At 47.6% G+C, this 71,291-nt stretch overlaps 3 protein-coding genes across 3 annotated transcripts; 2 read left to right on the top strand and 1 right to left on the bottom strand.

Moving 5' to 3' along the window:
- Positions 1–13,230: 13,230 nt before the first annotated feature.
- On the bottom strand, positions 13,231–15,622 carry LOC117718222 (cell adhesion molecule CEACAM10-like). The gene is made up of 3 exons (XM_034515787.2): positions 15,435–15,622; positions 14,299–14,658; positions 13,231–13,425 (listed from the first exon to the last, which is right to left on the bottom strand). The coding sequence occupies exons 1-3, from the start codon at positions 15,496–15,498 to the stop codon at positions 13,409–13,411; spliced, it is 441 nt and encodes a 146-aa protein (XP_034371678.1). The 5' UTR covers positions 15,499–15,622; the 3' UTR covers positions 13,231–13,408.
- A 13,881-nt stretch (positions 15,623–29,503) lies between these two features.
- LOC117716082 (CD177 antigen-like) lies at positions 29,504–42,896 on the top strand. Its single transcript, XM_034512957.2, is given in 14 exon segments — positions 29,504–29,573; positions 29,666–29,806; positions 30,014–30,199; positions 31,339–31,458; positions 31,607–31,732; positions 33,577–33,653; positions 33,655–33,718; positions 33,891–34,076; positions 35,340–35,459; positions 35,599–35,718; positions 40,680–40,820; positions 41,678–41,863; positions 41,962–42,096; positions 42,414–42,896. Coding segments are annotated over 14 exon segments (1,893 nt in total). The 5' UTR covers positions 29,504–29,521; the 3' UTR covers positions 42,653–42,896.
- A 15,783-nt stretch (positions 42,897–58,679) lies between these two features.
- LOC117697643 (CD177 antigen-like) lies at positions 58,680–63,633 on the top strand. Its single transcript, XM_034488780.1, has 6 exons — positions 58,680–58,854; positions 59,452–59,564; positions 60,867–61,007; positions 61,996–62,181; positions 62,271–62,405; positions 62,718–63,633. Exons 2-6 carry the CDS (start codon positions 59,501–59,503, stop codon positions 62,942–62,944), a joined length of 753 nt encoding a protein of 250 aa, XP_034344671.1. The 5' UTR covers positions 58,680–58,854; positions 59,452–59,500; the 3' UTR covers positions 62,945–63,633.
- The last annotated feature ends 7,658 nt before the right edge of the window (positions 63,634–71,291 follow it).

The following is a 71,291-nucleotide window of genomic DNA, read 5'->3' as shown; positions in this document are numbered from 1 at the left end:
ATAAATAATAATAGTTTAGGTTTTTATCTTCAAGATCATGGAACACTGCATCTAGATTTTGACTTAGATCATTGACGTGATTGGGTTTGTATTTTATAGCATCCCATTCACTCTGCAAGTACAGTAGAATGAACTGGGAAACATGAACTAAGACGAGGCAGGTACTATGATGGAACTCAAGAGCAGTGTCTTGGGGTTTTACTGCTGTGAACAGACGCCATGACCAAGGCAACTCTTATAAGGACAACATTTAATTGGGGCTGGCTCACAGGTTCAATGGTTCAGTCCATTATCATCAACGTGAGAGTATGGCAGTATTCAGACAGGCATGATGCGGGAAGAGTTGAGTTCTACATCTTGTTCCAAAGGCAAACAGAAGACTGGTTTCCAGGCAGCTAGGATGAGGGTATTAAAGCTCATGCCAACAGTGACATACCTACTTCAACAAGGCCACATCCACTCAAAGGCCACACCCACTCCAACAAGGCCACTCCTCCAAATAGTGCCACTCCCTGAGCCAAGCATATACAAATCACCACAAGCAGTGAGCTGTGCTTGCTGCTTCCTTCCTACTCATTCGTTCTGTTTCCCAAGCCTGACAGAGGATCTGACCCCTGCAGGTAGTCAGCACCCATGGGCCAACTCTACCATTGTGGCTTGTGCTAACAGTGACCAGGCAGCTGTGCAGAATGAGATGGGTACCTTTCCCTGTGCTTACAAACCGAGCAAAGTGACTTTCCAATTGCAGCTTAAGATGTATCTTGCATAGCGCTTCTCCAACTGTCTCCAGAGACACTGTAAATCTTGTGGAGAATTGGTATTCCAGGATGGGTATTGTAGCACATACCTTGTAATCTCAGCTCTCCAGAGGCTAAAGCAGGAAGACGGCTGTTAGGCTATTTTGGATACACAGCTCAGGGTCAGTGTGGGAAAAAATGAAATCATGTCTCAGAAAGCAAAATCAAAACTGCTCTTGCAGAGGATTCTGCACCCACATTGGGTGGCTCACAGCCTCCTGCAACTCCAGTTCCAGAGTTTTTAATGCCTTCTTCTGGCCTCTGGGACACTGCATGCACACAGTGCACATATATATGCACATATATCCAAGTCTTCTGTAAGAACAGCCAGTGCTTGTACCCACTGAGCCATCTCTCTAGCCCCAGCGCTGTTCTTTTCATGAAGTCCTTCAGAAGACAAAACCCTACTGTAAGCAGGTCAAGTCCTAGACACCTCTCCATTGGTACTCAACATTAGCTGCTGCATATTGTATATGGGCCATTGTTCTTACCTGCCTTGGGAGGAGGAAATTGGATATGGTTTTGTAGCAGGATGTTTATTCTGCTACATTATATTTGCAGTGGAGCTTGGTGATTAGGCAGTAGAAGAGGAGGTGGAGCTGGGAGAAGAAAAGAGGAAGGGGAGGAGAAGAAGGAGGCGATCAGCCATGGAGAACCACGGATGGGTGGAAAGCTGTGTTAGGTAGCAACTTCTATCAAAAGGTTAGATACTGAGTAACGACTCTAATTGTGTGAGCATTTCGTTGATTAAGCACTTCTAAATATGTAAATCCTTTAGATAATCATTAAGCTTTAAGAGTCTCATTCCTACAGGGTACTGCAAGGATGGCAGATACTGTCTGGGGTTCAGCCGAGGTTTGTGGATGCAGCGTGGGGGATTAGCAAGGTTTGTGGATGCCAGGGCCTGTGCATCTAGCTAGCCAGAGCCCCAGTCCAAGTTGAGGAGCAGTGGGAACATGGTGGCTGTCTGGGAACAAGCCAGACTGGGGGCCATTTTCTAAACATAATCCCTACATGGTTTAGCGATGGGCATTATGGACTTTCTAGCTCAGGGTCCTGCAAGTGTTGAATGAATCATTCTACTGAACTACACTTCTAACTTAGTGTAACAATTGGTGGCACATTATTCTGGGCGTGTCTCTGAGGGAGTTTTAGATGAAATGAACAGTTAAGTGGGTCCATTGAACAAAGAATCTTGCTCTTCCTAATGTGGGTGGGCCTTATGCAATTAGTTAAAGATCCCAGTAGAACAGAAGGGTTGGTCCTTTCCTGACTAACAGGGCTTCTCCTCTCTGGCTGCCTTTGAACAGCCAGATAGTTGGCTTTTTCCTGCTTCTAGACTCAACCTGAAATGTCATCTCTCCCTGGATCTTGAGCTGCTGGCCTCCTGGCAGAGACTGTTGGGACTCCATTGGCTGACTCAGATGATCCATGATCCTTATTGTCTGGTTTCTCTGAGGAGGCCTAATACTAACACTATTTAGCCTTTGAGCCTCAGACACGTCTCAGGGAAGAGAAGAAGTGTTATATACTATTGTTGGTCTTGCACCGATAGAAGGCAGCTTTAAAAATGGTGCTGATCTTTGATGCTTTCATCTGCCGAAATACTTATTGGCTGAACTCTTCTCCATCCCCGTGGTTTCAGGCACATAGGACGTACGTGGTGACAGTGGCTCTGTAATATCTCCTTGTGGACTTCCTTGCTCCTCGCTGAAGGCTGTTTTCCTCATTTTTGAGACCTTCTCCCTGCCCCATCTCATCATAACCCTAACTCCGGGTGGCAGATTGGCCAGCTTGGTGACTATGGGGGCAGTAATTTGACTGTGACTCATATGGTGTTAAAACAACAGAGTGATCTCAGAATCAGTTGCTATGTGAATTGATACTTTCAGACCAGGATGAGGGCAGTCTTTGAATAATTTGCCGTATGACTGCAGTGGAACTTTCCTCCTGGAGCTCAGGGTCAGCACCACATGCTCTTCCTGTTGTGACACATCCTTCCTGTTCCCACCAGTACCACCATACCTGTCACTAAGAGCCTAAGCCTAGAAAAGAGGAGAGATGGCAGGTCTCCAATCCCAGCACTCCAGAGGCTGAGGCAGGAGGATCAGGAGTTTCAAGCTAGCCTGTGCTATGAAGGTGAGATGCTGTTTCAAAACCCAAAACTAAACCAAGCAAGCAAATCAAATCAAAATAAAAACAAAGAACCCCAAACAAACAAATAAACAAACAAAAACCAAAGCAAAAAGTTCCCTGCCCCCACTAAAACCACACAAACAAAAAGGAGACAGACAATGAACATTTACACATCTCCATTGGAGTTTTATAGGTTAGCAGCTACAAGTGTGTACGCGTGCATGCTTGTGTGTGCATGTGTGTGCGTGTGTGTGTGTGTCTGTGTGTGTGTGTGTGTCTGTGTGTGTGTTAGATCCAGTTCTGAAGAATATGGTTTGTTTACAACATGAGGCAAATCGTCAGTATTAATATATGCACAGTTCTGGGGACTGAACCTAGGATTCATGCTTCTGTTTTATGCCCGTGCCATGTTCTTTTTGTCACTATGGCTCTGTTGCATAGTTTGAGATCCAGGGTTTTAAGAATGCAAGCACTCTACCAACCGAGAGTCACCAGCCCCAGATTCCTGTGTCTTGAATGATTTTCTCTGTATTTTCTTTTTTTTTTTTTTAAAAAAAGATTTATTTAGTTTATGTATATGAGTACACTATAGCTGTCTTCACACACCAGAAGAGGGTGTCAGATCCCATTACAGATGGTTGTGAGCCACCATGTGGTTGCTGGGAATTGAACTCAGGACCTCTGGAAGAGCAGTCAGTGCTCTTAACCACTGAGTTGTCTCTTCAGCCCATTGCCTGTATTTTCTTACATTTTAATAGCCAGGCTTTGAATTGGTTCTTGTGCAGGATAAGAGATACAGATCTAGTTTTCTTCTTTTCTGTGACCACCAGAGCACCATTTGTTGAAGAGGCTTTTATACCAATGCATGTTTGCTGTTAGTGTTACAGTTTTGAGGCAAGGTCTCTATGTAGTGTACCCCTGGCTAGACTGGAACTTACTGTGTAGACCAGGCTGATCTTGAACTCACAGAGAATCCATCTGCCTCTGCCCCCTGAGTGCTGGGATTAAAGGTGTCCAATACCATGCTCTATGTAAAGTATGTTTTGACACTTTTGTCAGAAACTAGGCAGTTGTGGCTGTGATTTTTTGTTGTATTCATGTGTGTTATACTTCTGCATTTTGTGCCAATACTGAGGTTTTGTTTTTTTGTTTGTTTGTTTGTTTGTTTTTTGTCAAAATGGCTCTGTTGCATAGTTTGAGATGAAGTAATGTCATGCATATGGGCTTTGGATTGCTTTGGATATTTAAGACCTTTTGAATTTCTCTATGAACCTTAGGAGTATTTTGTTGTTGTTCTATAAAGAATACAGTTCAAATATTGATGAGGTTTGAACTGATTTTTATCTTGACTGCTTACTGAAAGTGCTCATCAGATCTAAGGGGTTTCTGAGAGTCACTTAGGGATAGGGTAAGCATAGTTCTTCCTTTTATTTTTTTTCCACTTGTCTTATGTCTTCCATTTTGTCACAGCACAAAATGGCAGGCTAGCTAAGCAACAGTTACCTAGGCCTAAACACAAACAAACAAACAACCACATAAGACACTAGTGTAAAAGGAATGTGTGTCCATATGACAAGTGTTCAATATGGCAAGTACACAGCCAGCATCAGACTACAGAGAAACTGAGGGCCACTCCCTGAAAATCTTGACAAAGACAAGAGTGCCCAGTCTCTTCACTCACATTCAGTGTAGCGCTTGAAGACTGAGCTAAAGTCAGTTAGAATTGCTTTGTATAGTTAGTCACAATAAATTTGGGCCTGAACTAACCACCCAGCAGCACATCCTGCACCTGTGTCTGAGCTTCCATGGTTTGATTTTATAAGCTGCCCTTTAAGACAGACTTCAACATAAGAAAAACAGCTGCACCAATATAAGAATCTATTTGGAATCCGACTTTCATTTTGAGTAGGGGTCAACTAAAGTTTAAGTTCCCAAGACCTCCCTGGGAATTAGCATCCTACTTGACAGAAAGAGACTTGTATGTGGGCAACTGACATCCTGGTTGGCAAATTAAGACATGAATGTTGGACAAAGTGAGTCCCCTGACACAGTTGAATACCCTAACCAATGGGAGCAGGGCAGATGTACAACAAAGACATGTTCCTGTAAGGCCCCCAGGAAGGGAGGGCCTCACCCAAGCCTCAGGAATTCACAGCCACCCAGTAACTCACAAGACACCGAACTTGATGCAATCAGCAAGAGGTATATTTCGATCAACATGTTGAGGTCAAGACCTATGACCCACACACGGGCAATGGGGTCTGACCCCGGGGCTTTGGAGACAGAGAGAATTTAAAGCCAAAACCCACACAACTCAGGGGGGAAACCACAACCAAGGGGGAGTAAAGGAGGGTTATTGGAGAGTACCTGTGGAAAGTCCCAGCCCATTATTCAGTTTGTGACAGGGTCCAAGGAACAGTCACGGGGAACATTTTGTATAGGCTATTCTCTAAGAGCCTATTCATAACCAACCATCTATTTTGTGGTCAGCCAAGTTCCTGAAACACAGAGCTGACCTGCGCTCTTGGTTCTGCTCTGCCTGCTAGGAGTTTTTGAAAAATTTTAACCCTTTCATTCCCAAGGAAGTCCACTATCCTTAAATCCTGACTGGGGGAATAACTTGGCACAGATATCTAAAATTTCAAGGCTTAAACAATCTGTTGGATCCTGGCTCGTGATCCCAGTTCAGCTCCTGAATCTGGACTGTGGCCCTGATCAAACCATCCTGAGGTGTATGCTCAATAAACTATTCCTGTCTGACTGAGATGGGTGTTTGTGTGGTTTGTGAGGCAAATCCTAACACTTTTATCCAGGGATGTTGGGCTTCATGAAAACCTTTTTGCAAATATTAAGATGATCACGTGTTTTATTTCCCTATGTCAATTTATGTGCAGGGTTGTGTTTCTTGATTTACACATGTTGAGCCAAACATGCAAGATGCTTCACAAACTTGCATGCCATCCTTTCTCAGAGGCTATGTTAATCTCTCCGTCATTCCAGTTAGCACACATGCAGTCCCCATGAACACCACTTACTCTCTGCCCCCTGCCCCCAGTCTGGTTCCGGAGTGCTGAGGCCAAAGACCTGTGCCTCTGTGCCTAACAACACTACCTCTTACACGTCTCTGGACTTGTCCAGTCTTGTCTTCATCTGTACACTCTCAAACTAGGGTATCTTTCCTTAGATCACCATGTCAAGTCTGCCTCTGATTCTCTCTCACTCCGACTTCCAGTTTAATCTCATCTCCTCCAGTCTATAGTCTACAATACGGGCAACTCTCAGGATGCACAACTTTGATGGTGTTTTTCATTATTACAGCCTGTTAGTGGTTTTCTTTCTTTTTAAAATATTTATTTATTTTATAGGTATGGCTGTTTGGCCTGCATGCTCAGATTTGAATACTACATGCATGCCTGGTATGATGGATCACCTGGAACTGGAGTTAGTTACAGTTGTGGGCTGTCATGTGAGTGCTGGGAATTGAACCCCTGTCCTTTAGAGGAGCAGCCAGTGCTTATAACCACTGAGCCATCTCTCCAGCCCCCTAGTGTTGTCCCCAGAATGCACTTTCATCTAGTCAGCTTGATTCCCAAGGGTTTCTTTATGCCCTGACTGAGACAACCTCTCTCTCTAGCTTTTCCTTTGCCACCTCCTCCTCTGCACTACCTCATTCCTAGGATGGCAGCCTCATCTTTGGGCATCTGTGTATCTAGAACACCACTGGTTTGCCAGTTTCTCATCTTTTTCTTTTTTCCTTATAAAGGAAAACATTTAATTGGGGCTGGTGAACAGTTTTAGAGGTTTAGTCCATTATCATCAAGACAGAAAGCAGGGCATCGTTGGAGGCAAGAGGGGAGAAATGCAGCCAGTACCTTGATATTAATTTAAAACTTAACGTTAAGATGTCGTGTTAACGCAAAACCTCTGGCATTTGCAAGACACGCTATGGATCTTAGATGGTCTTTGGGGATATTACAGCCAACTTGCCTGTGAGTCCAGCCCCCCCCACCCCCGTGAGTCCAGCCCCCCACCCCACCCCCATCCAGCTGGCGCAGCCCTTATTTTATCTTGCATGAGTTTACTGAGATGTAATCTACCTCTCATAGATTCAAGCATTGGAAACGTGTGACTGTAAGACCGTGTCCAGGGCTACACGACTACCGTCACAATTACTTCAGAACACGTGTCCCCTCCACGGGAAACTGCCGCGATCTCATTAGGCTCCACCCGCTTCTGCTCCCTAAAAGCCCCTGGGAAGCACTAATCTACCTTCTGTTCCAAGAGCCTGTCTCTTGTGGAACATTGGACGCTGTGGCACAAGGCCATTATTCTAGAGGCAGGAGCCTCTGACGTACAAGGACATTGTCTGCTGCATAAGTTCTGAGGCCAGCCTGACCTACATCGAGACTGTCTCAGAAAGCAAATGGACAACCACCAGACAAAGTGTGTACCGCACACATATGGGTACGTTCACACGCGCACATATTTACACATGGACTTACTCCAAGGACAAAACCAAAAGCAAACCTAAGCCTCATTTAAAATATGCCCGTCTCTGGCATTTTATATAAATGGGATCACGTACAATGTCTCTGTGATTGGACTCTTTTGCAGGCTGTCATATTTTAAAGTTCTGCTGTAGCAGATATATATATATATATATATATATATATATATATATATATATATATTCATTCAAGTAACAGTCGAAGTCAAGCTTTACAGAAAACAGGAATGAATATATATATATATATATATATATATATATATATATATATATATATATATATGTCTTGAAATAGAGTCACAGCATGTGGTCCAGGATGGCTTTGACGTCATTATATATGTGTCTCAGGCCAGCTTCAAACTCTCCATGCTCTTGGGGAAGGTTGAAGGGCAGAGGGTGCATATGGAAAGGCGGGGAGTTGAGCGGGATTGCAGTGCATGATGGGAAACTCACAAAGAACCAATGCAAAGTTTTTTGTTTTTGTTTTTTTAAATAAAACCCATCTCGTTACAAGGCCAAAATAAGTTCATTCCTGTTTTCTGTAAAGCTTGACTTCGACTGTTACTTGAATGATTTTCTGGAATTTGACACGTTCGACACCCTATGCCCTAATCTCCACCCTGACAAGATGTTTTGTCAAATAGTTTTTGAAATCTTCTGCCATTTCTACATAAATAAAAAACATCGAAACCCCCCTAGCCTTGGAGTTTTGTAGCCATATAACTCCACCGTCTCCTGAGTTCAAAGATATTTTTCTCAAATCCTACTTTAGGGAGGTAGCTCTGTCTGGCAGAAGTTAAAGCCTGATTAATTCAATAAAAATTCAGGTGATGGTCTTTTCTGTTGTTTGGTGGGATTAACAGCTGCCCTTTGAGAACATTCCCTCCAGCTTGCAGTCCTACTCTGTGATTACCCTCTGCCACGTTTTCATAGAAAGGAGCTCCTGAACTCCAGACCAATCTCCAACATGTATGTGTATGTACATATGTGTGTGTAGGTGAGTATGTGTGTGTATAGGTGAATGTGTGTATGGTGTGTGTGTATATATATGTGTGTACATATGTCTCTGTATTCATATGTCTGTGTATATGGTGTATCTGTGTGTGTATGTATTGTGTAGGTGAGTGTGTATGGTGTGTGTGTATCTGTGTGTATGGTAAACATGTGTGTAGTCTGTGTACAAATGCACATGTGTCTGTGTGTATGGTGTGTGTGTGTATGTCTGTATGTACAGTGTATGTGTGTATCTGTGCATATGTCTGTGTGTATGGTATATCTGTGTATCTGTGCATATGTCCTTTTTATGGTGTATCTGTGTGTATATGTGTGTAGGTACGTGTATGTATGGTGTGTCTGTGGGTGAGTGTATGTATGAGTGTGTGTCTGTGTAAGTATGTGTGTTTGTATAGTGGTGTGTGTGTGTCTGTGAACTTAACTGTGTGCAAATATGTTGAGACCAGAGATTGACCTGGGCGTCTTTCTCCGTCTTAATATTTTTTTTAACATTTATTTTTATTTGTATGTGCATGTGTGTTTCCCCTGCATGTGTGCGTGTGGATCACATGCATGCCCAATGCTTGCAGAGGTCAGAAGAGGGCATCGGATCCCTGAAACTGGAGTGGTAGATGGTTAGGAGCCACACTGTAGGACTTGGGAGTCAACCTGGGTCGTCTGCACGTAATGAGTGCTTTTCATCCTGGAGCCGGCTCTCCAGCTCCTCCACTGTGGTTCTGAGACAGTGTCTCTCACTGAGCCCAGAGATCACTGTTCCAGTCAGAGTCTGAGCAGCGGGACCTTCAGATCTGCCTGTCTCCAGCCTCCCCTTCCAACCAGCTGGGGATACAGGTGCCATGCGTGGCTTTTGTGTGGGTGCTGGGGATCTTAACTCAGATTCTCCATGCTTCCATGGAGGTGCGTTATAGACTGAGCTGTCTCCCTCAGAATTGAATGTTTTGCCATGAAGAAATGCTGTTTGAGAATATGAATATTTAATATTATTTGAATGTTATACAATGTCTCAAAACACCATATGGCATTCCATTAATTTGTACAATTTTGTCTTTTGTTTTTCTTTCTTCAATACAGGGTTTCTCTGTGTAGCCCTGGCTGTCCTGAAATTCACTCTGTAGACCAGGCTGGCCTCGAACTCAGAAATCTGCCTGCCTCTGCATCCTAAGTACTAGGATTAAAGGTGTCCATCACCACTGTTGCCCAGTAATTTTATGTCTTGTACAAAAATAAATTCAATTTAAAAGAGCCTGTGAATTTGAGAGGGAGCTTAGGAGAGAGGGCATTATATAGGGAGGGCTTGGGGGAGGGGAGGGAGGAGAGAAATGAGTTAATTATATTTTAATTTATAAAATTTTACTTAAAATTTTTACTAAAGGAAGATAAAAGCAGCCAAATTTGCTGACACATTGAATTTGTGTGTCATGCACTTGTATGTACACACATGCACTTGTATGTACACATGTGGTGCATGTACACACATGTACTCATATGTACACATGTGTGCTAGTATGTACATACATTTGCTCATATTCATAAATGTGATCACATGTACACATGTGCACTTGTATGTACTCAATGTGCATTCATATGTACATACATTCACTCACATGTACACATATGTATGTATTTGTATGTACACACATGCAATCTCATGTACATACATGCACTCATATGCACACACGTGCATTTTTATGTACACATATGCATACACATGCACTCATGTACACACAGGCACTCAAATATACACAGATTTTCTGCTTTTTAACTCTTTAGGTTATTTTGTTTGTCTTTGTTTTTTGAGACAACATCTTGCCATGCAGCTCTGGCTGGCTTGGATTCTACTATGTAGATCAGGATGGCCCGGTACTTGTGATAATCCTCCTGCATCAGCCTCTCAAATACTGGGACCACAGACAGATGCACACCACTACAGCCAGCTTTGTGGAACTGTGGCATGACAACAGGACAGGGCAGCAGTCTCCTGTTTCACAACACATCACACTCACGTGTTTGAATCCTTTGCTCCATTTTTTTTTTTTTTTCAGCTCAGGACTCTGTGAGAGCTCTAAAGCAGGAATGTCATGAGGTGCTACACAGAGCCCTCAGCTGGTCCCTCTGCCCAGAAACTAGAATGCTATTCAGATACCACCTTCTGTCCATGATTATATTATCTTGTGGTAATCGGGATTTGGAAGGTGTATTTATCATTATAAATCAGTTGGTTTTGATTAATCAAGAAGAAATCTTCTATGAGGATATAATCTAATGAAACAGGCAGTTCAAAAACAGGGCGTTTTCACTTGCTTGTGTTGTGGGGAAATGGGATATTAGAGACGTGGGAAGGAGTTTTCCTTTGCTTAAATGGGGGAGACCATAGGCCAAGCAAGACCTTAGATGGGTCTCCACCCGTCATCAGGGCAAAGTCACCCTCAACCTGTCACTTCAGGGAACTGAACCGGAGAAGTAACAAGTGTTATTGAAGCAGCTGCTCACGGTCCTATAGTGCTGGCTGTGTAGCTCAGTGGGCAGCGGCTCAGGGCTTCAAATGCCAGGGACTCTGAGTTCAATCCCCACCTAAAATAAGGTGCTGAGGTGCACAGGCCTGTGATCCTAGCTGTTCCAGAGGTGGAGGCTGGGTGACAAGGAGTTCAGGCTCACCCAGGCTCTAAACAATGGCAGAAAACTCTGATCTAAATATGATAATTTATCACACAGCAATAGAAAGCGGGTATTGATGTTTTGTATGTGGTAGATTGAATTAGGTACATATTTAATCTTTAAAAACTGAGACAGGGACTGGAGAGATGAATTAGCTATTACATATACAGCAGATACTGCTGTTCAAGAGGACTTCAGTTCCATGGACCCACATCAAGTAGCTCATAACAGCCTGTAACTACAGATCCAGAGGGATGTGATACACACACACACACAAATATGTGTCTATGCATATATACATACATTATACATATACACATATGCACATATACACATACACATATACACATACATATATACATATATAATATATACATCATATATACATATATACACATATACACATACACACACATATATTAAAGTTGAGGCAGAAGAGCATGGAGATGGCTCATCATGTAAACGCACTTGCCACATGACCTACCTGAGTGCATCCCTGCAACCCACATGGCAGAAGAAGAGAACTGAGTCTCACAAGTTGCTCTCTGACCGCCACATTAATGCTACGACAATGCACCCCTCCCTGTATAAATACATGTATATAGAGAAAAGATTGAGATAAAGTTAAAATCTGTGGACATGTATGGGGGCCGTGGGGCCGTGACTTTGTTCTATGGTGCAGGTCTCAGTCTCCAAGCCTCTGCATGTGAAGCCTGTGTCCTCTCTCTGGACCACTCTCTAGTCTGTACATTTTTTTCTCCTTTTGTCATAATGCTTTGTCTCCTATGCTGGTCTCAAATCCTTGGGCTCAAGCAATCCTGCATCGTCCTCCTCACTAACTGGCAGGCACAGACTACCTCAACACACAACCTGAGTGTTGGTAAATGTGTAACGCCACTTGAATTATGATGTGTGCTTTGATCCTCAGATCTCCTTCGGATCCTTTTGCAGTGCATCCCACCTTCAAGTGTCAACTCTTTTAAAAACGACTAAAAACTTTTTTGTATCTGAGTGTTTTGTGTGCGTGCTCACCTGTGAGCCACTTGTGAGCCTCAGTGTCTGAGGAAGTTAGAGGAGGTGTTGGATCTTCTGGAACTGGAATTATAGACAGTTGTGAGCTATCAAGTGGGCATTGGGATGGATCACGGGTCCTCAGAAAGAGCAGCCAGTGCTATTTACTGGCACCATCTCTCCAGCCCCACAAGTGTGAATTCTTAGCATTATCAATTAGAATTGTCTACTCTCCACAAGGTAAATGGCATCGTTATTTATATATTTAATGAATATGTATATTCATTGTTCATGAATATACAGATTGGCCATCAGGAAAACATTGTTACCCATACACAGTTTGTGTCCTGCTTCATGGGGGAATCATGGGGAATCATGAAGTTGCCCTGATCTAGCTGCCTTGGGAGACATGCATCATGGGGTTTTCAGGCTAGAGTCTGTGACTCCTGGAGGGTGGGAGATCACTGTGTACCTCTTAGTTCCTGAGAAACTGAGGCCCTCCCTCAAACAGTGAAGCATTCAGGTCACCTGAGTGTCTCTGCGTTCCCTAGAAGTCAGCAAAGCATATAGAAATTTGAAAGAACAATTGGTCTTACACATTAATCTTGTGTGCCCTGTATGTCTTGCAAACATCATTGTATCATGACAACTGCCATTATATTGTGTTTCTGATAAGAGTGTAAAAAGTCTGATTGCCAGCCAAGCACAGTGGCACATGCATTTCATCCCAGAATTTGGAGGCAGAGACAGGTGGATCTATGAGTTCCAGGCCAGCCTGGTCTATAGAGTGAGTTCCTGGACAGCCAGAGCTACACAGAGAAACCCTGTCTCAGACAAAAATGTGATTGCTTAAGAATAAACTTGTGTCAGCCTCAGTCTTGCTGTGACTCATCTGAGCCAGGCCTATTGGGTACATCCGCTCTGACCATAGTCAAGCAACCCTGGCTGGGTAAGGAAGCGCACCCTGAACAAGGACCGGAAGTATGGGTATCTATGAAAAATTTTAAAAAAGTAAGGAGAGGAACTCCTGGCGGTGGTGTGTGCACAAGTATAATAAAGCAGGAAACTAAGTAATCATTGGTGAAAATGAAACAGGCAGAGGGTCTGACGTTTGTTTGCAGAAGTTCTGAAAACTTTATTGCTGGTGGAAGGAGGTGAAGCTGGACACCATCAGCTGATGAAATCCCTGGGGTTCATGAGTGAACTTCAGTTTTCTTCCCAGAACTGGGTGGTAGTTAGGAAGAGCAATTAAAGGAGCAGTGAATGCAAGGGGGCTGGAAAACACTTTCTAGTGATGCTTTTCAGCTGTGGAAGGAAATAAACAGTAAGAGAGAAAAAGGACACAGTTAAAAATAAAAATGAAAACGATCTGGAACGAGCAGAGCTAGCACTGCAAAGAGAAGGATTAAACCTGAAGATACATCATGTAGTCTCTCTGTGAGGAGACTGAGCGTCTTCACATGGATGTTACTAACATCCAAGATTTGGGAAATTAAAATACATTCATGTCATTCTGGACACACCTTGCTCTTTGCTCCTGAACCCTATCTGGAGGAGCAGTTAAGGATGCTAACTCCTTTTTACTCAAAGCTTTTGCTATTTTAAGAATCTGTAAAATATTAAAAACTGTCAATGCCATGGTGTACAACACTAAGTGGTTTTGGTCGATATGGCTCACGTCAGAGGCATCCCATAGAACACTGAGGGCCAAACTTTTGTGGAAAGAGCCAATGGACAACTTCAACATTATTGTAAAACAAAGGACTGGGAGAAACAGCACCTAATCTTCAATTTTAAATACCTAAAAAGAAAAATTTAAATTTGGGCAAGGATGGCCTTACTGCTGCAGAATGTTTTTGAAGCCTCTCTGCAAGCATTCACAGCAACGCTCTGAGAGAGATGGGTACATCAAATCTGATTCAGATATTCACTAGACATAAAGACACGTTTATGTTTTCCTCAAGGCATGTAAAACAAAGAGTTTTAGTCACCGCTCTGCCTATAATTAAGTCTTGGCCCATAGACATGGCCAGGGAATTTGTTGTTGTTGTTGTGGGAAGCATTACAGCCTTAAAAATAATTGGCTGTTCCATAATAGAGTCATCTAGGATTGACAGTTCTGTGTGTGAAGTAGGATTCGCTTTACCCATGACCCAGAGGTTACAGAGAATTACTTACAGTGCACATAAAGTCGCACAGACTTCTGGATATCATCGAAGTCTTTATTCAGCATATATAGTATGTAGACTCCCTCATCACTCTTTTTGACGTTTTGGAAGAGCAGGGATCCATTGCTGTATACTGTCTCTCTGCCGCTGTATGCAAGCCCTGTTATATTCTCATTTTTAGATACTATAAACCGTACAATTTCATTGTCTCTATCTTTAGCTTTTCTCTTGAACCAGTAATAGACTCGAAGTGCCTGTGGCAGATTGTGAACAAGTAGAAGAACGTCCTTCCCTTCAGCAACGTCAGGCGGCACAGCCTCAATGGTGACTTGGGCAGTGGTGGGAGGGCTCCAGGTGGTTAAAAGCGAGGCTAGGAGAGGAGAGAGAAAGATCTATTAGCATTAGGACCCTTGCAAACACTCTCAGCCTCCCGGTGCCTGTGTGTCCTGTTGGGTGGCAGCCAGCAGCATCCCCTCCATTCCTCAGCAATGCTGCATCTTTCCACTGTAGGCAACAGTCTTCTTGGTGTTCACACAGCCCACAGCTCACTGCCCTCAGGTCCCTGCTCACGCTCAGAATCTTTGCTGAGTGCAGGGAATCTTCTCTGACCTCCTCTCAACACCCCGTGCCTTCGTTTTCTGACCTTTCTCTGCTTTGTTTCTTCCCAAGTGCTTGTCAACCTGACCCCACCTTCCAGATGCCCTCGCTGGTCTGTCTTTCTGCCCAGTAGAACCAGGGCTTTGAGGAGGACTCTTTGATTTTGGCTTTACCCCTGCTGCCTGGATCAGGCTCATATACCTGCGTGCAAATCAGAGTCCCGGAGCCTAGGGTTTATTTGCAAATTTCTCAGGGTAGTGCACAATGATGCTGTTTACTTGCCCCAGTTTGGTTTTTACGTGGAGAGTCACTGACAGAGTTGTGGACCTCAGTCTTCAGGATGTCCTGGCCAGTGCGATAGACTTAACAACAGGAAGCAACTGAGCGTCTCACCACCACTTGCCAATTCCCATTCCCTGAGAGCTTCCTGTTGCTGTCAGGCTTCAAGCAGAAGCCAGAGGTCCCTTCTCAGGTTCCTTTCCTCTCCCAGAAGATCCCATCCAGTCTCTGAGCTCCCCTGCTTTCTACTCCCCAGGAATGTCTCCTTACCTGTGAGCAGGAGTCCCCACCAGGAAATCTGTCCTTTGTGGAGACGGGCTGAGGCTAGCTCCATAGTCTCTGCTGCCTGCTGGGTTCTTCTCTGGGGAAGACTTTGGCTCCAACACTGCTGCCAAGCCTGGCTGCTCTGGTGTCAGCCCTGCTTTTCTTAGCAGAGCTGAGTTTCCTCCCAGAGGAGGGCACCTCCCAGAGTCACGTGGGCTGGGGGTGGAGCCTGCGACTCTGACAATGTTATCCTTCTGTCAGTGCTGGCCTCCCATCCTTCTATTCCTCCTTTCTGGTTCAGTGTTCTAGAACATACTTTGAGCAGCAAGGCTGAGAAGCGTCCCATGCCCTGGCCTTGGGGCTGTCAGCAGCAGCAGGAGTTCCCGCACTTCCTACAGCCTTGAGTGACACAAAACCCCAGGGAGCCCCGTGTGCCCTGTATTCTCAATGCTCAGGGCAGGTGGGGTTTACTCCAGACAGAGTTATCTGCCAGAGTGATCTCTAGGGGTGGGAAAGGCCTAGCTGAGTGATGACTGGGCACGGCCCAATCCATTGTCACTGGTGACACCAGTCAGGTGTCTGATCCAAGGATACAAATTGTCTGGGGGGTGGGGGGAGGGTTGGTATCCTGAGTGTGCAGGAGGAGTTGACCTGTGTGTTCTGGAAAGAGGACTTTGTGCTCCATCTTCCTATGGGGAGCACCAGGGTGACCTCCCCAGCTTCCTGTGCTGGCTGAATGTGATTCAGGTCTGCCCATGTCCCTCCTGATCTTCCCGAGATGCCTTTGTTCTCCTTGGTGAAAGCTCTGGGATCTCATATCTCCCCCTGGATGATGGAAGAGGGAAGGGACTACATAGGGCGTCCCTGCAGAATGGAGTTCTCAGAGATACAGGAAAGAGCCAGCAGGACAGAGTTTGTTTACATGAGGGAGCTAGCTCCAGGCCTGTCTGAACTGGGATGAAAACCAGGCTGCAAGATAGGTTCATGCCTCAGGAGTTTTTCTGTGGATTATATGGCTCCATGTCTCCCTCTGGTGTTCAGGAGGAGACCTGCAGCTCATGTCTAGGTGGAGCTGACGCTGAAGTTCCCAGGAAAGGTCCCAGGTGTGTAGATCCTGTGAGGATTCGCTCAACTTTTTGCTGGAGACTATTACAGCAGTGAAGTGAGACTCGCTGCCATTTTGATCTGCAGTTGCACGACATATAATGACGTTGAGTCCCCTTTCCCATGTGCCTGGTAGCTTATTTGTACATCTTGCTCAGGGGCAGGAATATCCTAGAACTTTGCTCTATCAGAAATTGTTTATTCTGACTTTTAAATATTAAGGCAAAGTAATTCATTCACCAACAATAACATATTTTAGAATTGTAACATTAAAAAATAAACGGAAGCTTCTTGGTGTTTGTAATTCCTTCTGTGTTAGTATTTGAGATTAAAGTACAGTAAGTCAGCATTCTTTGGAATTTATAAAAAATCCATAATTATGACCATTTAAGCATACTTCTGAGTGTCTTTACTCTCTATAATTTTTATTGCTGAAATTCTTATTTAAAGAATAATGTACCTTAAGTTGGTGGTAATTACAAGAACTACATGCACTGTACAGGAACATTCAAACAAGGAAAAACAGAACTTCAAATCCTGGTGTCCCAGTAAGGAAGCAGCCCCGCATGGAGTCCCATGTGGACACTGCTTGCCAGGGACCTGTAAGCCGTATTACACACGAGAGAGCATTCAAAGCACCCACACAAAGTACAGCATGTATGTGAGCTCATTAGGGAGAGTTTTGTCTCTTTAAAATTACTGTCATTGCCTGGTGGTGGTGCACACCTTTACCCCGGCACTCAGGAGGCAGTGGCAACCAGATCTCTCTGAGTTCAAGACCAGCCTGGTCTACAGAGTGAGTCCCAGGACAGCCAGGGCTACACAGAGAAACCCTGTCTTGAAAACCAAACCAAACCAAACCCCTTCATGTTCTCATTCCTGAAAGTTGTACTGTACTGCCACATATTTACTTACATATGTACATGCATACATTAGAGGCTAGGATCCTCATACAAGAAAGAACATAAATTTTTTCTCTGTGAGATCAAATGATCTCATTTAACATGATACATTCTAAATCTATCCGTGTTCCTGTAAATTTTGGGATTCGTCTTTCTGTAGAGACGAATACTATTTCACTTTGTGTGTGCGGTAGACTTGCACTGTGCACTCGTCTGTTGATGGACATCTGGGTTGGATCCATTTCCTTGCTATATGGGATGGAGCAGCCATAATTGTGGAGGTGCAGACCTCTCAACGGTAGGGTACAGGTTCTCTGGGTGTATGGCCAGTGAAATAGCTGAGTTATATGGTATTGCTAATTCTTTGAGAGACTTCCACACAGCTTTGTATAATAGCTATATTTAATTTTCACACCCACCAGCAATGAATAAGTTTTCCTCTTTCTCCATATTCTCTTCAACATATCTTATCAGTTATTTTGATTACAGCTATTATAACTGGGGTGGGCTGGTATCTCAAAGTAGTTTAATTTGCATTTCCTGATGATTAAGTATTGCTTCCCCTCCCCCCCCCCCCGCCAAGCTGTACCAGTTATTTATTCCAAACACAAAAAGCATATTATATATACAATTTATAACTGTGTTTTTCTGTTTTGTAGATTGCCATTGCAGTTTGTAGTTTAATTCATAAACTCACTGTCTTAGGGTTGCTATTGTTGTGATGAGACACCATGATCAGAAGGGGGAGGGAAGAGGTTATTCAGCTTACACTTCCGCATGTCTGTTTATCACTGGAGGAAGTCAGGACAGCAACTCAGACAGAGACAGACCTAGAGGCAAGAACTGCTGCAGAGGCCATGAAGGAATGCTGCTTGCTGACTTGCTCCCCATGGCTTGCTCAGGCTGCTTTCTTATAGAACCCAGGACCACCTGCCCAGGGATGGCCCCACCCACAATGAGCTGAATACTCCCACATCAATCACTAATTAAGACAATGCCCTACATGTTGTCTACAGCCAGATTTTATGGAGGCATTTTTTTCAATTGGGGCTCCATCCTTTCAGATGACTCTAGCCTGTGTCAAGTTGATATAAAACTTATCCACAGTTACTAAGTAAATTTGACTAAAGCATGAAGGCCAATCCTCATTTGCAAATCAACATTTGTTCTTTTTAGTACATTCTTCTCAGATTTAAAAGCAAATTAAACTTTCACATTTGAAAGTGTTTAAAAGTATCCAGAACACTGTGTGTCCTTCTGCTTCTCAGAAAGCCTTTGGGAGGTAGACCAGTTCTGTCTGTCTGTCTGTCTGTCTGTCTGTCTGTCTGTCTCTGTCTCTGTCTCTGTCTCTGTCTCTGTCTCTGTCTCTCTCTCTCTCTCTCTCTCTCTCTCTCTCTCTCTCCTTAAGGTTTCAAAGGAAGGGTCAGGGGAGGTAATTTTGTGTTCTAGAGGGAGAGAGTCCAGGGAGAGATAACTGGAACAGGAGGCATCTCTGGGATGAGCTAGCAGACCTAGAGCAATGGAAATTCCCAGGAGTCAGTGATGGTGACCCCAGCTAAGACTCCTAGCAGGATGAGCCGTCTCCTGTAACCAGGCAAGACTTCCATTGGAGGAATTGAGACACCGACCCAGCCACACAACCTTTGACTATAATTGTCCCACCTACAAGACATGTTGGGGTAAAGATGGTGCAGAAATTTCAGGAGTGACCAACCAATGGCTGGTCAAGCTTGAGACCCATGCCATGAGAAGGAGCCCACCCTTGACACTGCCCAGAGGCCAAGAGCCAGAGATTGGATAGCCCAAAGACCAGGATAGAACTAAGCACAAATGGAAAACGAAAAAGAAAAAAGGAAAGCTAACGAGGTAATTCCCACTGGTATTCTGCCGATACTCATTTGTCAGCATCTAGCCTAATTGACTTCAGAGAGGTTTCACCCAGCAACCGATGGAAACACATGTGGACTCACAGCCAATCATCAGGCAGAGCTTGGGGAATTCAGAGGAATGGGTCAGGGAAGAAGGCTTGTCAGAGTCAGAGGGGTCAAGGGCACCACAAGAAACCCACCGAATCAACTAGCCCGGCCCATAGGGCCCTACAGAGACTGCACTGCCAACCAGGGAGCCTGCATGAGACTGGTCATTAGCTTCTACGTGTGGGAAAACGTTGCTTTGTCTTTGCTTTTCCCTCATTGCTCTTTCTACATAATTCTTGTGTGTATTTAGCGTGTATGCAGGCATATGTGTGAACTCACATGTGTACACATGTGTGTGGAGGCCTGAGATTGACACTGGGTGTCTTCCTCAATTACTCTCATGCTTGCATGCTGACTTGGGGTCTGAACCCAGAGCTTGACATGTTGGCAAGTCTTGCCAGACAGTTTGCTCTGGGTTTTTGCTGCCTCTGCTTCTCATGGAGTGTATGATCTAGTCCGGCCACTATGCTTGTGGAGCAGGGGCATTACCCTTAGAGCCAGTTCCCAGCTCCACATTTTTATTTTTTTAAAAAAAAGAATTGTTGGTTCCCCTCACCATTTCACATCATGACTACATGGTATCCTGCAACTGTGATGCGAGGTAGGGACCCCCAGAGCCAGTCTCCTCACCTACCAGCCAACTCACCTACTGTGCCACCTGAAGGACTGTTTTGTGTCCTGGAACTGTGACCACCAAGAACTAGTCTACCTGCCCACCAACTATTCTACCTATGGTGCTGCATACGGACTGCATGGCATTATGGGATATTGACCCCATAAAGATATCTCTAGAGCCAGCATGCCACACCACCCATCAGGTGGATCCTCGGGATCATGTGGTACCTTATCCCCCAAACCCAAGTAGGAGCCCAATGCCTTGTTTCCATCCCAGACCTCCACCTGGGAAGAATGTAGCTTCTTGTACCCTGCCCTCACGGAGGCCTGGCCACTCCCACAGTGATCCCTGTCCCTGCCACCCTAAGCCTACACAGTCTGGAGAGCCCTTCACAGATTTCTGTAGACCAGCAGCAAGAATCTTCTAACTCTACAGAAGCTTTTCTCCTCATCTCTTATTCTCTTACCTTCTCTGCCCCTTCTCTCTACATTCTCTTCCCCACTCTCTCTCCACATGTTCCTGCCGGCCTCCCTCCTCCTCCTCCTCCCTCCTCCTCCTCCACCGGCTCCTCTTCCTCCTCCTCCTTCTTCTTCCTCTCTCTCTCTCTCTCTCTCTCTCTCTCTCTCTCCTCCTCCTCCTCCTCCCTCCCTCCCTCCCTCCCCTTCTCTCTCTTTCTCTCTTTCTCTCTGCCTTTCTCTGTCTCTACTCTCTCAACTCCCCTCCCCATGCCCTAAATGAACTCTATTCCATACTGTATCTGTTAGATAGCTGGTCCCTCAAGGGGAAGGAATGCCTCAGCATGGGTTCGCAGAGACATTCCCTTCCACCTCACCATACCTCACTCTATCAAACATATCCTGGTTCTCTCTTTCTTTCTTTCTTTCTTTCTTTCTTTCTTTCTTTCTTTCTCTCTCTCTCTCTTTCTCTCTTTCTTTCTTCCTTCCTTCCTTCCTTCCTTCCTTCCTTTCTATCTATCTATAAAACACAATGATGCCCTCTTCTAGCCTCTGAAGCATGAAGCACAGATCATGAAGGCAGTGAACTTCCGCACATTCAGACAGAGCACTCAAACACATAAAGTAAAAATAATTTACAAAACAGTCCGGATCCACTAGGCATCAGAGCTCACGCCTGTAATCTTAGTACTGGAGAAGCTGAAGCAGGAAGAGAATTACAGCAGTCATCTTTGGCTACATTGTGAGTTCAAAACCACCCTAGACTCCAGGGGTGTGGGAGTGGGAGGGGTGGGCAGTGTAGGGAGACTCCAATAGATTAAAATTTGGACAGAGTTTTGGCTCCTAGCCAAGCTGGGGAAGGATTGCCAGAAGCCAGTTACCAGAAGGGGCGTGTCTTGGGGGCCAGCTCTGGGTTAGATTCTTCCTCTCCTCTCAAGGAGTTGAAGCAAAATAAGGTCTTCCGTTAGGTACCTCCTCCATAAATTCAAGGCCAGCCTGCTGCTCTACAATAGTGAGTTCCAGGACAGCCAGAGTTATATAAGTAGTAAGACCCCTGTCCCAAAGGGCTGAGTGGGGAGGATGATTTAATTTACATTTATGAGAGACAACATGTGATATTGTCTTTCTGAGCCTGGCTTGTTTGCTTAACAGAATGCCATTTGCTGCAAACGGCAGGATCCCCCTGGTCTTCACGGCTGATTAGTTAATACTTCCCATCAAGCTGATCCCTTGCTGCTGTGGGCATGTGGGAGTCTCTTTGGTATGCTGACTTCTGTACACAGACTCTGAGCTTGCACCGAATGATGGATTTGGAGGATATTCAGCAGCAGGGTGCTTTCTTAGTGTATGTGGCCTGAGTTATGAGGGGGGAAAGCTCCTGGAAGACTGGTAGGGTTCGGTTGTTAGCACGGGAAGAATGGTCTTTCAGGATGAAACTTCTTGCTGAGTTATGATATCAGGCTCTAAGGTTAGTTTTTGCTGCTTAATTCAAATAAAGATCTTGCTTTGCAGGACTCTGTGACTGCTTGGGTTGCTTTGGATCTTTAGACAAAAAGGAAAAAAGAAAGAGAGAGAGAGAGAGAGAGAGAGAGAGAGAGAGAGAGAGAGAGAGAGAGAGAGAGAACCAAAGGATAGTGAGAAGTGTAACTCATGGGCGGGGTATGTGCAAACCTATGTTCAATCCTGGTGTGTGTGTGCATGTGAATGCGTGTGTATGTGTGTATTTGTATGTGAGTGTGTGTGTGAGAGCTTGTGTATGTGTGTGAGTGTATGAGTGTGCATTTGTGTGTATGAGTGTGTCTATGTGTATGTATATGTGTATGTGTGTGTACATGTGTGTGCCTGTGTATGTGAGTCTGTGTGTGAGAGAGAGCTAGCTGTTAAGCAAGTTCATGATTCTACAAATAAATCAAATCCACACCCTGATATTTTCTCCTCTGAGAGTAGCCCAGCGTTTACTAATTTATTCAGTGATGGGTTAGTCCTTTGCAATAGATTTCTCTAATCCTGTAGCCTAGTTATGCAAGTACAGTGGTGCAAACTCTGCCTTCCTGCAAGAGGAAATCAGAATTGGCTGACTGTGAAGTAAAATCAGAAGTTGGTAAATGAAAACACCTTCAACATCAGACTAGAGACACCACACAGGCAAGAGCAGCAGGCTACACAGAGGATGAACCGTTCAGATCACCCCGGACCAGCACTGAAATGAATGTCAGCACTTCCCGCCAAACTCTTCCCACTGGAACTGTGAAGTATTCTTGTAACTAACTTGGTATGCTAGCACACTCCTGTAAGTCCAGCTATGGAAGGCTGAGACAGGAAGAGCTCAAGCTGGGGGCCGGCCTGGGATACATAGAAGGACAGCACGGGGAGGCACGTATATGGGAGACAGCACATTCTTAGCAGGAGAGTCACAAGGCTGAACTGTGGGTTTTAGAGAAATAGCTATGCCTCCTGAAAGACCAGTTTATCTGGAAAGTAGTTCCTGGCCATGACTGGGTCTGGTGAAATCAGTATCCTAGACTACAAGATACCAAGGGCATCATGACTTGACCTGAACACAAAGCCCTGGTGTTGTGTACATGGAAAGATGCTAGGGGATCAGACTCTAACAACCCAGAGAGCTCAGGTGATGCCTAGCATGTGTCTCTGCGTCTATGGCAGCTGTTCCTGATGCTCCTTCCTCTACCCTCTGCTCTACAGGCACACATGGATGGAGGGTGCATTAGGCTCCCGCCCAGAGGAGGCTGGAATGAAAGATGTAGGGAGATCCTTTCCAGAAGGCAGAACTCTGGGAACCCAATCATGGCCTCATGTCCACGTAGATAGGGACCCAAGCTGAGCTGAATAGCTAAGGACTTTTTGCTGAGAATAAAAATATAAATGGGAACAGAGAGGGGTGTGGATGGTCACCTTTAGTCACACTGCATCAATCCTCACAAAGGTGCTGCCTCAGAACTCATCCCGGCTACTCTTCCAGGAGGTCATTAAAGGGGCTTCCTAGGTGTGGAGGAGAAAGCACCCCAAGATTGACAGTCAAGGCTACAATCTGGCCACTGCAGAGTTTCACTGAGGACTGGACACCATGTCTCTCAGCCTGACCAAAATGATTCCCTCTGCTCCTCCAAGCTTCAGGATCTTCTTTGGAAATGGCGTGGCCTTTTCCCTGGCCAGAAAGACGTGGGTGTGAAGACCTGCCTTGTCAGTCAGAGGTGATGTCATTGTTTTGGGGACTCTGACCAGGGGATAGATGATACCAACTCCCAAGTCAGGCCTCCACAGTCCTCTGGCTGTGTTAGCTTCCTCTGGCTGCTGTAACAAAATACCACATGCTAGGCAAAATACCACACTGCTGGGGACTGAAAAATCTAAGACTGCCCACTGTCTTCTGCATCCTCCCTGTGCATGTGCCTTGCAGAAAGGGACCAGACCACACTGAGCAAGGGAGAGACTGTCTTTTTCTTTTTTCCTGTGTTCTTTCCCTCTTTTAGAAGCAGACTCAAATTGTATATTTATTTGTGTGTTTGTGCATGCATGTGCTGTGGAGGACAACTCACAGGAGTCCGTTGTCACCTTCCACACGAGGGTCCCAGGGATAGAACTCAGGCCTTTGGGCTTGGTGACAAGCACCTTTACCCATGGAACCATTTTTCTGGCCCCACTTTTTTGTCTGCTTGGTTTTTTCCCCTTTTGACCAAGGGATTGACCCTGAAAGTCTTCTGCATGCTAAGCAATCGTTCTATTGATGAGCCAGACTCCAGCCCTTATGAGTGAATTCCAGACAAGCGTTCTGTCTCCAGTCTATACCTCCAGCTCTTTTTTAGAAACAAAAACAAATAATGATGAGGATTGATGATGATGATGCTGTTTCATATTGGTGTGTGTGTGGGGGGGGTCTCATTAAGTTTTCCTGGTTGGCCTTGAATTTAAAATCTGCCTCCATCAGCCTCTCCGGTAGCTGAGGTTACAGGTCCTGCTCAAAAGGGAATTTTGTCTTGAGGGAAAGCACTTTGATGTTTAATTTCTTTATCTTTATAAATGTATACAGCACAAATATTCCATGGAGATTCCAATGACTTCTGGAAACATGTTTCCAAGTGTCCTTGAGGTCATGACTTTGCATCCTGTAATAAAAAATATTAACATGTGGTGTGTCCAGGAAGTGTGCAAATTGTTGCTTCTGTTCCTTTTTCCCCTCCTCTCTCTCTCTCTCTCTCTCTCTCTCTCTCTCTCTCTCTCTCTCTTTCTCTCTCTCTCTCCTATGTGGTGTGGGTATGTGTGTGTAAGGCATGTGTGTGAAGTGTGAATATGTTTGTAAGTGGTATGTGTACATGTGTGTGTGTGTGAGGTGTATGTGTACATGTGTGAGGTGGGCGTGTGTGCATTATGTGTGTGTGAATTGTGAATGTGTGTGATGTATGTGAGTGGTGTCTGTGTGTGCAGTGTGTGTGAAGTATAAATGTGTGTGAGGTGTGTGCATGTGTGTGTACGTACATGTATCTGAGGTGTGTGTGAAGTGTGAATGTGTTCGTGAATGGTGTGTGATGTGTGTGTGTGTGAAGTATGTGTGTGTGAGGTGTGTGTGTGTGTGTGTGTGTGTGTGTGAAGTATGTGTATAATATATGCACACACATGTTGGGGGACATGCAACTGTGTGCACATGTACAGAGGGCAGAGGAAGGTGTCAGGTTCCATAGAGACAGAGTCTGTCACTGAACTGTGAACCAGACTGGTGGCCAAGAAGTCCCAGCCATCCTGCTGCCTCCACTCCTGGCTTTTTACGTGGATGCTAGGGATTAAAGTTGAGTCATTGAGCTTGCATAGAAATCGTTCTTACCTGAGTCCTCTCCCAGCCTAGATCATTTCCTGCTTACATTTTGGTTCCAATATTGTGTCACAAAATTCTACTGTGGACCAGGCACTAAGAGGGACCAAGACTAACAGACATTATTATTTTCTGGTCTCCAACTGTTCATTTGACAAGTCTGCTGTTTGTTTGCTTTAAGACAGGGTCTTTCTGTAGAACCCTAGTTGTCCTGGTACTTGTTGTGTAGCCAAGGCTAGCCTCAAACTCACAGCAATTCTTCTGCCTCACTCCCCACAATGCTGTGAATACAGACATGCATGACCACACTCAGCCACAGCAGGTACTGCAAAAAGTATTTAAAGATGCGTGTGGACTTCTGTCCTTTATTTTCTCCCCTGAGTGTTTCTCCAGTGGCACCTACAGCCCAGCATTCAGGATTGGGGATCTGAACTCTGGTCCTCACACTTGCAAAACACACCTCTGAGAAATCTGTCCTCTCCTGTGATGTGTTTTGTGTTTTGAGACCTGGAGCTTGCTGATTAGGTTAGGCTGTCTGTCTAAAGAGCCCCAGAGTCCTCCTGTCTCTGTCTCCCCAGTGCTGAGGTTAAAGCACACACATCCTCATGCCTGGCTTTTTTCATGCCAAGTTCATAACTTCCATCTGCCAGAGAACCCTGGGCATTTGGCAGGTGAACAGATTGAGAAGGACTGACTTGACCACCATTTCCTGGCTTTGTGACCCAACCATCACGTCCCCTTTTCTTGCTGGTCTTTTAAATTATGTGTCTTCATGTGTCTTTGTGAGCTTATAACGCATGTGCTAGCATCCTTGGAGGCCAAAAGCCAGGGCCAGACATCCTCTCGGGAGCTAGAACAACTGTGCCCACCATGGTGCTGAGACAGCAAGTCCTCTTACACTGAGCTGTCTCCCCAGATTCTCTTTGTCCTTTCCCTTCTCTTCCTGTCTTGTTAAGACACAAGTCTCCCTAGTTAGCCTAGGCTGACCCTGAACTTCAGATCCCCCTGCTTCAGCCCCAGAGTACTAGGTGACCAGGTGTGTACCACCAAGTCAGCAGCTAAGGATCAAATTGGGGACTTTTTTCACCCTTGGGAAGCCTTTGTCCAGCCTTTCAAAGCCCACCAAAGTGTTTAGATTAACCAAGAATTTAACATCTGGGAAGCAAAGCCCATTGCTGAAAACCAGTAAAATTGGGACTGGGGTTGTAGCTCAGTGGTAGAGCACTTTGACAAGCGTAGGTCTAACCTCCAGCACTCAGTAGTGATGATGATGTCGGTGGTGGTGGTGGTGGTGATGGTGATGGTGATGATGATGGTGATGATGATGGTGGTGATGATGATGATGGTGATGATGGTGATGATGATGATGATGGTGATGATGGTGGTGATGATGATGGGGTGGGGGAAGAAGAATCACACCTTGGGCAGTTCTGAAGATGAATGGAATGGGAGATCCTTATCACTCTATTGTGGTTGTGTACAGAGAGCCCTCATGCAGGGCCTTGCTTAAGGATTATAGACATAGAGGGACAAAACTGGGGAAAACCCAGAGGGAAAATACTTCCTCTTCAGGTAGGTAAGGAAGTCTTGGGAAGTGTTTCATGGAATCGTTATCTCTAAGGAAGAAATGTTTAAAGCACCATACAGGTGCTCAGGAGTCTGGCTTAAAACTCTAGGCAACTATCTAGTGCAAGTTCCAACACGATTTGACCTTCTTGTAGCTGGTGAGCCCCTTTACCAACAGGGAAGGGGGAAAGAAAGCAAAAATTCCACCAGACTCTGGGCCGAGGACCTAGATCTGACTCTAGATTGGATGCAACTGCCTTCCAAAGCCTTGAGCAAGCCCCTCACTGCAGCCAGCTTCTGGGCCCTTGAAGACATAGACCTGGCAGACATGTTGTCTTTACACTTGTTATACAAGCCTATCTTTATGAGTCAGCTCTACCCACTTGTAAAAGATCCACACAGCTAGGCTTGATGACTATGGGTCATCCCCTGCCAGCGCCACCTGCAGGAGGGGCAAGCAGAGAGGGTAATGGAGCCCTCACCCAAGCATATGGCCCAGTCTCCCAACAGGTGTATGCAATCCTGTCCGTGGGTACAGGCCAGAAGCACATAGACTGGGGAAGATTAGGGAAGGGCTTCAGGTATGTGGCCATGGCAGGGGTGGGGGTCGTCGGCCCTCTGTGCTCCTGCCTGTGACCTCCACTGCTCTGTCAGGAAGCCTAATAAAAGCCAAACAAAGCCATTGGTTCCTGAGGGTGAGCTTGGTGGATACGTGCCTTAGATTGTCAATGGGGCCTTTGCAGGAGAGGTAGATATTATGTCTCCCCACCCAGAAAATGAATTTTAGGAAAAAGAAGAAGAAGGAGCTGGGGGGACTGGGGATATGGCTTTCCTGGTCTACACGAAGCCATGGGTTCCAGGCCCAGCACTGCATAAACTGAGTGTTGCAAGTGAACGTATATGAACTCCTGTAGGAAGCCGTGGTCAGTGGTTATATGTTTGCCATTCCAAGATGGCGCTGGCATCGTGTCTTCCCAGTAGTAAACAAGTAACTGTGCAGCTGCAAAGGCAGAAAGCCCGCCAAAGTCACTGCCCAATCCTGAGGCGTAATATTGGGTGGTGAGTGAACAGCCAATCAGAAGTGAATACGTCACTCTAGGGTGTATTTAAGCGGTGCCTCTTCCTGTCTTCAGCCCTTCCGCGTCTTTCCGCTTCTGCTGATACAGAGTAAAGCCTCGTTTGTAGTAACTACCCGAATACTGTCTCTCGTGTCCTTTTTCGCGGGCGAAGGAGACTCGAGAGGCGCGCGGAACAAACTCCCAAACCAGGTTACCATTTATGGATGTTGTTTTTCTAGAAAACAACAACACAAACAACAACAACAAAAAACCCACCAAAAAAAAAAAAAAAAAAAACCAAAGAAACTGGTTTTCTAGCATACTTCTTTTTAAGTCCTTTTGAGACAAGGACATTTTCCATTGTCGAGAGTTATCTTTTTTTTTTTTTAATTTATTTTCATTTTATGTGTATCAGTGTTTTGCCTTCGGGTATGTATTGTACCACATGGACACCTGTGCTGTGGGGCCGGAGTTATACATGATTGTGAGTCTCGATGTGGGTCCTGGGTCCTGGGTCCTGAGCCTGAGGTGTCAATACAAATGGCCAGTGTTCTTTACCATGGAGACTTCATCTTTCCAGTCCCCCACCACCAAGAAGCATGTTACTTCTCCATAGATAATCACCCACAACCACCACCTAACTGATTCCTTCCCAGATGGGAGGGAAGTCAAGAGTCCGGGACCTAACATTGTTCTGTGAGGGGAAGAACAAACAGAACAGCCTGGAAGATGGAGAAGAAATAGAAAAGCAGTGTAGAAAGATCAGAAAAGGCAAGGGGAAATAGATCACCAGTAGGGGAACAGAGGCGAGGCCAGGAAGGGTCGAGGTACATTTCACAATATCCTCAGAGATGGTTGAGCCATTTCTCCACCTGTCTAGAGGGTAGCTAAGTAGCCCTGAGACGGAGAAATAGAATTCTTGTAGTCCTTGGAAACAGGTGCCACACAGGCAGCTGTAAAGGAACGAGCCATGGTTACCATGGTTACTAGGCTTACCAGGAGTCAGAATATCCTCAGTTCTTATTGTGGAAGGAGCTGCATCTGAGAGAGGAGGCTGGATCTAGTCTTCTGGGTCCGAGGAAGGAGGGTTGGGGCCTGGAGCTGGAGTCTGAAGGAGGAGGGCCAAGGTCTGTACTCCTAAGTTTGAGCGTTTGGAGTCTGAGAGAAAGAGGATTGGGGCCTAGACTCCCAGCTCTGAGGGAAGGTGTTGGGGTCTGAACCCTTGGGTTAGTAGCAAGAAGGCTGAGACCAGGCCCTTCAAGCTTGAGGGAAGAGAGTCTGGGTCTAACCCCTGATTCTAGGAGATGAAGGCGCTGGAGTCTGCACTCCTTCATTCGAGGAACCATGTGGCTGGTTGTGGGTATCAGGCTCGTATATCACTGATTATGTACTTTTCAGTCAGGTGTGAAGTACTATCCAAACAGCCTAGTCTTTTATGCAGTAGATTAAGGGTAGGACCCCACCTGGCACATATTGCAAGGTCCTCCCCCCCCCCCCCATTTCCTGGGCTGCCTTGGGCAATACTGGGTATAAAAGGGTTGCATTTCCTGCTAAAGAGCACTGGAGAAATCTCCAGCCCCAGACTAGAGTCATGACTTCTATGCCAGTGCTGACCCTCCTGGGGGTCACCACCTTGCTACCCTGTGCGTAAGAAAACCAGCCCAGGAAGGGGGTGGCTGTTCCAGGGAGTGGTATAAGGTAGCCAGCTGAAATGCAGATGTTCATCCCATCCCAGGTATCCCAGGTCTGACCTGCCATAGAAGCAGAATACAGACCACGAGGAACATGGCAGAGCTGCCCCTTGAGTGGGAAATGGGTGAGGAAACTTGCGAGGTCGGCGAGGGTTGCCAAGACTGGGTGATGCTCGTGTACAATGGTAAGAACAAATCTCCCTGCAAAGACCTGCTCCGCTGCCCTCAGGCCTCCTGCATCCGTGGGAGGAACTCTTGCTTAGCCGCAGGATCGACCCATCCATGCCCAGTCCCCTCTTCTCCAGTGTCTCACCTACATCAGGGTGCCCAACCATGCTCCAATCCCTGACATCCCAATCCCCGCCTCTACCTGCCTTCCCTTCTCGGTCTAGGACCCCAGATCAACTCAGTGGTCATCAAGGGCTGCATTCAGGTTGAGGACCAAGAGCCGCGTGTTACCTGGCTCAGGACGGGCCCTGGGCTCTCTATTGTTACTTACACTCATGTGTGTCGTCACAGTGACTTCTGCAACGATGTAAACAGCACTGAGATCTTTGAGAACCTACCCACACCCACAGGTGCCTTGGAGAGGAAGAATGGCGGGGGAGGAGGGGAGGGGAAGGGAGGGAGGGATTGTCATAAGGAAGGGGAGGGACTCTGAGATACAAATGAACATGGGGGGGTATTCTTTTACAGACACTGAGTACCCTGGGGCTATCCCACCCTTGATGGTAGCTGTGTCCTTTCCCCTCTTCCAATTCACTCAGCCTCATTCTCTTCCCATCCGCTCCTCCCAGCATCCTGCCAGCATTTTACAACGGTGTTGGAGCCAGGAGCTGGCCATAGTTTCTGATGTCAAACCACCCACCCACCCCATAGGTTTCTGTCACGTGCCTGGTATCAGTTCCCTGGTGGCTCTCACAAAGGGCATCTGTGTTTCTTTGTTTATAACGGGCATTGCCCTCCAACCTTGTTCATTGGTTGGCTGTTGTATGAGGACATGGGTGTGCAGGTGCATGTGGGTGCGTGGGTATGTATGTGTGTGAATATGTGCAGGAGCCAGAGGCCTCAGAAACCATCCACCAAATGCCCTTGAAACAAGGTTTCTCAGTGGACCTTGGAGCTAGCTCACAGATTGGGTGAGGCCGACTGACCAGCGAGCCTCGGGCATCTACTTGCCGCTTCCTCTCATGCATTAGGATTATCGGCGGGTGAATGTGCCCGCTTTCAGACATGGGTGCTGGAAACTTGAAAGCAGGTCCTCATGTTTCCAAGGAATGTCCCCTCGGCTGTGGCCTGGAACCTCTCACTGCCTTTGTTGTTGTTGAAGCGACGGTGTGCTGGAGGGGTTTGCTGCATCAATGTTTATTCTCTTTCACTGTTCTGCAGAAACTGTGCGCAAAACTACACCTCCATCCTAGGGCACCCTCCTTTCCTTGGCCTAGTCTGGGTCTATGAGTATCTCAGAAACCCTTTCTCCATCCCTTCCTCAGCCCCAGAGTCTGCAGATCTCCCAAGACATCTATCCTTGATCCCTCCTTACTGGATCACAGCCATCCTTGATCTCTCCTTACTAGATCACAGCCTGATCTCCCCGCAGCTAGGCCTGCATGAGGAGAGCCCCAGGAAGGCACTTGGGGAAAACTGAGTGGGGGCGAGGCGTCTGAACCAAACCAAGGGCCTTCCCGCTGCTCCTCACTGAATCTGTCTCCTCCAGTCCCAGGGTCCCTGCGCTGCCCACTCTGCCTTTCTAACGAAGGCTGTGAGAATGCACCAGAACAGGTCTGTCCTGCAGGAAGCACACACTGCTATGATGGAGTCCTCAGGCTCAGGGGAGGTAAGCTTAGACTCGGGGATCCTGGAGGACTGAACATGGTGAGCCTCAAGGAGTGTGGAGCCTGTCTCCCAGAGCTGGGCTAGCCTCTGAGGCTCGCATGGTCTGTGTGTGTGAGCATCTCTGTCTCTCCCCTCTCCTCCTATCCTAGGAGGGATTGTCTCTGATCTGAAGGTACAGGGATGTATGTTCGAGTCCCAGTCAGACTGTGACCTGTTCAACGGCACACAGACAATCGGATCCATAAATGTGTATGAGGATTGCGGTTTTCAGTTAGGTGAGTTGAGTGTGGGAAAACAAGGCCGAGCCCTCTACTGCAGCCTCCTGGCAAAAGGAAACCATCAACACAGGCTGTCCATAGTGGCTGACCATTTAAACTAGCATCACTCACTCCACCGTGTGCTCTTGAGGGGACTCTCGGCCCAGGGGACAAGAAGCCATTGGGAGATGCTTTAAATGATTCTGGACCAGTGATTGGTGAGGTGGCTTAGTGAGCGTAACCCTACTGACCTAAGTTCTATCCCTGAAACCCACATGGTGGAAGGAGAGAATCCATATCCCCTGCGCCTCACCTGTATGCCGCGATATGCACATGCCCATAGAGTAAGTAAATGTAACTTAAAAAAAAACAAAAAACAAAGCAAAAACAAAACTTGATCCTGTCCCAGGTGAGCCTGTCTGTGTTGGAGATAAGGGGTGAGAAGAAAGAATGTTGGGGTGCAAGGTGGTCTCTCTGCATGGAATTCCATGCCAGTGCCAGTGCAGTGGCAGCCAGTGGTGTTCGTTCTGACAGCGGATGCTTCTTTCTGATCACAACCCTTTGTAATCTGTCATCACTGTGGGGTGATCATCTTGTGGGGTGATGGGTTGCACCGTAAGGCGTTTCCTTGTCACATGCTTTGAGATCCATTTCCCTCCTGTCCCCTTTCTTCCTTCAAGTCATACATATTTATGTGTGTGCATGAGTGTATGTATGTGTTCTAACATGCGAGAACATATGAAATGTTCGTATTTCTGAGTCAGGCCTGTTTTATTTAATGTAAGGATCCTGGGTTTTGTTTGCTTGTTTGTTTTGCAAATGGCATTTCCATCTTGTTCTTTTAAGTTTAGAAACATATTTCCTTACTACTAATGCAATGCATTCTCATATTTGAGTGTGATGATGTGCATGGGTATATGGACACTCGGCTGGCTAGCCCCCACTCGCAACATTCACCTGTCTCCCCTGCCAAATGCTGGGTTTTATGGGACACTACTGATTTGAACCCAGGTCCTCTTACTTTCACAGTAAGCACTCATGCATGCACGAAGCCTTGGGCTCCACCCCCAGCACAAAGTAAACCCGCAATGGTGGCATGTGCCTGCCATCCCTGCACTTGAGAGTTAGAGGCAGGAAGATCAGAAGTTCAAGGCGATCCCTGGCTAAACAGCAAGTCTGAAACTAGCTTGGGCTACACGAGAGCCTGTCTCAAAGGAAAACAACCCATGGTGTGTATGTATGCCATCCTTATTCCCACAAGCCTGACTTTGGGTGACCTTGAGTCTCTGCCTTCTATTTGACGAACTGCCATTGTCTCCTCCACCTTTAGGCATCCTCACCCACAGGACTGTGAGACCCCAGGGGCCTTTCTTCATAGAAATGAAAATCAGAGAACCAAGGGCCCTTTAGGTACACGCAGAAGGCTAGGGCTGTGTGGGGACTGTAGAGCGCCCCCACGAGGCACTCAAGTGCATTGCCTGTTGCGCACAAGGCAGAGTACTGTGGACTGCCTCAGTAATGACAGACAGCAAGGCAACTGGGAGCCAAGGCAAGGAAGAAGATCCAGTAGGAATCCGGGCTCACCCAGTCTTCTCAGAGTCTGCCTCAATTTCCTCTTTTGCCTGTGTCTCTCTTAACTTTACACCTTCAAGGGGGGACTGAGTGAGTTCAACCAGCATTAATCTCTGTGTTGGCTCATCTTTTCCACAGCTAGACCATGAGACTCAAGGGCATAGCCTGGATGTGTCCAGCACCAAGGCTTCCTGCCCTGAGCAGCACGAGAGAAGATTCTGAAAGGGTCCACTTGTTGCTGCCTGTGAATGAAGTCCCTTACTGAGAGGGATTTGCTCTCTTCTTTCTAGCTGCAGAGGCTCTGAAATGCCAGCATGGGACACTAGAGACCGTGAAGGATATATCAGAGCTGCCTTTCCAGTGGACGGGCTAGCCAGAAAACGTGTGATGTGGGTGAAGGCTGCCAAGACACGCTGATGATAATAGAGAATGGTAAAGTGCCTCAGTGCAGAGCCCACCCCTGGCACTCGGCCCCGCCCTCTGTACTTGGCTCCCCCCCTGTACTTGGCTCCATCCCTTGTACTAGGTAGGCTCAGCTTCCTTATAGTCTATGGGGGCAACAGCCCCAACGTCCACCCAAGCCTGACACCTTCTGTCTGTCCAGGAGAGCAGGTGAACTTGGTTCTCACGAAGGGCTGCACTACCGCAGAGGACCAAGAGGCCAAAGTCACAGAGCACAGGACTGGCCCAGGGTTGTCTGTCACCTCCTACACCCGAGTATGCCGTGAAAAAGACTTCTGCAATGACCTGTCTACCACAGCCCCTCTCTGGACTCCACCTCTGGTGACAGGTGTCTGAGGGCATCAGAAGGAAGCAAGCTTCAAGGGAGAAAGGGAGGCAGGGGTTCCGGCTGAAGCGTGTAGGGGGAAGAAATCTGTTTACACTGTACATTTTGCAAGCTCTTCCTTACTGGAGAACAGCCTGCCAGCTAGCTCACCCCTCCACTTGACCCTCACGGTCTCCACAGCCCACTGTTTACCACCCCTCCTCTCTGGGTCTCTTCCTTCTTCATTTCTTTGATTCCTTGAGGCCCAAAATCGTTCCAGACTCCCCTGACTGACCGCTGCCAGCAGTCCTCATGAAGCAGAATTTCTTATTTTTTTAAAGATCTTTTTTAGTTGTGTTAGAGTGTGAGTGTGCGTGTGTGTGCATGCGTGTGCATGCATGTGTGGCCATCTTGCAGAAGCCAGGAGAGGACATTGGATCCCCTGGAGGTGGAGTTATAGTTTGTCTTGAGCCTCCCACGGTAGGTGCTAGGAGTCAAACTGCAAGAACATTACCCATCCTTAACTGCTGAGCCATCTCTCCAGCCCCAGGTCACCTTGTGTTTTTCTCTTCACTTGTATTTAGTTATGAGTCAGGGTTGCCTGTGTGCACCACTGAGTGTGTACAGCTTTCATGAGTCTGTTCTGTCCCCCAACACATGGGCATCAGGGGTTGCACTCAAGCTGTCTGGCTTGGTGGCAGGCACGTCACCTGCTAAGCCATCTCTGTGATCATCCAAGTGGGTTTTCTGATGAAACTCCAGTCTCACACTCTGGCCCTGACCAAGCCTGGTTTCCGGCCTCTTTCCCCTCTTGCCATATGGCTGCGTTTGCGTCACTCACATCTCATTCAAGGATGTTGCATTTCTTCTGCCTCCTGGGCACTGGGCTGCAACTCTCCACTCTCCTTGTCTGCTGTTAAACTGGCAGGCTTCGTGTTTCTGTGTTCTCTGGAGTAATTTGGGACTCGAGAATTCTCCTCAACTATTTAGCAAAAGTTGTGTGTAAAGTCTCCTGTCCTTCTTCGGCCACTCCTTCCCTGACGTATCTAAGTCTGTGTCTAGCCTCAGAGATCCTCACATGCTCTTCCTGCACTCAACCCAGGGTCTCTGCAGGCTTCCCAGTCCTCTTGCTAGCCTGCTAACCACAGCCCCAGTGCGGTGTAGCTGGGCCTGTAAAGACCCTGGAGGGCTCCTTAGAGAGACTGGGAGGTTTTGGGGAACTAATAGGAGTGTCTGATCCTAACCCAGAGCTTCCCACTGTCCTCCCCTATGTCTGTCACTTCCCAGCCCCAGGAACTACACGCTGCCCCCTCTGCTTCTCTGCACAAGCCTGTGAGAATGCACCAGAGCAGGTCTGCCCCGCAGGTAGTACACACTGCTACAATGGATTCCTCAGACTCCGGGGAGGTAAGTTTGGACAAGAGGACCCTGGGGGACTGAACATGGTGAGCCTCAAGGGGTGTGGAACCAGCCTCCCAGAGCTGTGCTGGCCTCTGAGGTTTTCACGTGTGACTATCTCTGTCTCCCGCTTCTCCTCCTGTCCTAGGAGGGATCATCTCCTACCGGAAGGTGCAGGGCTGTATGTCTCAGCCAGGCTGCAACCTGCTCAATGGCACTCAGAAAATTGGGCCTGTGAATTTGAGTGAGGACTGCAGTCCCCTGTCATGTGAGTTGCATATGAGAAAAATTGGGTCACACCTCGCACGGCAACCTCAAGGCAAAATGATCCTCATGGGATGTGGGACACTTGCAGTTATCAACTGAGGCCAGGCCACCCCTGCCATTTAAATGAGCATCACCCACTCAGCCATGCACAGGAGAAAGGTGCTCCAAGGAACCTGGGAGGAGGAGGGCCAAAAAGGGGTGTCCAGTTAAAAGAGAAAGGTAGGGAGTGAGTCCTAAAGCCAGGAGACGAGAGCCCATTGAGGGGAGCTTTAGATGATTTTGAGAAAAGTGAGCCTGTTTGACTGACACGTGGGGGGTTGGATGTATGAGGGAGGACAGTTGGGGTGCAATGGGGTCACTTTGCTACTGGCACCTGGCAGGGTTCATCCGGGACACGAGCAATTATTTATGATTACATTTCCGGATGCCCTAACCTTTGGTCAGCGCAGATCTCCTACTTCATTTAGACGAAGCCCGGTTCTCTCCACCAGCTTCATTCATATTTATCATGAGGCTGCCTGCTCCCTGGGAAAGAAAGTCACAGAAGGAAGAGTCTTGTCTTCTCATGCCATGTGTGCCATTAACTCTTAAAGCCCCGCAGAGAAAGAACACCCTCAGCGGCCTTTCCTCTGTGTTTTCACACCCTAGCTAGAGCAGAAGCTAAAAGATATGGGCCGGAGGCCGCTGGCCTTGTGTAGACAAGAAGTGACTCAATCAGGTGCCCTGGTGTGCATGCTGATCTGAGGCTGTGCAGGGTGTTATGGTCCCCACAGAACCCTCGGGTGAATAACACCCCACCCACGCCTAATGGGCCTCCTGGGCTGGGTGGAGAAGAGACCTCAGCTTGCTCATTCTGTAACAAAGAATAGGAGGCCCAGAACTGACAGAGATGGGTGCTGGTGTCAAAGAGGTTTTCGTCTGGAAAGTGACCTGTCTTAGGTTTCTTGGTAGAAATGGTTTGCCAGGGACCGGGGAGAAAGTTCTGCGGGCAAGAGAATTTCCTGTGCAAACATGAGGAGGCTCTGAACTCAGGTCCAAAGCTTCCACGTAAAACGCTGGCTCTGGATGCAGATGTGCCTGTAACCTCAATGCTGTAGGAAGCAGAGACAGGAGGACCACAGCGGCTTGTCCATTGCCACCTGACTCCAGGTCAGTGAGAGACGCGGTCTCAAGGGAGGAACCGAGGTGGCAAGTGACAGAAAAGGACAGTGACATTCTTGTCCAGCCTTTGCACATGCATGCACACACACACACACACACACACACACACACACAGACACACACACACACACACACACATGTATATACATACAGACACAGACAGACACACATGTACCCATGTACAGACACAGACAAACAGACAGACAGACACACACACACACAGACACACATGTACAAACACAGACAGACAGACAGACACATACACACACACGCTAAAATAGAAAATATTTATCACGAAGAAATTGAGTGCAAGATGGGCAGTGGTGGCACACGCCTTTAATCCCAGCACTTGGGAGGCAGAGGCAGGCAGATTTCTGAGTTCGAGGCCAGCCTGGTCTACAGAGTCAGTTCCAGGACAGCCAGGGCTACACAGAGAAACCCTGTTTCAAAAAACAAAACAAAACAAAACAAAAAAAGAAAAAAGAAAAAAAGAAACTGAGTGCAAAGGCCCTGGCATAGGGCAGACATGGGCTGACAGGAGCACAGGGTGCTGGTGGAAGTGAGCAGTGGTCTCCAAGGTGAGGTGTGTGTGTGTTTGTGGGGGGGATAAAGCTACTCTGAGCAGAGAAATCAACAAGGCCAAGGAGGAGGGACCATACCTGGTGTGATGAGGTACAGAGCTATGCAGAATCATGATGGCTGGGACCCCTGAGAAGGTTCAGCTTATGATGAACTTTCTCCCAAGGGTGGGGAGCCATGGAAGGCTGCAAAAAGACGAAGGGAGAGGCAGAGGCTGGGCCATTCTGCTTCCTTTTGGTTGCTGCAGGTTAATGAAGTCTGGCCATCATGTCTGGCACTCTGGAACACTGACAGTCTGCAAGTGTGCTTTACAAATATATCCCAGGGGTTGGAGAGATGGCTCAGCCGTTAAGAGTACTGGCTGCTCTTCTAGATGACCCAGGTTCAATTCCCAGCACCTACCTGATGACCAATGAATCTGTGACTTCAGTTCTAGGGATTCAGTGCCCCCTCTGGTCTCTTCAGAGAGTGAACACATGTGGTTTACAGACTCACACACACACAGGAAAAATGCCAGTCATATAAGTGTAAATTTTTTAAAAAGAGAAAACATATTCCACACATACCATGCATACCACACAGTGTACACAACAGCCACAAACATACATCATACATCCCAGCCCACGTGCTTGGATCCTATGTTCCTCATTTACATGAAAGCACACGCTACAAGTCACACACAAATTAAACACAGATATACAGAACACCTATCATGCCCGGCACGCATACAAAACCATACCACATACATCATATATCTGCACACCCTCACATCCCTGCACAGCATCCATAAAAACCCCAGGCATGTGTGAAACACGGCCATTATCCTGCAGGTAACTAATTTTCAGCATTGAGCCTAGCCTCGGAGGAACATTGCCATCCCTGCTGGGTTCAGCTAGGCAGTTTAGCAAGTATTTATTGAGAACCAGCAAGACCCTGTGGCAGATGCTAGGTGTGGACAATGCCAGCTAGGGAGGGAGCCAGAGGAAGAGTGGTAAGTCCGAGGGAACAAACTTTGCTCTCGCAAAGATTCAAAAGTTGGGCTAGTTGTGAGCATTCTGATGCCTCCAGCAAGCCATTTTGAAGATGGCCCAAAGAGTTAGACCATGAAATGTACTATTTGCCTCTCTGAGGAACCAGGCAGTGGTCAGAGGAACAGAAGGCCACAGTCCCGTAGATAAAAAAGCCTCTGATCTAGTTCAGAGAGAATGGTAGGTCCCAGCTCCCTTTGGATGTCAAAACTGCACGTTTCATTGACCCTCCTTCATCAGGGTGAGGGGGTGGATGGAATGGATGCGGTATGATACTGGGGGACAGAACATGTGCATGTACCTAGAGGCGGGCCATGTGCGTGCCACATGCCCCGTCTGTCCTGGCCCACCATTGGTCACCAGAACCTTGCTCAGTTCCTGAGGGAGGCAGTCTTTGGTCAACAGTGAAAGTTCATTGCACGTCCCTGCTCTTGTCCTCTTCCCCTTGCTGACACCTGAGCAGCTTGCCCTCCCTGGCACATACTTCTGTCCTCCATTGGTCCCTGACACCATGTCATAGCCCTAGCCTGAAGAGCCTTATCTGTGGCATTGTAACCAGGAGGAAGAGGAGGGGGTGGGTCCATAAAGAAGTAGGGAGGTCAAGTCATGCAGGGCCCTGTGAGCCAGTTTAAGAAGTCAGAATTTTATTCAGAGGGAGATGGGGACTTACCTGAAGTTTCTACCTTCTTAGGGCTTCTCAGAGTTTCCCAGATATGATTACTTAATGCTTTAAGGGGAACCAGAGGACCCTGGGGCTGCTGGGTGGTAAAAAAATGGAGGACAAATGAACAATGCTCAGAGAGACCTTTGAGAGGCAGGCAAGGACCCTGATATTTTGCAGCTGATTGGAGGCATTAGAGGTGGGGACCGGGCTCAGGATCTGCAGAGACTGTGCAGAGTAAGTCACGGGGTTTCCTGGGGACTGTAACATGGGCTGCAGAGAAAGAGTGGATGAGCATGGGGGCAGAGCTGCAGCTGGAGCAGCTAGGGGAAAGGAGCCACCTTTGAGCAAGATGGGGAGGAGGTGGGTGGGGTGGAGCAGAGAGAGTGCAGGTCTGGTTTGCAGGAGTGGGGCAGCTGAGAAATGATTAAAAGTCCAGCCTTCCACTTGGGACACTGAGAGGTTGGGGTCCTTGTGGACATCTGTCCCAGCTACAAGAATGTCTGCATGATGGGGCTCCCGTGATAATGTAATGATCCTGAGAGGCTCCTTAGGGAAGGCCCCAGTTCAGGATCCTCACACTGGATTGTGTGGTCAACCTTTGCACTAAGGTGACAGCCCAGGTTCTGAGTCTAGCTCTGCCACTTACTGCCTGGTGACACTGGGCATGCTCCTCAATACCTCCTGTCTGTTGCCCTCCCTTGGGAATGCTGCCACTTGCTGGAGACTGTGCTTAGGAGATGACACAGTTGAGCCAACAGTGGAGACAGGAGCTGGCTCTGCAAACCCTGTGCTCTTGAGGCAGAGGCCAGGCTAGACCACATAGCAAGAGGCTGTCTCAGAAACACAAGAAGTCAGGATACAATGGGCTCATCATGGAGATTTATTACCACATCCAGGCACAGAGCAGGACTCAGTGCCCACGTGATGTTGGAGAGTTTTGTTTGGAATCTAGGACTTCAGTGTAAGCAAATACATTATGCTGGGGACGGTTCTGTTGGTAAAGGGTCTGCTACCCCAGGGCTGAGGAAGACAGCCGGTCTTACAGATTACTGGGTCTGGCCAAAAGAGTGAGTCCACATTTCAGCAAGAGACACTGAAATCTGATGAAGGAAGACATTTGGCATCGACCTCTGAGCACATTCTCATGGGCACAAGCTCCACCAAGCACCAACACAGATACCCAAAGACATATATGGCTCCAGGCCTCCTTCCTTGTTATTGTAATGAGAAGAAGAAACCAGATGGAGAGTAGAGAATGCCTAAAGAGGAGCCATCAGTGGAGAGGCAAGCCTTCCTTGCAAGGCTCTGAGAAGAGGTGTCTGCAGGGGTCCAGGCAGTAACTGGGTGAGGAGGGCTGTAGGCATGGAGGCTTTGAGTTCTGAGTCCCTCCTTAATGCAAGGCAGGGATGTCACAGCCAGGGCACTGGGAGTATGCTTCAGAATGTGATGGCCTCCCCTAGCCCGGAAGCTGCAGGGGCAGACATAGTGTGCTCTCTGACTTCTATAAACCCTAGATTTTCCTCTCCACAGATCCTCTGACCTGTTACTGGGAAGTCATGTTTAAGCTTGGCAATGGCTTTGCTGAGGAAGCTGTGGCGTGGTCTTCACTAGGGTCTCAGGTGTGTGAACCTGATGAGATTTGTCAAGAAACACTGCTGCTCATAGACGTAGGTACGTAGGCTGAGCTGGAAAGCCACACTCCTGCACCGGGCTAGTCCCAGCCGGGCCATAGATTCCTGCCCACCCTCCACACAACTGAGGTCTCTGATTCCTCCCTCTGCACCTCTTCTTGGTGAGTGGTGATATATGGTAGCCCCACACCCAGAGAACCATGCTGGAATGCAGGATTCCCAGTGACCTGGATCCTTTGAAGGTGTGCTCGCTGGGGATGTGGTACAGTAGTTGGTGCAGTGCCTGTTTAGCATGCACCAAGCCCGAACTTGATCTCCAGCCGCAGGTAAACTGGGCGTGCCTGTGATGCCAGCGCTGGGGAGGAAGAGACATTTAATTGAGATTCATTGCTGCTCTCACATGTAAAGTGAATTCAAAATCAGGCTGGGCTATCTAAGACTGTCAAAGAGAAATCAAAAGTGAGACAAAGATGAAGAGAAACAGAGAAAAGAAGGAAGGGAAGGAGGACAGAGGAAGGAAGTATGCTGAGTGCCTGTGTTGGGCTCTGCTAAGCCTGAGTTCCTCTGCAGCTCTGCAGGGAAGTGGGAAGGAGAGAGAAGCAGAGCACCGGGAGCCAAGTGTGGTGTGAAGGGCAGAGTGGAGAGAGACCCCGGCAGGGGGAAGAGATGCTGACCAGAGTGAGGCTGCAGGGTGCTGCGGGGCTCAGGGGAGACTGTGTGGAGGGGCCTGGTAACAGGGGCAGAGCAAGGGGCAGAGCAGAGGGAGCCAGTCTTTGGAATATTCAGAATACGATCTGTGCTACTGTCCCTGGGGGTTGTAGTCTCCCTATGATTGGAAGGGACCCAACCCTTGCCTTTCTCTCCTTCTGATCTTGGTTTTCACTTCACACCCCACAGGACAGAAATCAGCCCTGCTGGGGAGCAAAGGTTGCAGCAGTCTTGGGACAGAGGACAGTGTTGGTGTCTCCATATTCTCCCAGCCCCCTGGGATGCTGGTAGCTTCCTATACCAGATTCTGTCCCTCCCGCCTGTGCAATGACGCCAACAGCAGCAGCGTCCTCCTAAATATCCTCCCTCATCCAAGTATGGGATCCAGCGACATGGAGGGACCCAGACACGTGGGAGTTAAGCCGGCAACTGTAATTGAGAGCGTGCACCTCAACCCTTCTCTCTGTCCTCAGATGTGCCTCCCCCAGGAGCTGTGCAGTGTCCCGTGTGTGTACAGTTACTTGGATCCTGCTTGAACAACACCTACTCTGTCACCTGCCCTCAGGGTGCCACTCACTGTTATAAAGGTGACATTGAGCTACAGGGAGGTGAGTGCAGATAGTTGGACTGCTGGGCTGAAGGGCCTGGACTCCAGGATTTGAGGATGAGAGGGTTGTGCCCTAACTCCCAAGTCTGAGGGAGAAGAGTTGGGGCTGTCTCAGATGAAAGAGTCCTCGGTCCTGGACCCCTGGGTCTGAGGGAGGAGGGTTGAGGCCTGGAGTCCTAGGTTTGAGGATAGAGGGAGGAAGTCAGGGGTTACAGTCAGTCTAAGGGGTGGCGGTTCCTGTATCTGAAGTCTGGACTCATGGGTCCGAGTTTCCTGCACTGCTGAACTGTGCCGCCCCTGACCTGTCTTTACCTCCAGGTGGACTGTTTTCTACTGTGAGCGTTCAGGGGTGCATGGCCCCACCTCTCAAATCTTTACTGGGTGACTCCAAAACAATCAGGATCTTCTCAGCAAAGGAGATCTCTCACTTTCGTTATGAGGATGAATATAATGAAAACCCTATTTTTAGTGGTGCCTCGGCCTCTTCCCTGGCCTGGATGTTAGGGCCCAAGGTTCTTCTCAGCTCTTTGTGTGCTGGGATTTGTCTTCTCTGCTGAACCAATTTCCCTGTCAATCTGAATCCCTCTTGGCTATCCATACTCAGCCCTCCTCTGACCTCATAACCCAAAGACCTGAGACCGGGCACTGTCAGTCTGTGCTGTCGGGTGCCCTCATCCCTCCCCCACACACTCTGCCTCCTCACGTTTAGATATGGGAGCCACTGAACTCACCCTGCTCCAGAGCGGACAACCGCACACTGACCGCACATGTGGAAAAATAAAGTTGCTGTTATTTACCAAACACTGGGTTTCTCTACGTGAGGAGAGGAGGGCACACAGTGGGATCCATGGCGACTCTAGTTGCCAGGGCTTAGTCTTCCCGTCTTCACACATCTTCTTGCCAACTGTGGCCTCACAGAGTCTCTTGGTGCTGCAGCAGGAAGTACTGGACCTCACTGTAACCTGTCAGGGCAGGAGGCTGTGTCCCTCAGCTTCTTCCTCCTCAGCCAGGGCCCCAGCAAAGGGGTGACACAGAGACCACGCTGGTTGTCATGGGAGGAGAGATGAGCTGAGAAAAGGTTTGACACTATATCTTACGGCCATTACACCATGTGAGTGCTGCTGTGGTAGGCTTGAGAAGGTGAGGAACAGGAGACACATACACACACACACACACACACACACACACACTCACACACACACACTCACACACACACACTCACACACTCACACACACACACATACTCACACACACACATCTTAGTTAGGGTTTCCATTGCTGTGAAGAGACACCATGATTAAGGCAACTCTTATAAAACATTTAATTGGGGCTGGCTTACAATTTAGAGGTTTGGTCCACTGTCATCATGGCATGAAGCATGGCAGCATGCAGGCAGACATGGTCCCAGAGAAGGAGCTGAGAGTTCTGCATCTTGATTGGAAGGCAGCCAGAAGGAGACTGTCTTCAGCACTGGGCAGAGCCTGAGCATAGGAGAAGATGTCAAAGCCCACCTACACAGTGACACACTTCTTCCAACCATGTCATAGCTACTCCAACAAGGCCACACCTCCTAATAGTGCCACTCCCCATGGACCAAGCATTCAAACACATGAGTGTGTGGGGGCCAAACCTACCCAAATCACCAGACTCACACCCACATACAATCACACACACACACATTACACACTCAGTACACACACTCTCAAACACACAGACCTTTACACACATACACACAAAACCACTCATGCACACACTCTCATGACACATACTCTCACACAGACACACAAGCACACTCATACACAAACACCCTTTCAGCACACTTACACCCACACTCACACACAAAGACACACTCTCACACACATACAAACACACACACACTTGCATGGACACACTCTCACACACACAGTCAGTCAAAGACAGGTATTATATGTAATGACATTGTTAAGAACTCTGGAATTTTGGTTTCTTTAAAAAACACAGAAATATTGTAAGAATGTGCTTTCATTTTAATCCCAGGTGTGGGACATGGGGCTGCTTCAGATTCTCCACAGCAATTGACTGTGATTTGCCTCCGGCTCTGGCACACGTGTGCTTTTGCCAGCTGCTGATAATTTGTGCAATTCTGTGATGTTTGGAATTCTGGGAACTTTTTAGATGGTATATAAATGTGAGGGCTCCCAAAATGCAGGATGGGTGGTTACTGGTCACTCAGGGAGGTTGGGTGTGGTTTGTTAGCCATGGTCAAAGAAAAAACAAAAGGAAAGAAATTAGATTCAGGAATTTTCCTAATTTCTCTCCCCCCTCTGTCCTTGTTTCCCTCTTATCTAGTGTTAGGGGGTGAAATGAGATGGGGGGGGCGGTTAAAGGTGGGAAAAAGAAGAACTCACCAAGTAGTAAAGACCAGCTGTAGTTTTAGCCGCCTGCGGCCACAGACTATCAAGAGCCATAATGGGACAAGCTAATAATTAGCAGGTGACCATCCTGAAATGCTTGCCTTGGTTTATTATATAATCTGCAATAAGTGAGCCCTTATTCAGCAAGGCTGTAAGGGAATATTTTAGGAAAGATTCCTGCTATTAATATGCTTTTCCCATTATTATTATTAAACAAATATAACAATCACTAAGCAATAGCACACCCTTTGGAGCAGATCTCTGCAGATCCACGAAGATGTACTGTCTTGTGGTGATGCTATATAGACAAATAGATGACTTCTTAAGTCTTAATGATGATCCTATAAGAATTCCTAAAATTATATCAATGATTGTTAAGCTCTTTTATAGTGGGACTGCTATTAGGTCCCTTTCTGAGAGTCAAAACTGCTATGAGAACTCTGCCAGTCTCCCAAGTGTCAGCAGTTCATTGCTCTTAGTAACCAGACTTTCTCCTACTCAGAGCACATTCCAAGAGGTTGTAAAACAATTAACCAAAGGCCACTAATAGGGAACTAACGATTTATTATAGGTGCTAGAAGATAAAATACTGCCTGGCTTTATCTATACAAAACTTCACTAATAACTTAGTTATGGTTTTAAACCTTCAGTGAACCTGTGGAGTTAGACAGGTGATGGATGTTTAGCCAGATAATTACTCCTAATGGATATTCATGTAAACATTCTCTGTTGTAAACTTCTATTTCAATTTATGATTTGATTTTTGGTGTGAACTTGTGATGAACTTTGTAACATGTGATCATGTATGCTGAAAGATGTATAAGTACTGAGGACAAAGACAAAGAGGGGTCATCGTTTGTCCCTCCCTTTCCTTTCCCCCTGCCTAGAATTTTTTCCTTTAGAACTTTTTCCCTATTAGAATTTTTTCCTTTTCCTCACTCAGGACCTTTCCACTTTTTCCCTTAGGTAGCTTTCATAGGAAACCTTTTACACTTACTAATAAACTATAATAACCTCTCTAAGTGTTCTTTTCTCCCTGGGACCTCAGACTAGCAGGTATAAGTTAGAGCCCAGCAGTTTCTGCTGAGATAGAACAAAGGCCACATTGCCTAATCCTCTGCTGTTAGGCTACAGGTGTTAATCACCTAAGCCTGCAGTCTTTTACTTTAGAAGAAACTTTTAGAACTTTTTAAAAGTTGTCATCAGCATTTCAGTACAGGTCAGAGAGCCAGAAAGCCCTGAGACCCTGACTTTAAAGCTATCACCAGAGTCCTACTCTGTGCCCCTGCCACTACCCTCTCTGGGCCAAGAGGCTCCCGGAGACCAACCAGGTTCACCTGAAAGTGGGGCTGGAAATGAAAAAAGGGACGGAAGGGCGAGGAAAGATGAAGCCAAGACAAAGTTCTCTGATCAAGGCTCAAAGTTTAATGTTCAGCTTTTCAATTTAAAGGGAAAGCCCCACTGAACCCCTTCTTGTTTCAGCTGGAGATGGGTGGAGGAACCCATCCTTGGTCACTGCTGGAGATGGGTGGGGAAACCCATCCTTAGTCACAGCCAGGGATGTCTCAAGACAAGCTCAGCGGGCAGTTTATTCTTCTAAGTTCTTGTAGCAGGCTGTACGTGCAGCCAGGGTGGGTAACTCCACCTAGGTCCTGTTATCTGGTCTGCTGTGGTAAACAAGTTCTCTCGGGCCTGCTCAAGTCTGGGGGTAGGGCACATGGGTAGGCAGCCTCATTCCAGGCTGAAACCTGCATTGCCCAGTGGTGGCTCTGCGAGTAGGGAGTAGAGGGTCTATATTTCAGTATCACAGTCCCCTGGGGACCCTGCATGGCCGAATAAGGTGGGTTCCACTCACGGGAGCCCCTGCTCACACTGCTGAGGAGTGGAAAGAAGAGCGAGTCTGGAGACATAGAAAGCATCTGCCCCAGTCCACCATTCCTCTGAGTGTAACAAGAAGCCAGCGTAGAGGAGGAAAGCTTCATTACGCCTCGTGGTTGGGGAGTGTAGCCTCATCGATGCAGGGAAGTCACAGTGGCAGTTGGCTCCTGCTCCCTGGCTGATGAGAACTTGTACCCAGGACTCCTCACATACAGAAGTATCAGGAGGAGAGACCTTGGGCCTAGCTCCGCATGCAGCTTTTCACATGGGTTTTGGAGATCAAACTTGGGTCCTCAGCCTGCTGAGCTCCAAGCGCTATACAGGCTGAGGTAGCAACCAAGACCATCTTCTTAATTCTCTTTAACAGGGCTTAACCTGGCTCCCCAACAGCCTTTCACAGACTGGCTCTGGGACTCCATTTGACAAGGAGTGGTGTTCACAGAAGAACCGCCCCCCCCCCCCCACCGCCATCTCCATTCAGACATTCTCCCGTATGTTGGCCCATCCTGGCTTTCTAGAATCACCCAAAGAAACCATCGGAAACCCCATGGTTGCCATGGTGATGAAGCATCACAGCCACTGGGACTCCCAGTTCGTGGCCCTCTGTTGCCACTTTCCTCACTATCATGACCAGTGAGGACCTGAGAAACCTCCATGCTACCACAGGCTTTTTTTTCGTCAGCATGTAAGGCTACCCCTGGAAGTTACACTGTTCCTTAGGACCCACGCACTCTACTGTGAAAACCTAGGACCCACGCCTCCGAAGGCAGCTAGGCCAGGCCAACTCCATGGTTCCCTGCAATGACACCTTTCTTATATCTTAATTTTAGGGGATGCAAGTCAATCTTTTAAACAGACATAGAGTAGTAGATCTGTCTCAAGGCTACAATGTGGTGATGGAGTTGTCAAGCTACAGAAAACAGTTTGTGTCTCAGCAGTGACTTAGACAAAAACCTATGATGGAGATACAAGGGTTGGTGAGATCCCAGGGGAAGGGCGTGCCTGCAGAGCTGCTGTTTCCTGTCTGCTGCACGCATCTGTTCCTGCTGGAGCATGTTGGGGGATGCACCTGGCCAACCTGTGCGTCACTTTGTTACTGGACAGAGAATTACATTGCTGTTTATGTCACTGATGGATTGTGGGTGCCCTCCCTACTACTTAGACTGTTCCAGGAGAAGGTAGTCACACGATGAATGGAGTTATTGATGAGCAAGCCTTACTTGATGAAATACTATTTCACATTCAGAACTAGGTAAATGCCCCTCCTCCACTGCTGCGCAAAACCTGGCATAGATTTTTGGTCATTATTTCTCTGTCTCTAATTGGACTTCTGGGTTACGGTTCATAGAATGTTGCTGGGGAGGTTAGTTGTTGTTGTTGCTGGTATGCTGGGTAGCCCTGTAGCCCTGAGATAGAACTACTAACCTTCAGCCCTTACCTCCTTCAATGTCGCTGGTATAGCAATGGCTGCTTAGGACGGCACCTCACACAGCACACTGTCTTTACCCGCTGCTGGACTCGCTGCTGCTGTGAATGGTGCAGTGACCATCCAGGGCAGGCAGGTGTCCCCAGGCACCCAGAGTGCGGATGCTTTGTTCTGTGGCACAGCTGTACCACATGGGGGTTCAGAGGGGGTCGCGCTGTAACACGTGGGGGTTCAGAGGGGATCGCGCTGTAACACATGGGGCTTCAGAGGGGATCACGCTGTTTCACATGGCTGCCATCTCCTTGCTGTGAAGAAAGGAAGGGCTGACGTATAGTTTCAGAACTGTGAGTTATAGTGTAAACGGACATGGAGCATAAGTGAACACTGTGAGTGAAAACATTTATTCTTACTAGAGAAAAGTCCGTAAGACTGTAAATCTCTTAATTTTGTATAAAATATGTCTAGAATTTGAAATGACTAAACTCCAGCGCAGCGGCTCCCAGCCTTCCTAATGCTGCGACCCTCTAATACAGTCTCTCAGCTTGTGCTGCCTCCCTCCCTCCCCACTGTACAATTATTTCATCGCTATTTTACGACTGTGATTTTGCTGCTGCTGTGAATGGCAATGGAAATACGCAAGATGCCGGATATCTGATACGGAAACCCTGGGAAAGGTGGTTCGAGCCCCATAAGGTGATGTTGCTCTGCAGTCAGATGCTGCAGATCTTACAAAGCTGTAGCTTGGCTACATCGCATTAGGAATATTTGGAGTAGTGTGAAGTGAGTGTTTGCTCGTGTGTGCATGTGCGGAGGCCAATTGTTGACACGCTCGTCTTCTTTTATTGATCTGCACCTTGTTTTCTGAGACAGTGTGTGTCACTGGGTCTGGAGCTCACCAGTTCTGTCTCTGTCCTCTAGAGCTGGGTCATAGGTAATCCCTGCTGTGCATGTTTGCCTGGGTCCTGGGAATCTGAGCTTAGGTCCTCATGCTTGCTTGGCAGGGACATTACTTACAGACTCAACTCTCCAGAGCCATCAGGGCTGGAGAGGGTTCAGGGTTTAGAACTCTTGCTCTTTTTGCAGAGGATCAAGGTTCAATTTCCAGCACATACATGGTGGCTCACAACCACCCCAATTTCAGATTAATAGGATCCAACACCCTCTTAGGAACTCCCAGCAAGCTGGGCATGGGCGCGGTGCTTAGCTAAATGGATCTTTAAAAAATGTTTTTTTTTTTTTTTTTTTTGTAGACACAGTGGTTACATTATATAGTAGTGCTAAGTACTGTTTGCCGTCTCGCAGAATCCAATACTCTTCAGACAGGTGAGTGATTTGTGACTTATGGGGGGTGGGGAAGAGTTAGGCCAGATGCCTTTAGGTTCTAGAATAAACAGAATGTGTTGGGGTCTTTATGCACCAGAGAAAACTATATCCCTTAATTCCTGCTCTATCTGGTTCTTTCTCTTTGGGGTGTAGACAGTGGTATGTTGGAGATCATTTCAGTCCATGAGAGTTGACATTAAAGTTTTCAGAGAAATGGAAGCTAGTTTCTAAACACAGGCATTATTTAGAATTGAGCACATTTTCAATTAAGGTAAATTTAAAAGAATCTGTCCCACATTCAAGAATCAAAAGATTTTTCCACTCAGAGTACTGTAGACCAAGAGTGAGAATTTGAAAACTCTGCTTCTTTCTCTGTATCTTCTGTCTATCCCTGTTGTCTGTAGTCTGTCTGTTATCTGTTGGGTATGCATGATGCCAATCTGTCTCTAATGAAGGGACTCTAAGCTGTCCCAAGCATGGCAAACATGGCTCTGGCAGGCCTTGCTCTCCTCCACCCCTCTGCCTTGGTAAAAATTGTTAGATTACATTCCTAAAGCTAGCCACCAAAGTCTATTCCCTTATTTGGACACTTCCTCGTCCTAAGGCTGATGACCCAGGTCCAGCTGTCAAAGTGCTGACGTAGAGCAATCAAAAGCCCCCTGCCTCACCTAATTCACGTGCCCAATCAAAATTGAACACCCCATTCTAACAGGGAGTTTCCCCCTGAACCTTTATAAACTGCCATTTTTCTGCGGGCCACCTCTGTCTCTCTTCATCCAGAGGCAGTTCTTTGTGCACTCCCCGTTCAGGACAAACACCCCTTCCTCCTCTCCCTTGTCTTCTATCTCTTTGTCTCTTATTCCCTATCCTTTGTCCCCCTGGGCAAATAAATATCCTTTTGTGTTGAGATCTGGGTCTTGGGAGTCCTGAGCAGATGCTGTGGCTTGAAATCAGCTTACAGAACTCACACCCCCTACTATACACACACACACACACACACACGCACACGCACACGCACACACATACTCTCTCACACTCTCTCACACACACACGTGTGCACACACACACTCTCACACACACATACACACACTCACACACACACATACACACACTCACACACACACATACTCTCTCACACTCTCACACACACACACACGTGTGCACACACACACACACACATACACACACTCACACACACATACACACACTCACACACACACATACTCTCTCACACTCTCACACACACACACGTGCACACACACATACTCTCTCACATTCTCACACACACTCACACACACATGTGCACACACACGCACACACACTCTCACACACATGTGCACACACACATACTCTCACATTCTCATACACACTCACACACACATGTGCACACACACACGCACACACACACACACTCTCTCACATACACACACACATAAATGCGTGCACACACACATGCACACACACTCCCACACACACACTCACACACACACTCACATATGCATGCGCGTGCACACACCCACACACACACTCTCTCACACACACTCTCTCACATACACTCTCTCACATACACACACACGTACACACACACACTCTCACACACACTCTCACACACACATTCACACACACACTCACACACGTGCACGCACACACACACACACACACACACACACACACACACACACACACACACACACGTACGCCCGCGCGCCCAGTTCTTGTACACTCGGATCTTCAGCCACAGGCCTTCCCTACCCAACAGTGGCTAACTGACAGGCTGCTCAGTTCGGTGTGGTTGGCAAGTTTTCCTTCCACTTTTGGTGGCTGTACTGCCAGAATCTGGAGCCCCTCTCCCCTCCAAAAACCCCCGTCCACAGGTCCCGGATTTCAAGGGACAACTATATTTTCTCTCGGTGACCGAATCTGGGTAACGACCCTTTGTTCCCAGAGATCTCCTGAGATTCATGGGACACCTGTCACTTGACCTTGGCCCATCAACCTCCACTGGTGATGGGATTAGCTTCCTCCACCCAGAAAACTCATACTCAAAGTACGGGCCTTGCACTTTGGCATTCAAGAATAACTGTGCCAGGCAGAGGTGGCGCATGCCTTTAATCCCAGCACTTGGGAGGCAGAGGCAGGCGGATTTCTGAGTTCGAAGCTAGCCTGGTCTACAGAGTGAGTTCCAGGACAGCCAGGGCTACACAGAAAAACCCTGTCTCGGAAAAACAAACAAACAAACAAACAAACAAAAACAAACAAACAAACAAAGAATAACTTCACCTGAGTGTGGCGCTGCTCTCCAAGCCCTCTGGGAGGCTTCTACAGTCTCTGAACTGTTTTCTACACTCTGTTGTTTCATATACACTGTTTTTTGTCCTATTTAAATCCCAGCATTCTGTGCCCAACAGCTGCTATGCCTGCACCCTGGCATGGCTAGGAGTCACAACAGAATCCCACCGTGTACCCAATCTGCCCGCACAGACCCACCCCTACCGCAGTAGCATGATACCCATGCAGCCCACCTTGTCTGCTTTACAACCCCAGGCCGCTCGAAAGCCCACCTCAGCCGCCACTTCCGCTGCAGCTGCGCGGCTACACACATCCCCCTCTCTGCCACCACTGCACTCAAGCCATTGGCACAGATGCTGCAGGCAACTCCTCTCAGGCCGGAGCCCAACAGGATACCTCCACAGGCCACGCCCCTTGTGGCCGCCACCCTGGCCCTGACCAAGCCCCTAGCTGCTGCTGCGGCAGAACGCACCCACTGGCTTTTTTCTCCTACTCCTTCACCAGGTCCCTGGCTTCTCCAGATTTCCTCCACTGCCAACACTGCCATTGCCAATCCGCCCCGCCCACTCTGCACAGCTCCCCCCCACCCCCCAGCCTTGGCTAGCGGGGAGAAGTCAGTGCTCATGCGCACTGAGAAGTAGCAACCCCATGCTCAACCACAAACCACACAACAAACAAACAAACAAACAAACAAACCCACACCTTTCCTGCAGCCCACTAGGAACTGCAGCTTCTGAGCTACTGCGACGTCCCACATCACCCAACCCTGCACCGCTCCAAAGAGCTCCCCTCCCCATCCTGAAACCAAATTCCCCACCCATCGTCTACAGTCTGAGTCTAAGTCACACTGGCTGCCTTGGCAGCCTTTCCTCCCCTGTTAAGGCCACCAATGCCCAATGCCACTTTCCCAACGTAACCCTTCCCTGTTCTGACACTGCCTACAGCTTAAACTAAATTATACCCCTCCCCCCAAAGTGTGCTATTCTGTAATGGTAAAAGTTTATTGACTGCATTATGGTTCATTTTGATGCTAAAGAATCTCCAATCAAATTGTCAACTCAGAGTTTAAGGATCAAGCTTAGCAGGAATAAAACTGTACTAACTTACTATAAACTGTTGAAGATAATTAAAATGTGCAGGTTAATAGTTACCTTATAAGTAATCAGATTCTTTAATGTGTTCAGAACTGTACTTACAGTCATGAGTAGTCACCAAATAAGCTTTATTTAGCCTCCTGTATGTGTTTTCAAGGCTAAGCCTAAGATCAGGTATATTTAGTAAATATACCTTGGTCCTCAAATTCCTCAGAGATCTACTGAACGTGGCATTTTAAAATGTTCAAAACAAACCTTGCCACAATAAACAAGAGATTCCTCCTCCTAACAACAACAACAATAACAGTTAAAGTCTAAAGAAAACAGAGTGGACACCTCACGGATAACTGCACCTGATTTTCAGGGACAAAAACCATTGGGCTGAACTGCCCCATGCCTCACCTGCCTTTTTGGGCAGCAGGAACCTGCTGCCCAAACCTTTTGGGCACTTTTGGGTTGGCTGCTGTACTCTGCCTTGGTCAAAGTGAAGTCAGTTTTCCCAAGTTCTCCTTCTGCAGGAAAAATTCCCTGGCCTGGGTCTGACAGCGAAGACTGCTGCTGTGAGTGACAACTGAACATTAAATGTTGCAGACGTCTGACAGCTGGGGACAGACTGCTTCTGCAGTGAATCATCTAAGCGAGACTCAGTTTGCCTCACTGACAGGCTTCCACTAACAAAGACGAGTTTCTAAAGGTCATAAGGAGCAGACAAGTAAGTTACATAGGTCAATGCAAAAAATGAAAGACACAAGTCATAGAGGTCCAGGGCGCAGAAACTCGCATATGTTTGGGGGTGTAAGAAAGTCATGCAAGGTCTAAAAACATGGTAAGCTTAGGGGGTGTGGGGGTCGCAGGAAGTAACTGAAGGGTTGTAAAGCCGAGAGACAACCCAGGACAAGTCTGGACTCCCTCTCAGTCCCCTCCTTACACAGGCCCTCCTTCAATACACAGACCTGGGCCCTCTATCCCTCCAGATTCCTCCCTTACCTTCCTCTTTTCAAGGTTTCCCTCCTCCTGCTCCATCCTCCTCACTCCCTCATGTCCTGTTCCTTGACGAAGAAAGAATGTCCTCTCCGAAATTGCCACAGACTGCCTTCTGCCCCAACAACAGCTCCCAAAGCTCCTGTATGTCCCTTCCCTTCCTTTCCTCAGCCTCTGTGTGTACTCGCTCCCATTTGTACATGCTTCTCTGTACACGCTCCCGTGTGTACACGCTCCCCTGTGTGTACACACTTCCCTGTGTGTACACGCTCCCGTGTGTACATGCTCCCTGTGTGTACATGCTCCTGTGTGTACATGCTCCTGTGTGTACATGCTCCCCTGTGTGTACACGCTCCTGTGTGTACATGCTCCCCATGTGTACATGCTCCCCTGTGTGTACACACTCCCACTCTCCAGAAATTCTGAAACCTCCCATGTCCTGTGTCCACCACTACTTCTTCTTCTTCTTCTTCTTCTTCTTCTTCTTTCTTCTTCTTCTTCTTCTTCTTCTTCTTCTTCTTCTTCTTCTTCTTCTTCTTCTTCTTCTTCTTCTTCTTCTTCTTCTTCTTCTTCTTCTTCTTTTGGTTTTTCGAGACAGGGTTTCTCTTTATAGCCTTGGCTGTCCTGGAACTCACTCTGTAGACCAGGCTGGCCTCAAACTCAGAAATCCACCTGCCTCTGCCTCCCAAGTGCTGGGATTAAAGGCGTGCGTGCGCCACCACCGCCTGGCCCTGTGTCCACTTCTTAAGTAGACCCCGTTCTATGGAGTGCTGCCTCACCTCTTGCTGCATACCACACTCAAAGTCCCTTCTGCCTACATTTACAGACCCCAATACTCCCTACCCTTAACCAGCCTGTGCTGGGCCTCAAAACCATCAGTTCTATGCCCCACCCCCTCATTGGACAATACTCCCATAGTAACAGTCAAAGCAACTCACGGAAACTTCCACCCACCCTCAGGACCATTTTGCCTTCACATAGATAGGTTCTGACACTCAAACCCCTGACAGCTAACCTGGGCTCCAGAAACAGTCCCCCACGTTTTGGCCAAACATCCCTATGGACCTGGCCTGCCATCCCCCTTTTTCCTGCCTCCTGCTTCAGTATATAGAAGAGCTCCCTGACTTCAGTCCTTCCTCCTTTGATAACCAGTCTGACCCTGCTCCACTACTTGACTTCTTCCGTTCCAGGAGTTATCAGATCTTACCTGCTCAACTCTCTTCTCCCCAAGCCACCTATCTTAATTTTTCTCCTATCCCAAACTATAAACACCTCACTTTAGACAGCCTTGTCCATCTCCACTTATCTCTGCCTTGTGGCCAACTTCCTCCTCTTATAGATCCCTAAATATTCCAATACATTACCTATACCAAAATGCTTCTGAACCACCTCCTCTCTCCTAAGCACAAGAAAACAAAAAACTCCTTCCACTTAAAATGCTCTCCCTTCAGCTCCAGCCCTCTGCCTCCCAGGTCTATCCAGACTTTCCCGTTTCTGCACTTCCAGAACACATAAACAGTTTCTTAGACCAACCTTTTTCTCTGCCACTTATCTTTCCCAACCTAGACAGCACCATCCACAGACAACGTCTCTGCTCACCTCTGAATCTAATAAACCCTGGGAGGGATCCCCTCATTCTCTCTCTCTCTCTCTCTCTCTCTCTCTCTCTCTCTCTCTCTCTCTCTCTCCTAACTTACAATCCTAATCACTTCCATCAAGGGGTTCACGTGCCTTCCAATACCTTGGATTCCATCCCTCCAAACTTCTCTTATCAAACCCTCATCAATCACACCCCTCTCCTGTCTTGTCCTCCCCTCAACCCAAACATGCTTACCCTCAACGTTCCCCAGATCCTGTACAATCCTGCCCAGAACTCTCAAAAACCCTCCTCTCCATTCCTCTTGATGGTTTGTGTCTGCTTGGCCCAGGGAGTGGCAGGCACAGTTAGGAGGTGTGGCCCTGTTGGAGTAGGTGTGTCAGCAGGTGTGGGCTTTAAGACCCTCATCCTAGCTGCCTGGAAGTCGGTCTTCTAGCAGTCTTCAAATAAAAATGTAGAACTCTCAACTCCTGCACCATGCCCTCCTGGATGCTGCCATGTTCCCTCTTTAATGATAATGGACTGAACCTCTGAACCTGTAAGCCAGCCCCAATTAAATGTTGTCCTTATAAGAGTTGCCTTGGTCATGGAGTCTCTTCACAGCAATGAAACACTAACAAAGACACCATTTTCTCATCTCCTCTGGCCTGCTCTCTCACTTTACATAGACTCTTACCCAACCAACGGGCTCAGCAAAGCCACAGAAACTCCATCATAAGAGCCTTGAGGCCCCTGCTGGGTCAACATTGTCTCCAACTCCTCTGTGAACACAATTATATCTGGCCCAGTGAACCAGGGTTCAAACCCAGCTTGCCCTATTCCTGGTTCCCTGAATAGCACCTGCCCTCCTTTATGTCCTCCAGTTCCTGATATTTACAGGGACTTAGATAGAGATGACCAAGTGTTCCTAATGGCCCTGGTAAGCCTGGACTGTTGTGTATAGTTAGACAAATGCATCTGAGGCTAAGATGGTGGTCATTTTGGTGGTCATTTTGGTCATTCACCAAAATGGTGTCAAGCAGAGGAGCTCACAGGCCCCCTTTTATGTAGGGTTAGGAGAATTTTCCAGAAGGGTTAAGTAACCTCTAACATGATTGGCTAGAAGTGCGGCAGCAACATTAGTGCAGTTTTGATTGGTTCCTATGTTAGTTCTATTATTTTTTGTGGGACCTTGAGGAATTTCAAAAACTAGCTCAGCGCTGGCCTAATCTGCTCCAGCGATGTGTCCCAGTAACTGACTCTGCTCCAGACTTATCCTCCCCTGGGTCTAATGTCAGGACCGTCACTGAATAATGGCCTATTGTTTGTGGTTCCTCCAAGGAACATTGTTCATTTTCCTGGGAAATTGATAAATTTCCATTCCCAATGATTTCAGACCTCTCAGCATGCATGGGACAGTGTCTCACACATACACATAAAACATACTTGAAACACATCTCTCAGTATACTAAAGGGGCATAATACTATCCCTAGGTAATGTAGCTGAGTCACCATGTCTTCACACTTGCGGTATCTAACAGTTCATTTAAGTCATAGCAAATTCTACATATATTTCACATAAAACTCAGAACTTCACTGATATCTTTTCTCCTTTGTGACATTTTCTCTGTTTAAAATAAATATTTGAGCCTGGAGATATGGCTTAGTGGTTACGAGTATTGGCTGCTCTCAAGAAGATCTAGGTTCAATTCCTAGCACCCACCCACACAGCAGCTCAAAACTGTCTGTAAGTCCAGATCCTGCAGATCCCATGCCCTCTTCTGACCTCTGCATGTACCAGGCAACCAAGTGGTGCACAGACATACATGCAGGCAAACACGCATAATAATAAAGATATAATAAATATTCACTCACGACATCATGTATATTTACCTATGTGATAACTCACAAAATATTATCACATAGTCGATGCCTCCTTCCTTCAAAGCAAGGAAGCTTGCAACACCATGATCCCTTCTGAACCCCCATGTGTTACAGCGTGATCCCCTCTGAACCCCCATGTGTTACAGCGTGATCCCCTCTGAACCCCCACGTGTTACAGCGTGATCCCCTCTGAACCCCCACGTGTTACAGCGTGATCCCCTCTGAACCCCACGTGTTACAGCGTGATCCCCTCTGAACCCCCACGTGTTACAGCGCGATCCCCTCTGAACCCCCACGTGTTACAGCGCGATCCCCTCTGAACCCCCACGTGTTACAGCGTGATCCCCTCTGAACCCCCACGTGTTACAGCGTGATCCCCTCTGAACCCCACGTGTTACAGCGCGATCCCCTCTGAACCCCCATGTGTTACAGCATGATCCCCTCTGAACCCCCACGTGTTACAGCGCGATCCCCTCTGAACCCCCACGTGTTACAGCGCGATCCCCTCTGAACCCCCATGTGGTACAGCTGTGCCACAGAACAAAGCATCCGCACTCTGGGTGCCTGGGGACGCCTGCCTGCCCTCGATGGTCACTGCACCATTCACAACAGCAGCGAGTCCAGCAGCGGGTAAAGACAGCGTGCTGTGTGAGGTGCCGTCCTAAGCAGCCATTATATACACATTCCTGCCCCTCTCAGGAGGACACTGTGTAAAGCAGAATCAGCCAGAGGCAGAAAGACAAAAGGCACACGTGTTCTCCTTTGTGTAGCATCTAGACGGGGGAAGGACAAGAAAGTAAAGGCCGTTGGAAGGGGGAAGGGTAATAGTAGACACAGACATGAAGCCAGAGCCCAGGCTGGGGCTCAGCTGTAGAGCGCTGGCCCAGCAGGCACAGGCGCTGCTTCCATTCCAGTGCTGCGTAAATGGTGGCGCCCGCCACTGAACCCAGGACTCAGGAATCTGGGTCAGAGGGATCAGAAGTTCAAGGTGATTTTCAGCTACACAGAGGGTTCAAGGCCATCCTGGGCTAGCAGATTCTGCATCAAGAAATAATAGTCAAATATACTATATGAACTTAAGGAAACTTTGCAAAAAAAACTAATTACTTTATATAGTGAATGTATTTATATTTCTAACAAAAATGGCAAGAAGGAGCAAGATTACTCAAGACATAAAGGTACCAGTTGCCAAACCTGACATCCTACATTTGATTTATGGTACCAAAACGGTAGAAGGAGTAAACTCACTCCTCAAATTGTCCTCTGTCACATGACCCTTGACACATGTGAATCAACAGATAAACATACCGAATTAAATGTAATAAAAGAATTGACATCTATGTCTAATCTGAACAGTCATCTTTCCGGGAGGGTAAATATCTGTGGTGGCAGTCTGCGCATTCACCTGCTTCCTGCTCATCCGTACAATTTAGAAGCATCTCCAGTGACAGGGCAAAGGGCGTTCCTCACAGAGCCCTCCTAGATACCTAATGCGACCCTGCGATTGAAGGATGATCTCCGCAGTAACTGCCACTGACCGTTGCTGAACACTCATTTTCTACACATGCGTGCTTTCTATGGCATTCTGTAATTGGCTTCTCTGCGAACCAATGAAATGCAGCAATTCTCCAGGCTTATCCAATGGAGGCATGTGATGAATGCTTGTCAACAAATGGGACTTCAACTGTCTTGCTTGGCGGAGGTTGCCACTTTTGTGCGCCCGACAGCAGTCGCGCATGCGCAGATACGTTACTTCAGATCACAACTGAAGCCCGAGTTTCTGGTGACCATATTCTGAAGCCAGAAAGAATTTTCTACTTAAGTGGAAAAGGAGCAGTGAGAGACCAAATCCCCTAGTCCTGAGGAAAGGAGCCAGTGAGGACAAGCAGGGGAAAAGAGAGAGAAGAGGCCGAAGGTGGGTCTTCAGTCTGAGAGAGGAGGGCTAGGGCATGGACGCCTGAATCTGACGAAGGGAAAACGGGTACTGATGTGTTGGTTGTAAGGGAGAACTCGGACCTGGGCACTCTAAACTGAGGGAAGAGGGGTTTGCTGTTACTGGGTTTGTTCCCTGGGTCTTTGAAGAGTGCTCAGTTCTGGGCTTTGTGTCTAAGGGCAGCATCTGGGGTCTGAATAGCCATGACTGAAGGAGGAGACCAGGGATTGCGCTCCTTCTTGACTCAGGGCTGAGGACTGTACTCTGAGGCGTGAAGAAGGAAGCTGCACAACTAGAATCCTGGGTCCTGGGGAGTCGGGGGTGTGAAAATGGAACCTAAATGCTACATTCCTCGGACAGACGAACCAGGGCCTTCAGAATTCCAGCTGTGGTTGTGGTAGAGCTTGGTCCTGAAGATTTAGAAGCCGAGGCCTTAAGAAGATTCTGCTTGGAATCTGAAGTCCTGACTGAGGCTTAAATCAGAGGGCTCCTGGGCCCATTGTGCTATGTTCCTGGAACTGTCTCTGTCTAGAAAACAAGGATTAACCCCTCTCTGTCTGGTTGAATTGACTCCTGTAGGTTATCAGTTCCCATGTCCTGATCAGCTCTTCCCAGCCTCAGAGAAGCCATGGGAGCCTGCTGCATCCAGTATGTCCTGCTCCTCTCTCTGCTGGGCTTCTTCCCCTGCTCAGGTGAGGGTGGAACAGAAGAGCAACTGGCAGTCATCATTTGGATGTCAGAAAGCTCTACGTCTCATTTAGTGTCTCTTAACAGATTGGAGGAGAAAACATTCACAGACATGGGAGGAGGAAACCATGTGCAGAGGCCTGAGAAGGACCTTGTGTCTGGCGACACCTAGCTCTCCTACCACTGTTGGAGACCAGCACCCTGCCCACCTTTTCAGACAGGAAATCAGAGATTACATGTCTCTTGTTCCATCCTCAATAATGGGTGACCAGCATATTGTCCCCTGTGTTCCTTGTCTCCTTGCCTTCCCCTGAGGAGTTCTGTCACACTAGAATGTGTCTCATGTCCTTTTCTTCCCAGACCCTGTGTGATGCCCCCTTGCCTGTAGGACTGTATCAGGGGCATAGGGACAAAGAGGGGGTTTGCACATGAAGACATAGGAAGGCTGAGTCACACAGGAGCCTGGCAGCCTTTCTAAGAACTCAGACGTTTTAGATGTATCTTTGCTATTTTAAATTATGTATAGGGGCATGTGTCTGTCTGTCTGTCTGTCTCTGCCTGCACGAGGGTATGTACTCATATGTTCTTGGGTCAAACGCAATCCTTGGAACAGTAGTGAGTATTTTAACCACTAAAACACTGCTTCAGCTCTTGAAGATGAGAATTTTATTCTGGGGAGATGTGGCCCTACCAGAAATTTCTAACTTCTCAGGGCTTCCCAGAGGCCTGCCATGAATACCTAATCCTTTATGCAGACCCGTGGGCTGCTGGGGTGGGGAGTAAATACAGTAGGGAGAAGTAAAGGGAGATCAGAGAGACCCATGACAGGCAGGGAAAGGCCTTGCTGTCATCTTTGCTAGCTGGAGGCATTAGAGGTGTGACCGGGCTCAGGATCTGCAGAGACTGTGCAGAGTAAGTCACAGGGTTTTCTGGGGACTGTAACATGGGCTGCAGAGAAAGAGTGGATGAGCATGGGGGCAGAGCTGCAGCTGGAGCAGCTAGGGTAAAGGAGCCACCTTGAGTAAGATGGGGAGGAGGTGGGTGGGGTGGAGCAGAGAGAGTGCAGGTCTGGTTTGCAGGAGTGAGGCAGCTGAGGAATGAGAAGTCAGCCTCCCACTATGGGCCACCTAGAATAGTGGGGGTGCTTGGAAGTAATGAGTTCTGAGTCCTACCTTAATGCAAACAGAGATGTCACAGCCATCCTGTATGACTCAGGAGTTTGCGATGGCCTCCCTTAGCCCAGAAGCTGTAGGCACAGACATGGTGGGCTTCTTGACTCTCACAAACCCTGATTTTCCTCTCCACAGTTACTCTGACTTGTCACAAGGGAATCATGGTGCAACTTGACACTGGCTTCACTAAGAAAGCAGTTGAGTGGAAATCAGTTGGGACCACTAAAGCTGCACATCCTAAGATATGTCAGGAGACACTTCTGCTCATAGATGTAGGTGCGTGGTCTGAGCTGGAGGGACACACTCCTACCCTGGACCAGGCCCAGCCCTGCCCTGGATTCTACGTCCTGCATTTCTGCCCATCTACCCATAATCCTGGGATCTCCTATCTCTGTGCCTTGTTCTACTAACCTGTGATGAGGGTGTACAATGAAGATCTATATGCTAATTAAAAGAAAAACCCTGGGCTTGAACCCTTGTCCCACATGACCTGGGTGTTGTCCTGAGTGCCTATAATGCCAGCATGGGGCTGTGGGTGGAGACAGTCAGCTTCATCTGCAGCAACCTTGGGACTTCAAGAGCAGCCTGGACTAGAGGAGACTTGGGGCCCAGGAAGGGAGAGGAAAAAGGGAGGAAGGGATGGAGAGACAAAGTGATGGAGGAAGGGATGGATGGAGGGAGAGAGGAAGGGAGGAAAGGAGGTATGAGGGAAGGGAGGAAGGAAGGGAGGAAGAAAGGAAGGAAGGGAGGAAGGAAGGAGGGATAAGTATGGAAGGTTGGAAATGTGGATGCATGCTGAACGCCTGTGTTGGGTTCTGCTAAGCCTGAGTTCCTCTGCAGCTCTGCTGGGAAGTGGGAAGGAGAGAGAAGCAGAGCACAGGGAGCCAAGTGTGGTGTGAAGGGCAGAGTGGAGAGAGACCCCAGCAGGGGAAAGAGATGCTGACCAGAGTGAGGCTGCAGGGTGCTGCGGGGCTCAGGGGAGACTGTGTGGAGGGGCCTGGTAACAGGGGCAGAGCAAGGGGCAGAGCAGAGGGAGCCAGGTTTGGGCTTCAGTCTGTGGCAGACTCAGCTCAAGATCTGTTCTGTTGTCACTGAGGATTGTCCTGTCCCTGAGTGGGAGCATCAAGGGGCCCAAGAACTGGGGTTTTCTTTCCTTTCCTTCCCTTTCCTTTCCTTTCCTTTCCTTTCCTTTCCTTTCCTTTCCTTTCTTTTCTCTCACCACCCATCCCTTTCTTGTCTGGTATTCTCTCTTCTATGCCCTTAGGTATAAAATCTCTCCTATTGGGGAGCAAAGGCACCAGCAAAGCTGAGAGTAAGACGACCCTTGATATCCAGAAGTTTTCCGGAGGACCTGGAATAGTGGCCGCCTCTTATGTCCACTTCTGTGACACTGAACTATGCAACAACGCTGACAGCACCAGTGTCCTACTTAACAACCTGTCACTTGCATGTATGTGACCAGGGGACCCAGCGTTTGAGGGACCAGCCCCTGCCTGCAGCTGACAGCATGCTCTACTGCCTCTCCTTCTCTCTCCTCAGCCTTTTCTAAGAAGAAAAAATCCAGTGAGTGTCCTGTCTGCTTGAAGTTTCAGGGTTCCTGCTCCCAAGAAGGCAAATTTATGCTCTGCCCTATGGCCACCCACTGCTATTACAGTGACATAACTGTAGAAGGAGGTCAGTCACGAAGTCTGCATCCCCAGGGCCATGGCTCCAGGGACTCAGGAGAAGGGATGGGTGCTGCTGACTCCTGGGTCTCAGAGTGGAGGGCAGAGGCATGGATTGCTGTAACAGAGGAAGTGAGGCTGGAGTCTAGAACCCTGGGTCTGAGAGAAATTCAGGACTTGGACTGAGAGTCCTTAGTCCACAGGAGAAGGGCTGGAGCCTGAACTACTGGGTGTGAGTTGTGTGTTGTTGTTGTTTTGTTTTTCACGTTGACTGGTGTATCCCTGTACATCCTTTACCCCTGACTGGATCTTTATATTGTAGGTGGGCTCAATATCATCTTTAGCATTGATGGATGCCTGACCAACTCTGCCAAAGACCTATTGAACAACCAAACTTCAGTTGGGATCTTCTCCATAATAGAAGCCTCTGATCAAAATATCACCACTTCATTCTCACATGTACTTGTCCCGAGCACCCTCCCAGTCTGGATGTTAGGGCTCAGGGCTTTTCTCAGCCCTTTGTTTACAAAGATCTGTTCTCTTTGCTGAATGCATTTCCCAGCCATACTTAATCCCTCTTGGCTATCCATACTCAGCCCTCCTCTGATCTCATAACCCAAAGACCTGAGACCGGGCACTGTCAGCCTGTGCTGTCGGGTGCCCTCATCCCTCCCCCACACACTCTGCCTCCTCATGTTTAGATATGGGAGCCACTGAACTCACCCTGCTCCAGAGCGGACAACCGCACACTGACCGCACATGTGGAAAATAAAGTTGCTGTTATTTACCAAATACTGGGTTTCTCTACGTGAGGAGAGGAGGGCACACAGTGGAATCCATGAGAGACTTCCTGCCAGGATTTGTACAGGGGACTCGGCCTAGCTGCCTTAAGTGACATGTGTCATAGGTTTTTCAGATTAGCATCCATGGCTCCTGGGGCACAACATGTGTTTCCAGTTCCTGAGAGACTGGTGTGCTCCCAGAAGCAGTGAAGCGTCATTTAGGAATAATTTGTGTTCCTCTGTATGTTCCCAGAGTAGTAAAGAAAGCATGGAAGCCTGACAGGACCATCTTAGTCACTAATCCTTTGTGCCCTGTGTGCCCTGCAAATGTCATTGTATCCTGGAAACTACAATTGTATACTGGTGATTGCCATTAGATTCTGTTTCTAATAAAGGTATAAGCAATCTGACTGCTCTCAATAAAATTTTCACAGCTCAGTCTTGCTGCGGACCCTCTACCCTGCCTGGTTTAATTCCTTATGGTCATATCAATTGACCAGTAAGAGAGCATGGGTGCCTATTAGTGTGGCCAGGAACAGGGACCTGAAATATGGGAATTTTATAAAGGAAAACCGAGAAAGGAGAAAGCAGTTGGAGGCGAGGAACTGCTGGGAACCCTGCACACACAAGTATAGGAAGGCAGGAGACTTAACTGAATCTTAAGTGATGGCACAGGCAGAGTTGGAGAAACAACTTTTGTATGCAGAAGTTCTGCAAACTTTGTTGCTGGAGGAAGGAGCTGAAGCAGGCAGGACACCATCAGCTGATGAAATCCCTGGAGTTCATGAGTGAACTTCAGCCTTCTTTCCCTGAAGAGTGATCTCTGGATCCCACAACTTGGTCCTGGTTAAAATGAGCAATTCAAGGTGAATTTGCTGCAAAGGAACCTGAAATAATTCCCAGAGATGCTTTTCAGCTGTGGAAAGAAATAAAAACAGTAAGAGAGAAAAGGGATAAAGTTAAAATAAAAAATGAAAACGATCTGGAACGAGCAGAGCTAGCACTGCAAACAGAAGGATTAAACCTGAAGATACATCATGTAGTCTCTCTGTGAGGAGACTGAGCATCTTCCTCTTCCTCCTCCTCTTCCTTTTCCTCCTCCTACTCCTGCTCCTCCTCTTCTTCCTCCTCCTCCTCCTCATGGGGATTTTGCACCTGCACCTCCAGTTCCAATTTCCTCTGCTCCCAACCCCTGTCCCTCAGTGCGGGTCCTGATGCTGCAGAGACTGTTGGATGCTGCTTTGATTTATCTCTTGTCTGATTGCTCTCAATCAGAAAATATTATTGGGGAGGTTTCTCACCCTCTATTTAAAAAAATTAACTCCTTTCCAGTCACTGTACTGGTCTCCCAGACAAGAGACCCTGTATTGAGCCCAGGCACGGAAGAAGACATGGAAGGAGTTCTTTCTTTTCCTGATGAGTGAATGCTGGATCCTGACAAACTAGGGTAGTGAGTTAAGAATTATGTAGCCATTTCATTTAAGACTCAAGCCTCTGAAGCAGGCTTGTGCTCAGCGTGGGCCAACCACCCCCTTTTACATTGTCTCCTTGATTCTGTTTCTTGCTATTTTGTTCCCTCTGACTGGAGGATCTCAGCAAAGCTTGTCTTTCAGAGGTGAATATTTAGTGAAAAAGACCAAGTATTCAAAAAGTCAGTACCAAGGTATTAGAAATCAAGAAAATCATATGCCCACAGGAGAAGGCTTGCATAGTAACACTAGTGACAGATTTTACATCCTCCTAAAGCTTAAGAACAAATAAACGCCTTGGCACTGCAAACATGGTGTAAGATATCAGATTCTGAAAAAAATACAGAGGAACTTTCCTAAATTACACAGGGGCCTGATGAGCCATATCTAGATTTTGCTTCTCATTTCTTGCAGGCAGTCAATCGCCTGGTGATTGACAGAGAGGCAGGAATGGTTATTGCTAAGCAACTGGCATACTGAGAATGCCAATGCTGCTTGCCAGACGCCATCCATCCTTTTAGAAAGGAGGGAGGTGTTAATGATTATATTCTCCTTGGTGCTACTCGTGGGCCTCTGTATACTCAAGGGTTATCACTGGCTGTAGTCCTCCAAGGGCTGACAGGGCCTCAACTGTCGAGAGTCATTCAATGAGGAAAAAAATGAGAAATGACAAATAGACCAACTTCATGTCAAAAGTTTGTTGCTATTGCTTTAAAGAGAACTAAAAAATTGTTTCCTCTTGCTTTTATTATTCATTATGTAGATGATATTCTGCTTTCTACAAATAATGCAGTGCTAAAAGAACTATTTACCAAAAAACTAGATTAATTCCTTAAATTTTTATTGCTCATTAAAATATTAATTTTTTATTAAATACTGCAGATGATGTAGCACTGGCTTTTGCGAATTTATGCCTCATGAAAGTAATACAAACTGGCAATGTTCCTGCCCACACTCCTCAGCCTTTTCAGGAATTTTGCCAACAGGTTGATATGACCCTCATCATAGGCATTCTGTATAACCCTCAAGACCAGTCCTTTGTGGAAATAGCCAATGGGCAACTTTCACATTATTTAAAAATAAGGCATGGGGTGGTAGGGTGGTATGGCTATTCAGAATAATTTATTTTCTGTTTTTATTTATTTATTTATTTATTTAGTAATTTGGACAATGATGGCCTCACTGCTGCTGAATGTTTTGGGACAGCTTTGGTTCTGTAGAATGGGCCTATTCACATGCTCCAGCAGGTCATAGGTGATTAGATGTGGACTGGAAGGTGGCTGAGTTGATCAGCCCCTTGGCTCTCCTGTGCTAGTAACAGCAGAGTGAGCTCTCCAGCACTGCCCCAGCTAGCTCACCTAATGCTGCAGCCTGAAACGGGTAAGCTCAGCTATCCTGCTCGCATGACTTTCTGGCCAGCTCACCCATGCCTTTACTCCCAGGGTCATCTCTAGTGCTCTACCCAGGAGAAGTGCAAAACCTCCTATCCTGAGTTCTGCAGCCAGTGAAGGGCGAAGCCACCTCACCTACTCTCATGACCTCAAGGCCATCTCTCCCTCCTGCTAAAGGCTGGCAGGGGAAAGGGGGAGGGTATATCTCCATCACCCAAGGCACCCCTGGCTGAGTATGGGCATGGCCATCTCCCCCATGCTCCCCCCCCCAGGCTGGCTCACTGACTCTCCTGCCATAAGGGTCAGCTCTACTGTGCTGCCCAGGTTAGAGATAGGCCCATCTCTCCTGAGTGTGATAGCTGACAAGGGGCAGAGACAGTTCAGCATAGTGACTCAGGTGGCAGTCCAGACTAGGTACATCTGCATGGCCTTTGGTGGTAACATGGGCCTCGGGCATCAACACAGAACCTGATCCAGACATGGCCCTGGCAGCAGCATGCGTCTATATGTCTCCATGGCCTGAGGAGGCAGCACAGGCTACTCAGATCAGCATGCTCCCCCTGCCCCACAGGAGCATGGCCTTCAGACATCCACATGTTCTCTCTGACAGCTCAGACCATGGACATCTGTTTGACCTTTGATGGTAACTCAGGCCACAGATATCTACACAGACCCCAGCTGTAGCAGGAACACAGCCCAGGCCAGGACCTCAGTATGGCCTCCTCATAGCTGCCTACTCCTCACTGCTACAATGTCTCCAACTCCACCTTTCTCCACAGTGTACAACTCCCCAGGCTTCACTTTCTCTTCCATCTCTCCACCACCTGCTCCATCTTTCCCAGCTCTCCCTCACATGTTGGTCCATTGTAACGGTGTCCACAAGAGAAGCTTGGGTGTCTTCTTTTCAGCCTCATTAGGAAGACAGGACCTGGGAGGGCGTTTGGGAGTCTTTCTTCTGCCTGCCTCAGGGCAGCATGGCTGTAGCATGTACTTGGGTGTCTCCAACCTAATGAGTTTTATAGTGCTGTTACTTCTAGAAATACGCATGGGTGAGTGGTGACTTACAGGAGCTGAGGAGTTCTGTCACACTAGAATGTGTCTCATGTCCTTTTCTTCCCAGACCCTGTGAGATGCCCCCTTGCTTGTGGGACTGTATCAGGGGCATAGGGACAAAGAGGGGATTTGCACATGAAGACATAGGAAAGCTGATGTATGAATACCACCAAAGTCCAACTTGGTGAACCATGAGGTTTACAGTGGAGTTCTTTCCAGGAATACGCATGGGTGAGTGGTGACTTACAGGAGCAGAAGTCACCCAAAGACAGCTGCTTCACCAGAGCTTGCCTCAGCATGAGTGACAGCTCACAAACCTGGGAACCTGGAGCACCCTGCACAGCATGGAGGCAGGCCATGAAGCTTGAGGGTGTCCTTTCCGGGTGCCTCAGTTGGTGCAAACCCCTTGCAGACAGCTTGGCTGCATTCTGGTTTGTTTGTTTCTTCAGGCAGCTGGCCTAGTGTTAGAGTCTCCTTTGCAGCTTTTGCTTTAAGAGTCTTCTTTGAAATTTTTACTGCTTTTCTTGAATCTGGTTGGTTTCAGGGGCTCCCTGAAGCTGTATTGAGTTCTTCAACTTCCTGCCTTTGGAACTCCCTGCAGGGTGGAATGTTCCGATCTTAGAGGAGCTGTTATCCAACAATCCACCCATTTCTTTTTTTTCTTTCCCTTCTTGCACAATGATTCTTGATCCTTGGACAGGGTAACAATAGATGTCCAACCATGACTAAGAAATAGGCCACCATGTAACTTTTGTTGCGGCCTGCTCTGCTCTGCCTGGCTAGAGACAAAAGACTTAACAACGCCTGAATAGTTACTATAACAAAAATGTTGCGACCTGCTCTGCTCTGCCTGGCTTGGCCTCCCAAACTGGGATTAAAGGCGTGAGCCACCACTGCTCAGCTCAAACTGCTGCTCCAGTCTTCGAGTCAGGGTCTAGAGAGAGAGAGGGGGGATAAGGGGAAGAGATGCACAGTACGGAGACAAGACAGAGGTTCTGATCAAGTCTCATTTATTGAAGGGAAATCTGGGGTATTTATATACTTTTGCCACGTGCCTTGTAGGATATGACGTAAGCCTTATAGGCATGGATTGCACCGTGCGCCTTGCAGGCATAAGTACCACGTACACCTTGCAGGCATATATGGCGTGGATAGCATGTGGATAGCTCCTTTCTAGCCACTTTCTGCTAAAAGTCGGCTCCCAACACATTTTAACAGACATTTGTTCTTACTGGGAACAAGGAGAAGATAATTGTTCTAAATGCTGCCATTTTGTTTTCAAACTCCATTTAATCATAGAGAAATTAAGTTCAAGGTCCAAGGCCCTAGGGGAGCTAGGGACTTCCCAATAGCTGAACAGCTTCTGTTGTAAGGAGACAGTTGGCTCTGTCAAGTCATTTAAGAGACAATTTCTTCATCTTGCCAGCAGGGTTAAACTAAGTTCATGTTCCCAGGCCCAGGAACCAACTCATATCATGACTGGTGGGAAAATATAACAATAACTTGGCACAAATGTTTGTAGTCTGCAAACTTAAATATTCTGTGAAATCCTGGCTCCTTGTTGCACATTAGCTCCAGAGTCTGTTCTGTGGCCTTGAACCACCAGTAGCAGGTTGATGACAATAAATCTCTGTCACATGCATTCACCTGGAATTTGAGTTATGTTGGAAGTAAGTAGACACCATCACACATGCTCTGGGATTGTAGGTATGCATCCACACTTGCCTGGCTCATACAGTGCTGCAGATGGAACTGATGCTTTATGCATGGAGATGAGCAGTCTACAGCCACAGCCCTGAGGGTCTTTGTAAATGGCAGTGTGTCAGTGTGCTCTGGGGATCTGCCGACCACACCCTGAACATGCTCAACACTACTGAACTGCACTAGAAATACACCTAAAATTTGTCTTCTCTTTGCATTTTGACAGAACCTCACAGAGCCCAGGCTGCCCCCAAAGTAGATAGTAGCCAAGGGTGTCCTTGAAGTTCTGACTGCTCTGTCCTCCATACCCTTTGATCATGTTCTCACGTGTGTGGTCAATGGCATATTGGTGACTTGAAATCAACCCTGGTTTGAGTAAGCCCACCCCAGGAATGGGGAAATACCAGGAAGTAGAGCCTTTTTCTTCCTCCTCCCTGGGGAATCACTTATTCAGAATGTATTGTATGTTTTAGTCAGTGTTCTATAGCACTGTGGAGACACCATGACCACCCTAACTGTCACACAGGAAACCACTTCAACTGCTTCCTCACGGGCAAGCTGAGGGTACTATATCTGGATCTGAAGGCAGCAGAAGAGAGAGGCACTGGGCCTGGCTTGGACTTTGAAACATCAAAGCCATCCCCTACTGACACACTCCAAGACCACGTCTAATTCTTCTCAAGTAGTACCACATCGTGAGGACCCAGCCACTGCAGCACACCAAAACTGAGGGTGACTTCTGTTCAGGGGTATGCTCATTAGGAGGGAATTGCAATCTGTCTCATAGAATTCCTTCATAAAAGTTTGCAGACTTACAAAGTTCACAGCATCCGCAGACATGGGCCCTCCTGAGCCAAGTTCCCAGTGGTCCTGAGGCTTTATTTATTTACTTATCTGAGAAAGGATCTCACTGTACATTGATAGCTCTGACTGATGTGGAACTCCATAGGTAGACTAGTCTGATGTTGAACTTGTGCTGATCCTCTTGCTTAGGCTTCAACTGGCTTCTGCTGGAATGACAGGGGTGACCTACTGTGTCATGACTCCCCCCACACACACCTCTTTTTGTGAACCTAATTACTTCCTTTGCTTATTTCTAGACAGGGTTTCCCTGTCATTCCTTGAACTCTCTCCATAAAGCAGGGTGGCACTGAACTTAGACATCCACCAGCCTCTGCCTCTCCAGTGGTGAAATTAAAGGTGTGTGCCACCACAGCCAGATCTGTGGTCCTGGACTAGCTGTACTAAGTGGATCCCCCACCCACAGATCCCTGCTGTGCAGTCTTGTTTGTCTCAAGCTTTCAATTCCTCTGCCTCAGCCTCTCCAGCTTACTTTTAATCAGGTGTGTCTGCCTGTGTGTGCCCATGGGCATGGGCATGTGAGTGCAGTGCCCTCACAGTACAAGAAGAGGGGCTTGGAGTCTCTCAAGCTGGGGTTGTACATGGTTGTGCCCATTTAACCTGGGTGCTGGGAACCAGCAAGAGCAGTATGTACTGACGGTGCAGCTGTCTCTCCAGCCACATGTTTCACATACAGGGTCTGGTCCTTGGTTTGTTGTTCACCATGGTTCCCCTGCATTCTGATGTGACATCTGTAGGAAATTCTGTTTAGCTGGGTGTGGTGGCACATACCTTTAAGTTCAGGAAGGGATGCCAAGGCAGGCTGTGTGTGGGAGATGAGGTGGCTTATAAAAGGCATTTCTGATAGCTACCAGCTGTAACCCCAGTTCTGAGGTACTGTTCTCTGTAATCTCTGCCCTCTTCTTCTGCTCATGATGTGAGTTACTTGTGGACATAACATTACAATAATGGAGCAATGACTTATGGGATAGTAACTCTTCTCTATGGAAGACTCCAACTTCCATCTAGACAAATAAAAGGACTGTATGATATGTATGGTGATTAATGTATTTGGCAAGGTGACTTGAAAAGGAGACACTGAGGGGACTAATGTAGCACACCTTTGGAGCTGTGACTGCTGAATGTTTTTCCAGAGAATATTAGCTGAGTGGGGATAACCCACCCTGAATGTGAGCAGGCACCATCTCATGCCTGGGACCCACCACTCCAATCTCTCCATGTGGAGCCAATGACACTGTCTTGGCTCCATGTCCCTCCCCACACACACCTGGTGCCATGCCCCCTACCACAACCAGCTTTTATCCCACCAGGAAATCTTCCCACCATTCACCTGCTTTCTTCTGGCTTCCATCATGGCAGTGAAAACATTAATTTATCCCCTGAGGAGGATGTGTGGATGCACATGGATACTTCTGTGTCTCGAGATTCGCTCTTCCTGACATGCCACATCTCAGCACTGGGGCTGCCTTACTACTTTCTGGGTTCTCACAGGACAGTGAGAGTGGAATATGAACTGCCTGCTCCTTCCCCACAGAGCCACTTGTGGGCAGGGGACAAATTTCACCCCAGAATGAAAACTCTAAAAGCTCTGTGAAGTCAGGACAGTAAGATGTTCAGTGTGGTAATGGGCAATGGCGGC

Source organism: Arvicanthis niloticus, chromosome 1, assembly GCF_011762505.2.
Source record: "Arvicanthis niloticus isolate mArvNil1 chromosome 1, mArvNil1.pat.X, whole genome shotgun sequence".
In the NCBI taxonomy this organism is placed as follows: Eukaryota; Metazoa; Chordata; class Mammalia; order Rodentia; family Muridae; genus Arvicanthis; species Arvicanthis niloticus.
Note: the sequence above shows the minus strand (reverse complement) of the source record. Positions and strands in the feature narration are given on the sequence as shown.

Bases quoted from the DNA above. Each gene is read 5' to 3' on its own strand.
- LOC117718222 (XM_034515787.2), bottom strand. From the start codon at position 15,498: ATGGAGCTAGCCTCAGCCCGTCTCCACAAAGGACAGATTTCCTGGTGG. The intron at 14,659-15,434 runs GTAAGGAGACAT...CTCCTCTCCTAG, and splicing joins GTGGGGACTCCTGCTCACAG to CCTCGCTTTTAACCACCTGG.
- LOC117697643 (XM_034488780.1), top strand. From the start codon at position 59,501: ATGGGAGCCTGCTGCATCCAGTATGTCCTGCTCCTCTCTCTGCTGGGC. The intron at 61,008-61,995 runs GTGCGTGGTCTG...CTATGCCCTTAG, and splicing joins ACTTCTGCTCATAGATGTAG to GTATAAAATCTCTCCTATTG. The intron at 62,182-62,270 runs GTATGTGACCAG...CTCTCTCCTCAG, and splicing joins TAACAACCTGTCACTTGCAT to CCTTTTCTAAGAAGAAAAAA.